The sequence below is a fragment of the Amborella trichopoda genome, chromosome 2 (assembly GCF_054954075.1).
Source record: "Amborella trichopoda isolate Santa Cruz 75 chromosome 2, AtrichopodaSantaCruz75HAP2 v2.0, whole genome shotgun sequence".
Classification (NCBI taxonomy): Eukaryota; Viridiplantae; Streptophyta; class Magnoliopsida; order Amborellales; family Amborellaceae; genus Amborella; species Amborella trichopoda.
Window position 1 is genome coordinate 14412328 of NC_142337.1, and position 72089 is coordinate 14484416.

A 72089-nucleotide genomic window follows, 5' to 3' on the forward strand; every position below is an offset into this window, starting at 1 on the left:
AAACATGGTGAGGGCTACCGCAACATGGTCTTGTACTAGGGGGCTGATCTCTGTCTGTTGAGGTGACAATATCCTACGTTTACCAAAAAAAACATAAAAGGAATGTGTGCCTGTTTAGAACCATTCGTCAAAATGTTTGTAGGAGATTTCGGATCCAACAACTTTGTCACCTGCAATTGTATGGCCCCCAAATAGGAAAATTCTAGCATAAATAAATCTCAAAGGCCTTTATAATATTTTCGAAATTACTAGTGTTTTAAATGCTTCTGAGTTTATGAATTTGTTTATCTTCTACAATATTCATGCTATCAATTCACATATTATTCTCCATCCATGGGCATTCACATGATATAATATGCTCTTCACTGTCAATTTAGTTTGCTCACTGAAATAAATGCAATTTCTACATACGTGTTTCATTTACATGAAATTTTAGAATATGTACAACTTAATGAAAAGCAAAAAATAATTTATTTATTATTTGAGATATTGATTGTTAGGGATTTACCCAGGGATAGCAAGCCGTCTCATCCCTAAAGAACATAGCTGGAAAAATAGGAAAGGATATCACATCACTATTTTAAAAGCATCCACAATGTTGTGTATACAAAAATAAAATATATAATTTTCAGTTGTCTTTTTTTGTCATTGTATATTTTTATACGGATAATGTGGTATGCACTAAATTTGTATTTGTATGTTCCATTTCTTGTTAATGAGAATTGATTGGGATTGTTTCTCTCTGGACTCTTCCTGAGCTCTTCATATTCTCTAAATCTAACATGGTATCACTGCATGTTGTGAGCCAATTTGTTTCAGATCCTCGACGACCACATCTATCAGCAGTTCATTGAATTTTACACTATATTCGAGGTACTTCCATTCGTGCTCTCTCAATAAGTTTGGGTTCGTGCTCTTCTCAATGAGTTTAGTATCTCTATTTCAAATCCCATATTGTGCAATTAAGATTGCGTCTAATCCAGTTTTTCATGAGCGAACAATGCATATTAACATAGATTGTCATTATATTCGTGATCGTTATCTTGATGGTATATTATATTTTCTTTATGTTTCTTCTATTGAGCAAACAATTGAAATTTTCACTAAATCTGTTACTCGGAGCCACCATGATTTTCTAGTGAACGAGCTAATGCTTTACTCATGTTCGCATCAACTTGAAGAAGGGTAATAATATGTATGCAAAAATAAAATGTATAATTTTTAGTTATCTTTTATTGTCATTGTATATTTGTGTAAGGATAATATGTATACGAAAATAAAATGTATAATTTTTAGTTATCTTTTATTGTCATTGTATATTTGTGTAAGGATAATGTAATTTACATTAAATTTGTATTTGTATATAAAACATTTTAAGGTTTCATAATTTGTTAGTAGAATTGATCGACTTCTTCTTTACTAAATCTAACAATCCAAACATAGAAAATATCTAAAAGAATTACTGCCTTTCATAGTTGGCAATCCAAACATAGAAAATATCTAAATCTAACAATCGAAACATAGAAAATATTTAAAAGCATTACTGCCTTTCATAGTCGACAATCCAAACATAGAAAATATTTAAAAGCATTACTGCCTTTTATAGTTGGCATTTCTAAAACTCTCAGTAGTAAGGAGCGACCTAGGCAATCTATATTAAGAACAACCTTGGGGATGAAAATTGCAGTTTGCCATTCTCTTCTACCTTATGAAAAGTAACACAGTTTACTGGTTTAGGTGATCATGGATTTGGAGTCTACTCGATGGGTCTTTGTTCTCATGCTACTCGTCACTGTCACGTCCAATTCATTATTCAGAATGTCATCATCTGCTACAAAAATTACTGGACTCAGGCAAAACCTCATCCACCGCGACTCCTTACAATCTCCTTTTTATACCCCTAATGTCACAGATCATGATCGAATGCGGCAAGCAGCCCGCCGCTCCATCGCTCGCCACCAATACTTCCGGTCAGCCCTCGACGGATATTATCCGGCAGGGGGAACAAGATCACCGGCAACATTGGAATTGGAGTACATCATGAAGGTCGGGATAGGGACCCCGCAAAAAGATTTCTTCTTCATAATTGATTCTGGGAGTGACATGATGTGGACAGTGTGTAAACATGGTGAATCGGTCTCCAGCGCTAGGTTCCCCATTTATGACCCCGCCGCATCTTCGAGCTATCAAACCATTGGCTGCAATGAGACTCTGTGTAAGGATACGAATTCATCGTGCACTACTGATTGCTTTTATGGGGTTAGGTATCGTGATGGTACATTTTCAAATGGCATACTGGCATATGAAACCTTCACCTTTGAATGGGATCAAAGCATTAAAAATAATTTTACCTTTGATGATAGTACTCATAATAACTCTTTACCAAGCATTGATAGAAATATTGATACCAGAATTACTAATGGCCAAGTTGTACTCCCAATTGACAAAATAGGATTTGGATGTAGCATTCTTGACACTAATCCTGGATTTACAAGCTCTGGGGTGGTGGGTTTTGGGGGAGGGCCTCTCTCCCTTATTTCTCAACTGAGTTCCAGATTACCGAAGAAATTCGCATATTGCCTTCCGAATAATGGCACCGGCGTCATTCTTATGGGTGATTATGCTGACATCAAAATACCCGGTATCAAGTTGACGCCAATTTATCAACTACCATTCTTGGATACATTATACTTCTTGAACCTCGAGGACATTAGTGTCGGCTCCCAGCGTATAGGCTTACCACCAGGCATCTTCGATCCAAGTCAAGAGAAAAAGAAGTTGTTCATCGACTCTGGTTCGGCTCTCACTTTCTTGGACCGGATTGCATATGATCCACTGGTCAAAATTTTGGTGGACTCTACAAAAAAGTTATGGACTCCAGACCCCCTGAAGCAATTTAATCTTTGCTATTGGAGTGAAGATAGATCAGGAGATGTTACAGGATTCCCAGATATTACATTCCACTTCAAGGGTGAGGCTGATTGGAGAGTAGATCCCAAAAATTTGTTTGCAAAGACGGATCCACTGACCACATGCTTCATGCTGATCCCAACTGATTCTCTCTCCATCTTTGGTAACTTAATGCAGCGAAATATGGGGGTGGAGTATGACCTTGTGAACGAGAGGCTTGTCTTTGCTCCAGCAGATTGCACAAAGATTTAGAGTTGACAAATATGTTTTTGAAAATAAGAAAACATGGAGATTATTGGTATACACCAATGCCCTGCTGACCATCTTTTATATCCCAGTACAATTCTTTTTGGTTATTGTATTTGTGTATGCCCAAGTTGGTAGAAAGCAATGAAAAAAAACTATGACTTGACCACGGGGCTTGGCCCCAGTTACTCTAGTCGGGCCTAGTCTGGCTAAGCCAAAAAGTGTTCAAAAATAAAAAATCCCAAATATGTTTAAAGTAAAATTAAACAGAACGCATCTAAATGAAGTTAAAAATGTAGTGAAAAAATGGATTTCAAAAAAATCATTTTATTTTTGGAGGGTTGGAGTCTAGTTTAAATGAAAAGAAAATATAAAAATAAGTATCGATGACCAAAACACTTTCCAATCTTTACCAAAATGATATAAAACATAAAAAATATATTACCAATAAATCTTTTATATCTTATTTTATAATATTTTGGATCTTTTTAGGATCCCCGAGTCAGTCCACCCAATTCAAGGATACTTAGACTCACCAGGGAGACGAGTTAGAGTTACTCGGGCAAGTCTAAGTTGGCTGGCCTGAGTTTTTCTTCACTAATAAAGAGACTTGAACGTCATTGAGATGAGAAAATCAAAAGTCATTAGAGATGGAAAGAGAAATCAATATCAATAAGAGCATTGACAAATTATGAGGGGAAGTGATCAATCGTTGGCTAAGGATTTATTGTAGCCCCCATACAGTCTACTTCTGTTATTGGCATAAGCCATAATTTGTCAACAGTATGTCCGGTTGAAGTGAGTGTTGGACTGTTGGAAATATCTTTCCATTCTTTACAATATCTAATGTAAACATATAGCTTAGTTTTCTTATGTTTAATTCTAGGGTAAGTCTAGTGAGTCAAATATGGTTCAATTTATTGGAGATGTTGAATGAACAGTATGATATGAGATGAAGAGACAGACCAAATTCAATTAGGAATACTAGGCCAGATTTCAGGTTTCTGCAATTGCTTCTCATTGATGTTCATTTGGCACACAGGTTTAAGATTGAATATCAAAGAAGTGGGTACCTGTCGGTTGAAGAATCAATGCAGTATTTATATTTTAGAGATCCTCATAGTATGAAACACGACACCAATCAAATGCAAAAAGGATCACAGATGAGGGAGTCAGTATGCACGGCATCCTCACCACAGGACATTGGAAAGGATCTTGACTGAGGGAATTTGCAATCGTCGTCATCGAGAAACCCCTATCCCCTCATTGCTGAACTAGGTGGCCAAACATACAGTGATTCCTAAAATGCAAGAGATAATGTATGCTGTGGAGAGAAACAAATCGATATTTGAAATTGATACAGGAAGTGACTCATCAGAGAGGACAAACAAAAAGCCATTGCATATAGGTAGTCTTGGGTCCATTACCTTTATGTAGACTTATGACTAATGGTCGGTCTACTTATGCTCCGAAATCAGGTTTGACTGATAGTTTAAACCAATGAGATTATCATCACTTTCAAAAGTTTCACCCATTTTTTTAATAAAACATTTTTGAATATATGGAAAAAGGAGAGTTTTGGAAATTGGGGATGTTTAGTATATATTTTTAAAAGACAATTAACGCTTTTGGAATCAGAGGAGAAAATACTTACGCGGAGAAAGCATGCCACTATAAGGTAAGACTAATTGCTTAACCCCTTCTTCCTGAGCAGGGTCCATTGTCAGACCTATGGATTGACACTTATTGAGAACAACTTGTGAAGGGATGTAACAAGTTCACTACTGGCTCCCAAAGTGTTCCTCATGCATTAAAAGTCAAGTTGCAAGTGGTCAGGACTTGTTCTCATGTGATTCGTAGTGGGCCCCATGGAATAGGTCCAAGGCAATCGCTGTCTGAAGATGATCTATTACCAAACTCGGTGTTGTCGCTTATTTAAGCACCTTGTGGTTGTTCATAAAAGATTGCTTCAAGTGTCTAACATGTTCCTTGTGCATTTAGGATCAATTTGCAAGTAATCAGGACCAAGCCACATTTTGGAGTAGGCAAATTTTGAGTAGGCCACAAGGGGTCGAGTTAAAGACACTCTCTAAATGGAATGGATCAGCTGCCAAACCTGAGCATAGTGGTTATGACATATTGGAAACACCATGCAGGGGTTCTTAAAAGGGTTGTTACAAGTAACCATTAAGCTACATATCCCTTATAACTCAAGTTGCAAGTAGTCTGGACTAAATCAAATGCAATTTGGATTTGGTTGCAATGGGTTAGATATCTTCTTGGATAGGGATTGCTCTTTAGTCCTATGGACAGATTTTTTTTTTTAGAATGTTGACTGTTATATATATATATATATATATATATATATATATATATATATGTGTGTGTGTGTGGGGAAAAGTCTTCTCAATGTCTATAGGAGAATATGAACAGTGATTTTGCCTACCCTCATCATAGTCCAAAGTTCATCGTAAGGTCACGTTTGTCCGGTAGTGTTTCATTTTTTATTTTTTTCTACAAATCAGAATGACCTGAAATTTAGAGAGTGTGTACATATTAGTGAGGTGAACCTAATAAAAATATAAAAAAATAATTCTTAAAAAATAAATTCTCCAAAATACCCCTGAAATTTTTCCAAGGTATTTTGGTCAATTGTTTTAGTCTAAAATATTTTTTTGATATTTTTCATAGATTCACCTATTTTTTATGAACACACGCTCCAAATTTCAAGCAATTCTGATTTGTAGAAAAAAATAAAACATTACCGGACAATCGTGACCGTACGATGAAGTTTGGATGGTGATGAGAGTAGGCGAAATCACTGTTCATTTTCGCCTATAAGCGTTTTGCAGTATCTTCTATATATATATATATATATATATATATATATATATATAATCCACTAGGACAGCTAAAAGTAGCTAGAGAGAGCGAAAACAGTGTAGTTACAATAGATGCCGTTAGAGAAAAGCCTATAAAATGGCTTCAGCAGAACTAGAAACCCACTCGACGAGGTCTCATATTTCTTCACCACAGGCCGCTGCTTTTGCCATGGCATCTGTGACGTGGTTTGCCTCCCTCCACATGTGTCTCCATGCGATGGCCAACCCCTACCTAGGTGTAAAATTTCATTAAAGATAAGGTTTAAAATCCAACGGATTGACGAGGGATGTTTGACCCAAACAATGACATTTTTGGAATCACCTTCAATGATAAAAGGTAAGTTTGAGAAAGGTTGGATCATTCTAATGCCCTCTAACAGCGCAGTAGCTTCTGCCTCCATTGAGTCCAAGTGGCCTACAAACTTGGTGGTCAAAGCTATCGTGATACCTGTGTGATTTCTCATAATAGCTCCTATTCCTGATGGGCCAGGGTTGCCTAAAGAACAACTGTCGAAGTTGACAGGGGTTGTGGCTTAACAGAAACACATTGTCGTTGGTTATAAAAAGCTTGGTATAAACATCCCATGTGTCCCTTATATATCAGAAATGCCTTGCACACGGCTGGGGTTTGACAACATACATCTAGAGGGAGGCCACAAGGGGGTAACTCTAGGCCAAAAACGGCAAGGATTAGGTATAATACAATCAAATGTATGCAACATGCAACCAAGAGTAGGCTGCATGAGGCCAAGAATACACATGCGACCTACACCAAGATTGCTGAGATCATCTTTTGACCTCAGGCATGTACTTTTATCTTACATTCATACAGATTCTGAAACTCAGTATGGATTTTGTATAAATTCCTACTGAGTTCGGGAGTTTTGACATTTTTTCTTTGTAAAGCCTCATGCAAACTATTTCTCAGCACAACAAACCCAATTAGGTTTAGAACATTTTTATATGGAGCCATGACTTTACGAGTTTATCACAAGATGATTGCAAAAGAACAGAATTTGGAATAATCAGTAGAGATTCTAGATACCCCTTCTGTTGGGTTTGGTGATAGCCAAATCACTATACCCATATTTTTTTCTAAAAATTAAAGGTATTATAAGAATAAAAAATGGACTTTCTTGAGAAGCTAGAAAGTGATATCTTTATAAGAGAGTGAAGGAGGACATAATACCCACCCTTTGAGGGTCAACCCTTTAGGGGTTATGGGAATGGATATCCAATATAGAGATGGTTCTCTAAGAGAGAAACATGGCCTTTGAGAGAGATGTGATATTCTCATGAACTTTGGGCCGATTAACTTTCACTTCTAAAGAGAGAAAATCTCTTGAATACTCTTGAGGTTATCTTTACAGTAGCATTATTACGGTGAGAAAGAAGATGTTGATCGACGGTATTGCTCGGTCAAGAGAGCAGGTTTAGAAGAGAATATCGGTAATGGTCTTTTACCGATGTTTAGAGATAGATATTATCTCTTGCAACCCAAAATTGTAATTTTCATTGTGATGTGGATTTCTAGTTGCCGGGGTCGTGGATGTAACCCTACGGGGTGAACCATGTGTTGTTGCAGTGTGCTTTTTATGTTTGCTTTATTTTTTACACTCGATTTATAGTTGTATTCATCTACTTCGTATTTGGCCAATTGAGTACACGATCTTGGGTGGGATCCCAGCATTTGAGATTTCCGGTTCCGCAAGCTAATGGGTTCTTGAGAACCCTATACCTCCTCCTCTACAGATCAACATTTGATTTCTCTTCTTCCTCAAGCTTAAGTTGCCACTATTATTCCTCAGTTCCCGAGGAATATTTTCCAGTTAATCAAGGAGTCCTTCCCAAGTGATCAATCAAGAAGCCTTTGATAGATGAGGATGAGAGGTTCTTGAAACAAAGTGATTTAGTGGAACCTATCTTTCATCAAAACCCTGAGGCTTTCTAGTAGTTTAAGAAGGAATTTTCCATCCCTGTGGAGGATATGATGCTAAAGCTACAACAATTAGATGAGATGTACTGTAATTTGTTTTCTTGATGTCTTGACTTGAGAGTGCTTTAATACAAGGTACCCAACTATTTCAGGATGATCTCAAACTTAATTGACCTTCCTTTCTCTTGTCCTTTCATAATTTTCATCATTATTATAAGGCTTTAAGGCAATGATTTTTCCTCTTTTCATAGAATAAGGACCATTTTTTTTTGCTAAAAATTATTCCTTTTTTGAGATTTTTTTTAGGATTTGTGCTATCTTAGATTCTTATGCTTTTGGAAATCTCTATTATAAACTCATGCAAGTCTAATAAAAAAGCTTGCAGATCAGTCAAAAGGCTTGAGAGACCAAAATAACATGTCTAAAGGTCTCAAGATTGAATCTACAGGGCCTAGGTTGTGGCTGCATGCTGGTTCAATGTGGCCTCATGCAGCCATGACTAGGCTGCATGAGGCCTATTTTTGGCCACAGGAGATCTACGTTAGGCCCAATGTGACTTAATATTGGCCTCATGCAACCAACTTTAGGCCTCTTAGCCTTTTGTGATATGATTTCAAAAACAAAATGGACTTTGAATTCTATCGGGAGTTTGAGCACATATTTCTATAAATTGGGCTTGTCTTGTCAATTCCAGTTCAGATCAAAGCTATCTAAGCTTTAATTCTTGCTAAAATCTATTATGTTCTTCTAGTTTTCTCTTGCTTCATTATTCTTCTAGTTTTCTCTTGTTTCATTAGGGACTATCTCATTCATGTCCTTTTTTCTTTCTCTTCTTCCTATTGCTCCCCTTTTTCCCTCAATGGGAACAAATTTAGAAGACTTTTTGCTCCCTTTATGCTATTCCATCATGCTATATGTGCTCTTCTTTTTGCTAAACCCATGGCCTGAATCAAATTTGAATGTGAGTCACATATTATCTCGACTCCGAAGCATGGGCCACACATGATGTTCAACCATATGATATGAGGCGTAGGATATTAATCATCAATACTATTCTTATTTGAAATTGGCTAGACACCAGTTTTAGCAAGCTATTAAACAAAATTGTCTTTCCAAATATTTACAAAATAAGAGCCCAAAAAATTTAAATTTATTTATTTTCTTTTCTTCCCTACTTAAAATATATTTTAAAATAAGCTAGTGCTTTGTGTAGAGAATAAGAAAGACCCATGTGAAGAGGACAAGTGGTCATTGAAAAACAACACTTGTCAATATCTCTCTATTTTTCCCTTTTGTAGCTATATTTATGGAGATGGGTTTTGGGATGCTAGAGCACCAAGCACGAGCTCTCTCTCTCTCCCCAAAACTTCTTTCTCTCTCTTATGTCTCATTGTGAGCTGGGTGCAAGGGACGTGCCACTCATCTCTGTGAGAGCCCTCTAGTGTCACAGAATTAATTCCAGCACCATGTTGCATCTCAAAAAAGCTTTCTATCTCTAGATTGTTTTCTAACAATTGTTTTGCTGGAAACTTGTGTTCTATTTTGTGTTATATATTGATGAAAAACTCATTTTCAGCCACATTCTCTCTCTAGAAAGGCTACCAAATTGTGTCTACAATTTCATACGAATTTAGCGAGTTTGTTTCAACTTTCTTATTTATCGTTTGCATCTAGCAATACTACAAGAAGGTTAGAAAATATTCTATGAGCAAGGAAAAAGGTATTGGGCATTATCTTATATTATTGGAATGGTTTATGATGGGTGTTTATGAGTGCATGCTTGCTGAAAATTCGATTGAGATGCTTAAAAGAGTTTATCAATAGTTGCAATTGATTTTTGATTAAGATCCCCTTTAGTGGATTACAAAGTTAGTGATATTTGTATATCCTCTTGAGTTGCAAAGAATTTACAGCAACTTTTTGTGGGTATTTTGATAAGAATTGCATGCGATATATTTGTGGATATTTCTGATTGAGTTCAAAACCCAACTTGCATGTTGATATAACTCTATTTCTTTATGAAATTTCCTAATATCCATTGTATTTGGGCCAACAATTGGTGTCAAAGTGTTGGGGTTTTCAATTTGTATCGAAAATAGCTAATCCTAGAGCTTTATTGACTGATTTAGTGAAGATTGATAAGCTAGATGGTTATAATTTCTCACTTTGGAAAAGTAAAGTATCTTAATTGTTGCATATTATGGGTTTGTTGAATGTAATTGAAGAAGAAATCATAACTGAACCTGATGATGACTCTACACTTACAAAGAGACAAAGATACTTGAAATGGAAAAATGATAATTTTACATGTAAGGGTGCCATTTTGAATTACCTTAATGATAGATTGCATAAGGCCTTTGAACCCTACACTAATGCTAAAAGACTTATGGGAGGCTATTGAGAAAAGGCATATTGAGGACAATTATATGACAAAACATGAATTTTATGAAAGATATAACCAATATAAAATGAGATCGAACCAATCAGTGCTAGAATTTTTTGATGATATGATTGTAATGGCTAACCAACTTGCCGGTTATAGAGAACCCATATCCGAACATCATCAAATCATGAAGATAATAGAAAATCTCCATAATTCATGGAAATACCTTAAGAAAAACTTTTGCCAGAATGGTACCATCCACACCCTTGATGATTTAAGAGGACATCTTAGGATGGAAGTGAATGATAGGGCTAAAGAAAAAAATGAAACAGCCCATTAGCAGGCTTATTTGGCTATTCAAAAGGGTATCCAAGACCCAATCATATTAAGAGAAAGGAGATTAATGAAAACAATGAGGAAATAAAAAAGAAGACAAGAAAAAGGGAAAATTCTTTAAAAGGTTAAGAAGATGTTTTAATTGTAACAAACTTAGTCATATTGCCAAACTTTGTAGGGACCCACCAAAGAAGATGGAAATAGGAGAACCCAATTACCCAAAGGAAATATGCATAGAAAATCATTCCCAAAGGGATTAAGGGCTGAAAGTATTCTACATTTACATACTGATATTTGTGAAAATTAAATGCTAAAGCCTTTAAAGGACATGAGTATTTTATCACTTTCATGATTATTCACGATATGCATATATATATTGATTTCTCATAAAAGTGAATCTTTAGGAAAATTTAAAGAGTATAAGGTGGAAGTAGAAAATCTACTAGATAAAAAGATCAAAATTTTGAGAAGTGATAGAGGAAGAGAATATACTTCACTTGAGTTTGAAAATTTTTGTAAGGAACATAGGATCATTAGATAATGCACACTCTCTTATACACCGCAACAAAATGGTATGGATGAAAGAAAAAATAAAACCTTATTAGAGATGGTTAATTGTAGGATACATGAAGCTAATATATCTTACCAATTTTGGGGAGAGGCTTTTTTAACCTCAACTTATATATTAAACAGAGTTCTTAACAAATCTACGAGTAGAACCCCTTTTGAATTATGGTTTAATAGAAAGCCTAATTTAGATCACATTAGAGTTCGGAGTTGTGTAGCTCATGTCCTTAATCCAAACAGAAAAAAACTAGGACCTACAACAATTAAATGCACTTTTGTTGGGTACTCTAGTCACTCCAAAAATTATAGTTTCTATGATCATGAAACAAAGACTATCATAAAAGTAGAAATGCTCATTTCTTTAAAGATGAAAAAATGCCAAAGGGAAAACAACCTAAAATTATAGAATTTGAAGAAGAAGAAATGGGGAAACCTAGTGATTCCTGTGAGAACCCTAGTAGTGTTAACCGTATTCCTATTATGATAGAGCCTAGGAAACGTACTGGAGAAACTAAAAGACCTAGTTACTTGGATTACTACTATGGGTATAATGTAGAACTTGATAATGAATCCATAAGCTTTAAAGATATCATAAGTTCATCCGAGGCATCCAATTGGATGGAGGCAATGTAATATGAATATAACTCATTAGTGAAGAATGAGACATGGACCTTAGTAGAACTACAAGAAAGCCGTAGAGCCATTAGTTGTAAATGAACATATACTAAGAAACTGAATTCAAATGAAACAATTGATAGGTATAAAGTTAGACTGGTTTCTAGGAGTTTTACCCAACTAGTAGGGGTAGATTATAAAGAAACTTTCTCCCATGTGGCTAGAAAGTCATCCATTGGGATTGTTCTAACAATAACAAACTATTATAACTTTGACATACATCAAATGGATGTAAAGACAAAGGTAACCTGAGGGATTCGAGTCTAAAGAACAAAAAGGCAAAGTGTGCAAATTAAAGAAATCTCTTTATGGATTGAAACAGTCCTCAAGACAATGGTATTTAAAGTTCGACGATGCACTAAAGAACTATGGCTTTGTTAATACTAATGTTGAATATTGTGTATACATCCGAAGTAGTGGGGGTAGTCATCTCATTTTAGTGTTATATGTAGATGAGATTATCATTACAGGTAGTGATCATAAGCTTATTAAAGATACCAAAGAGTGATTATCTTCACAATTTGATATGAAAGGCTTAGGATAATTAGAGCAGGTTCTTGGCATGCAAATCACAAGAGATAAGAAGATAAGATTACTCTACTTAAGCCAATAACTATATATTGTAAGGACACAAAAAACTTTTAGAATGGATGAATCTAAACCAATGGAACCCCATATGAGAAAGGGTATAGACTGTCCAAAGACATGTGTCCTAAAACTTATAAGAAAAAAGAGATTATGGAAAAGATCCCTAATACACAAGTAGTAGAATCATTAAACTATTTGATGAACTGCACACGCCCTGACAAAGGATATGTATTGGGGGTTGCTAGCCATTATATGAGTAACCCAGGTTTGGAACATTGGAAACTTGTAAAGATAATATTTAGATATCTCAAAAGGACCACCAGTTATAGCCTATGCTATGAAAATGATAAATTAGAATTGCAAGGCTATAATGCTGCAAACTGGGCTGGCAAAGATGATAAATCCAGATCTACATCTGGATGGATTTTTCACTTATAGAGGAGCATGTATATCATAGGATAGCAATACACAAAAGAGTATGTCACAATCAACAATGGAGGCAGAGTATGTAGCCTTATATGAGGCGGCCAATGAAACAATATATTTAAGAAAATTGCTCAGTGAGATACCTTTGGCTACATTTGACAGCACTTGAACAGTTATTCATTGTGACAACCAAGCTGTCATAGTCATTTCTGAATATCCTATGTACGACAATATAATAAAATACATTGATAGAAACTATCATTCCGTAAGCGAGTTTATGGGACGAAAGGATATAAAAGTAATGAATCTCCACACATATTTCATGATAGCTGACCCGTTGGCTAAAGGTATCAACATAAACACACATGAAAGGTGTGTAAGGGGTATGGGATTGAGATCCACGGGTTTCTTATGGTACACATGTGATGAGCCTTAGTAGCGCAGCTATTGAGCATGTGGAATGTTATGTTATTACCATTTTCCTATGTGGCATATCCGCCTTTGTAGCAATGACGTTTGTGTGGCATATCTGCCTTTGTGGCGATGACTCATGTGTGGCATGTATAAGAGCCCTCCAAGGGTGGTTAAGTTATGCCTTCGGACATTTAATTGTTCGTATGTGGTGAAATCCCTCGGAGGCGTAATTATCACAAACTACCACCAGTTAGTAGTCTTTTGACTCCGTGTTTCCGCGCTGTGATGGCTAGCTTAGATATTTGGACAATTGAACATGACCTCCGACTAGCAGTCTTTTGACTCTGTTATCCGCATTGTGATGGCCAAAGTGGACCATTGTATTTAGCATGACTCATTGGGCATAACCTCAAGTTGGCATGTCTTTATAGACAACATTTTCCACTTTGCGATGACTAGTTTGGACAGTTTGAGGATCCTTATGGGATCATGGCAAGATGCGCTATATTGATGGTTATTCACATTTTTAGGTGACATAGATTACTTTTGGTGATGTAAGTATCATGTTGTGAGTGTCCGATGCTTTTCGAAAGACACTAGCGAGAGAGAGAAAGTCTACTAATCTAAAAGCATGAAGGCTAATTTCATGATATAATTGATGATCACGCAATACGTCACGACAATTGATGAGCATGGGGATGTCTGTGGTTGATGCCATCAAGTGGATGGATCATATGTGTGGATGGATTTGTTGTTTGAGGAGGTACAACCCCAGCAACTTCTGTATAGCTACTAAAAGTTTGTATTATGGTTTTATAAATATTTTAAAACAAGTGAGGGAATGTTAAAGAAAATTGTGCTTCCAAATATTTACAAAATAACAGCCCAAAAAATTTCAATTTATTTGTTTTCTTTTCTACGTTACTTAAAATATATTTCAAAATAAGCTAGTGTTTTATGTAGAGAATAAGAGAAACCCATGTAAAGAGAGGGACAGAAGGTCATTGAAAGGCAAGACTTGTCATTTCTCTCTCTACATGTGTCTCTCTATTTTTCCTTTTTGTAGCTATATTTATGGAAATGGGTTTTGAAAGGCTAGAGCATTAAGCACGAGCTCTCTTTCTCTCCCTAAAACTTCTTTATCTCTCTTATGCTTACTTGTGAGATGGGTGCAAGGCACGTGCCTCTCATCTTTGTGAGACCCCTCTACATAATCAATTCTAGCACCGTGTTGTATCTCGAAGAAGCTTTCTCTCTCTAGATTATTTGCTAACAACTGTTTTGCAGGAAACTTGTGTTCTATTTTATGTTATATATTGTTGAAAAACTCATTTTCAGTCACATTTTCTCTAGAAAAACTATCAAATTGTGTCTATAATTTCATACGAATTTGATGAGTTTGTTCCAAATTTTTTCATCATCTTTTGCATCTAGAAATACTAAGGCTTTTCTCTCTAAGATACTTCTCTCTCTCAATCAATCTCTCCATCTCTTATTGGGAAAAGATGGAGAATAGATAAAAGGGCAGGGAGAAGTTCATTCACCAAATTACATAGTGCCTTATCACCTTCAAGTTGTCCACAATCACCTTAAAATTTTGAAAGGATCTATACAAAAATAGATGGTCACAACCTTATTTTTTAAAAGAGTCATACATCAACTATGTTAGTAGCAAACCATACTTCTGAGGATTTTTTTCAATAAAATATGAAATTTTGGGAATCATATAAGAATCACTAGATAATTCTTTCAAAAGAAAGATTCGAATTTTGATTTTTCTAACACTTAGGCTCGCTCTCTAAAAATTGAATGATCTCAATTCAATTAAATTTGTTTCTTTAGTACATAGAGCGTGCAAATTTTTTTTATTGAGGTTAATCTGAGAATTCAAGATGTTACATCTATAAAACCTTCGGATGCTAAAATTAATCCTTTATAGATTTTACTCGAGGTAGTGAATAGAGAAGATACTTTCGTACGAATATAATATCATCTATGTTGGGCGAATAATGCTTATACGTGGTTTGCTCTAAAAACTAGAAGGCCCGAATTCCAACGGAGTATAAAGTTGAGCTTCTTCTTTTGGCGAGAGAGAACTGTAGTCATTTGCCTCATAATACTCTATGACACGAAATGAAGAGGACGTGTATTATGCTCTACCAAGAGCATATTATATTTCTACTCATGCCGCAAAAGAGTTATTTTGGTATTTTTAATCTAAATTTTTAGATCCATCTAAATATAATTAGATTATTTTATTTTTAAATAAAATAAAATATTGAGTCATTGAATATCTATGTCTTTCCTTCACAAAATTAGGAGGTTCATGTGCAATCTTGGTAAAGCCTTTCTTAGTCTCACATAGAGTAAGAGTTAGTTTTTTTATTTCTTTTTTCCCTTTTAAAGTTGGTTGCTCGGTTTAGAAATATCCTTAGAATCTAGAAAATATCCCCACAAAATTCAAATCTAGAAAATATACCTAGACATAAATTTGCGCTGAGGAAGTAGGAAATCTTTGGACGAACCTGCTCGATAAATATTGGGCATTGATGTTATATCCCCCTCTCTATTCTCCCCAGTGTTCCAAAAACCGGTCGGTCAGAACCAGAACCGTCCGGTTAACTCACTACCGGTGGAGTGGCGATTCCGATTAGGTCCGGTTTTAGTGTACTAGTAAAAAAACACATCGTCCTGAAAAAAATCGGTCAAAAAACAGGCTGATTTGGCCTTGACTAGGTGAATTTTTGACAAAACCGGTCCGGTTTGGTGTTATATCGAATGATATAACAAAATAACGGCGCCACAGAAAATAACGGCCGTTATTTCTAACAGTGTCTGTTATTTGGGCAGAACCCGTGATCCGCCATTTTTTGTAGCTTTTTTATGCTTTTTTCTACCTTTTTTTGTTTTTTTTTTGCTCAATTATTATAATATACCTTCAAATCTTCTATAAATCCATCATTATTGAATCAAAAACTCCGAGATTAAATCGTTTTTTCCGAATTTTTGGTGCATTTTTTGCTGTTTTTTAGTTTTTTAATGAAAAATCCGCTATTCCATTGATTTTGGCCTGGTTTTTCAGTTTTTTCGATAAAAAGTTGGGGATTTTAATGATCAAAGAGATATATATATTTCAAGACTCCTGATTTTATTAAAATGGAGAGATTTGGGGCTTGATTTTGAGATTGAAGCAGACAAGGTAAGCCCGAGCCCAAATTTTTTTAATTTTTGTCTTAGTTTTACAGCTTTTTTAGGATTTTTCAGACAAGATTTGACTAGTATTATTTATTGCAATAAATAAAAGAACGATTTTTTAACAAAAAAAAAAAAATTGGAGCTCGCTTTTCAAGAATTTAGGGTTTTTTGGAGCTCGATTTTAGGAATTTAGGGTTTTTTGGAGCTCGATTTTAGAAATTTAGGGATTTTTTGTTTTTAATGTTATATAATATATATATTTATAAAAATATATTTTTTGTGATGAATGTGAGAATATATATACACAATATTTGCGTGAGATTTTTTATTGCATAAAATAAATGAACGAATTTTAGAACAAAAACGAAAATTTGGAGGTCAATTTTGGGGATTTTAGGGTTTATTGAATGATTTATTGAATGAAAAATAAAATTGATATTTTTTTGTGAGGATTGTTTTTAATGTTATATATATATATATATAATGTTTTTTGTGATGAATATGAGAATATATATATAAACAATATTTGTGTGAGATTAATGATTGCATAAAATAAATAAACGAATTTTAGAACAAAAACAAAAATTTGGAGGTCAATTTTGGGGATTTTTCGGATTTTAGGATTTATTGAATGAAAAATAAAATTGATATTTTTTGTGAGGATTGTTTTGAATGTTATATAATATATATATTTATATAAAAAAAATTTCCGTGATGAATATGAGAATATATATAAAGAATATTTGTGTGAGATTATTGATTGCATAAAATAAATGAACAAATTTTAGAACAAAAACAAAAATTTGGAGGTCAATTTTGGGGATTTTAGGGTTTATTGAATGAAAAATAAAATTGATATTTTTTTGTGAGGATTGTTTTTAATGTTATATAATATATATATTTATAAAAACATGTTTTCTGTGATGAATATGAGAATATATATAAACAATATTTGTGTGAGATTATTGATTGCATAAAATAAATGAATGAATTTTAGAACAAAAACAAAAATTTGGAGGTCGATTTTGGGGATTTTAGAGTTTATTGAATGAAAAATAAAATTGATATTTTTTTGTGAGGATTGTTTTTAATGTTATATAATATATATATTTATAAAAATATGTTTTTTGTGATGAATATGAGAATATATATATATATATATATATATTCAAAAAAAAAAATTTGTATTCCCAGTATTCTTTAAATTTTAGGGAGATATTTTTTATGAATGATTTGATTTTGTAGAGTAATTTTGACTCAAGAAACACTTAGTATCCCAAGTATTAAGTATCGGACTACCTGTTGGCTATACTTTATATCTTTATGTATGCAGCAATGTTATGAAAAAGGGATATATTTAGTTGTTCAACATAATTGTGTTTAAAGCCCATTTTTATAGAGGTTTCAGTTTTGGCAACATATCTTCAGTTTTGATCACCATACATAATTGATCTATTGTACTAGCTTGTAGAACTCCTTGAAGCAATGCATGCTTTATAGTTTAAACGTATAGCAAGGAGTGTATTAAATTCCACTTTTGGAAAGTAGATGTATTTTTCTCTTATGATGCATCCATTTAGAACCTTTTGAGAAATACTTTTTACCTTGAATAAATATTCATGGCAAGGGTAACTATCACATGAAATGCAAACTGCTCATCAAGAATTGTGGTATCTTTATATGGAGTACTTCTTGTTTAATAGGTTGCTGCTCTTATTCAATTTTATGGTGTACCATGTACTTTGGGAAAGGTTTGGGCACTTATTTTTGTTCATATTCCCCATGGAAGGATTTACTTGACCTTAGCCCTCTAGAAAACATATTTCACCACATTTCTTAATGCATTCCCCTCGTGCATGGCTTTTTCAGCTTTCATGGTCTAGAAGCACACGTGCATGTTTTTTATTGAGAAATATTAATTGAATGGCATGGTGATTCATGGTCATCTTAAGTATGATTTCTTTTTCTATTGGATGTTATTGTAACTTGTTCATTTTCATGAGAAAGTAGGGCTTAAATATCCATGCTTACAAGGTCCCCTTAGTAGAGTGATTTTTCCAAAAAAATATTTTTTTAATGAACTTTTATGTTTAGGAAAATTTATAAGAAAATAATAAGATGAGAAGGGGAGATGTGACATGGCAGTATGATACAAAAGTGAATGACAAAAGAAGAATTCGATGTAATTTTTGTAACAAGGAAATGGGTGGTGGTATTTATCGCCTAAAAGAACATCTTGCTTGGGTAAAGGGTAATGTCTCCGGTTGTAAAGAAGTGCAACCAGAAGTAAAACAACAAATAATAAAAATAATTACAGAAAGAAAAGAAAAAAAAGTGCAGAGAGAAAGGATGCTGAGGAGATAAGGAGGGGGTACGAAAGTCCAATAGATGAGGAAGATGACCAAGATGTAGAATTTGAGGCGCAAATAGAATGAGCAAGGATTGTCAGTATTCAAGAGCTTAATTATACACAAATGGAAATTCAAGAGATGTATGGGAGAAGGGATGGTGCATCCAGTAGCTGTCAACCTCAAGAACATGTAATACTGGGTAGAGGAGGATGTGGGCCTTCATTACTTAGATCCACATCTAGTAGATTGAGACATAGTTTTTCTAGTCGTCCATCCTCTTATAGTCGGTCATCTACTACTCAACGACATGAACCCATAGATGTGTCATTAATGACCAGCGAACCCTCTGGACTTGATCCCCACAAGTCACAATATCATAAAAAAAAATTAAAATTTCCGTCAATAGGTGTATTAATAGAAAAAGCGAGAAAGATGATTATCATGTTTTGATATGTTAATGCACTGTCATTTAATTTTGCAAGCTTAGATTTCTACCCACAAATGGTAGATTCTATAGTTGGCGCAGGGCCAGGTGTTAGACGTTCAACTGCGAAGGAGCTTGCAGGGCCATGTTTAGAAGTTGTTGTTCATGATGTTGATAAGCATATTGCACAGTTTAAGGTCTACTGGCCCGGTACAGGAGTGACCATCATGACTGACAATTGTAAGGACAAGTCTCATAGATATCTTGTCAATTTTTAATAGGTTGTCTTAGGGGCATTGTTTACCACTCGAGCACTGATTTTTCTATCTTTTTTCAAATTTTTTGGATGTTTTTTATCTTTTTTAAAAAAAAAAAAACTATTTGACCGGTTAAAACGGTTAACTACCCCGGTTCCGGTTCCGATCCAAACTGCTCCCAGCCTCAAAACCGATTAACCGTTCCGATTCGATTTTGCGAACATTGATTCCCCTCATTAATGCAAATATATCATTTAGAAGTTTATGACTAATAGATGATGTACAAACGATGCTGAAATATCTTTTAGAAGAATTACAAACCCATATACCGTTCTTCGAATGGTATGACGATTAGTTTCCACATCGCTATTCTGAGTCACAAAAGATATTAATGCGGCCATTAATTCCATTCAAACTAATTCTAACCTTAGGACCACAATAAAAAATGAAGAAATATCTTCAATATATCCTCTTAATAAAAGTATAATTATCTCTAATAATATGTTAGCAGTACCTCTAAGAGGCTTCTAGAATACTAAGAACAAAAGGCATAGTAGAGCAACAAAACTATACAAATCTTTATTCACAGACCATAGGATCTGAAACAGAAAGAATAAAAACTATTCTAGAAGATATTAGAGATAAGATTCAACCAATAAAACAAATTATTTTTACATAAAAATGAAAATAATTATTCCAAAAAACTTCTCCAAAAGTAATAATTCCTAAGCCAATAAGCCAACTTTTACCTTTTGGGATAAAGCGCTTAGTCACCTCAATGCTTAATATTTATAGGGTGCAGTTGGCATACTTTTGCATCCGTACCTGTAGAGGTAACGTGCACCTTCAAATTTTATCATGGTATATAATTTTGATGTAAAATGTTTTTAGGATTATGTCAAAATCTATTTTTATATCTAATTATAAAATTTTTAATTTTAAAAATGGTTAAAATTAAATAGATCTATAAACATATGAAAATTTTGAAAATAGACGGTGTAGATAATATGTTGTAAAATGCACTATTTTTTAGACTTAAAATCTTTTATTTTTCATGGTCATACATCTCGTCATACATCTCGATGATCAATCGAATTTTCAACATTAAAACTACCTTTTTCGATAGATTTTTGAGGTGCATCCGTAGTTCTACATTATAAAGTTGCATCCTTATGTAAACTTTTCCCATTTTTATAAAATAACAAGTTTAGTAAAAGAACTTTAAATATTCCGATAAATGAACTTGATTTTTTAACCAATGAACTATCAAAGTTACCTCTTAGAAAGCAAATAAATATCGTATTTGAACCAAATAATAGTGAAGAAGTCTCAGAGGATTCTCAACCTTATTATTCTACAAAATAAATTGATACTGATTCTAATGAAAAAAAACCAAAATATTTTAAAAATACCACTGAGACAGAAAGGATACTTAACACTATGAATGTTACACGAAATGTTATGACCAAAAATTATTATGAGCGTCCATCACCAATAGACATTCAATTTGAAGAAATCTAATATATTGTCACTTGGGATATTTTTCGGTGAGACTATCAATGAATGGATTGTTGATGAATTTTTAAATAATATCCAAAATATGACTATGTATGTTACATTTTGTTTATTAAATCAAGGTGGATGTCATTGATTAAGATATCAGAAGTGAAAGAAGCTTTGAAGATGATGAAGATAAGAAATGCTTTAGGACTAGATGGTTTCCAATAGAGGTTTGAAAGTACACAGGAAAGGTTGGCATTGACTAGCTGACCTAGCTATTCAACAAGGTGTTGAAAACAAGAAATGCAAGATGAATGGAGGAAAAGCATTGTAATACTTATTTACAATAACAATTGTGACAAACATAATTGCGCAAATTATCGAGAGATCATATGAGTCACACTATGAAGCTGTAAGAGAGAGTAATTGACCAATAATTAAGGCATAAAACGAAAGTGTCAGAAAACCAATTCGATTTTATACCAAGGAGGTTAACAACTAAGGCTATTTTTCTATTTAGGAAACTGATTGAGAAGTTTAGGGCAAAAAAAAAAGACCTCTATATCGTCTTTATTGATCTAGATAAAGCTTATGACAGAGTACCTTGATATTTGATTTAGTGGGTGTTAGACAAGAAATGAGTCTTCACTACATCGACTTGGTGAGAGATCTGATGAGGGAGTACTAACTAGTGTATGAACAACCAGTAGAGAGATGAATGACTTTTCAGTGGCAATAGGTTTACATCAGAGGTCAAGATCAAGCTCATACCTCTTTGTCTTAGTTATGAACGATCTAACTAGGCACCTACAAGATGGGGTACCATGGTGTTATTGTTTGCAGATGACATAAAAATAGCCTCAATAAAAAGTTAGAACTTTAGAATGATGCTCTATAATCTAACTGATTTAAAATTAGCCGGACCGAGACAAAGTATATGAAATACAAATTGAATAACAATAGGAGTAGAGACAAGGAAGTAGTTAAGATTGACGGACAATAAATACCAAAAAGAGCACACTATCGATATCTTGGATCGATAACCTAGGAAAAATGGAGAGTTTGAAGACGATGTCGCGTTGAGCGAGCAAAGTGGAGATGTGCACCAGAAATTTTATGTGATCGCCGCACACCAATGAAGCTGAAGGGGCAAGTTCTATAGGACAGTTGTGAGGCCTGCTTTGCTTTTTAAGGCAGATTGTTGAGCACTCAATAAACAACATACCAATAGAATGAATGTAGCTGAGATGATAATGTTGAGATGGATGAGTGGCAAGAGAAGAAGGGAAAGAATTGAAAATGAATACATTTAAAAGAATTTATGTGTGGCACCAAATAGACGATAAGATAAGAGAAAATAGACTTAGGTGGGTCAGCCATGTGTGGCACAGACCTAGTACAATAGAGCAGAGTGACGAACTGGGATTCATGTAACAGACCTCAATTAGTTGGGAATACGCTTTGATGACGATGATGATTATTTTTATAGTTATAAAAACCTATGCTTTCTTATTTTTGAAGGGAGTTTTTATTGATATTATAACGGTGGTATGTCAGTGTTCTAACATATAATTATTGTATCAAAACAATCAATATCAAAACTATTTTTATTATCATAAATACTAAAATGAAAAACTATATTTTATTGTATTTTATTACAATTAAAATAAATATAGTTAATTTATTATATAAAAAAATTAATTATAGATATTTTATGGTATTTTATTATAATTAAATTAAATATAATTAATTTATTATAAACATATTAATTATAGTTTCATTAATGATAATTGTGATAATTATATAGTGTCACAAATTTTGGGTCAGTATTATTAATTTAGTTTTATGTAATGAAAATTTTATAAATTTAAATATTGATAAATAATATTTTATCAATAAGAATTAAAACTATATGAATAATTTAGTATTGTATTGAATATTAGTTAATTACAAAAATTGGAGTCATAGTTAAATATTATGAAATGTTATATTCATGCAGGTAAATTATGTTACGATATATTTATACTAATAAAATTATGATTATTAGAATTTGATAATAATATAATATTATTATTATTATTTATTTTATATACATAATTATAATAATTAAAACACATAATATTAATTAGTTTATTAAACTGATATTAAATATAGCGATAATTTAGTTCAGTATAAATGCAATAAGAGCCTCTAAAGGTTGCTTGATTTGATATATCAATATTTTGTGTTATTACAAAATATCATATAAACAATTGACTCATTTTGTTAAGGGTGTGGTTTGTGCAAGGCTCATGCACTAAACAATCAAAGCTTACTTAGTGTCGAAAGATGTTAGTTCAATACTGAAAATTTTTGTGGTGGCCTGAAAATTTATTAAAGCTTGAAAAATAGTATAGATTGAGTATATCTATGAACACTTGAAAATATTGAAAATTAATGGTCTGAAATCGCATTACAAGATGCACTATTTTCTAGACTTGAAATTCAGTTTTTCTCATGTCCATACATCTTGAGTTTAAGAAGATCAATTTGAGGATTTTTTACATCGAAACCACATGTTCGAATGAAATTTTTGAGGTACGCCATAATTTGATTGTTTGGAGCCTCGCCCTTGTGTAAACTTTTTCCATAAACAAATATCTGCTATTCATTCACATCGTAGAAAGATAGTGAGCTATATTTCTCTATATTGTTTGTTAAGTATGTCCATCAATATGATGTGTCTTGTTAGTTCTTATTTAAGGAAAGGAAAATTGTTTCATGCAAACTGGATCACATTTCTACAATATGTGGTCCCAAGGTACAAAGCATCCATCTTAGAGATGGATGAACCCAAGGTACAAAGCATCCATCTTAGAGATGGATGAAAATATGTGATTCATCTAAAAACAATTGAAATAACAGTCCAAATATTTTTTTAATAGAATTATTATTTCTAATTCACAAAAAAAATTTATTTTTTCATATTCATGATCTCCATGTTAACGATTAGATGTCCATAAAAATTAAGTCCAAAAACCCATCTCTAAAATAGATTTTTAAGAGGTGGCTTATTTCTACATGGACTCATAGAGACCATGTCCATAAGAAAAAGCATACTTAACAATTTCAAAATATTTAAAAATTAAAAAATATTTCCTCACTAATTCTAGAAGATATTTGCTATTTGAATTCAAGCCCTTCTCCACCAATCTTTTCAAGATATTAGTTTTGGGCGTGGTTTCTATAAGGTTACAACCTTCAACAATCCAATTAAGGCGCACCTCCAAATATGATCATAACATGTAATTTTGATATAAAAAAATCTTAGGATTATCTAAAAATTTATTTCAATAGCTAATTATAAAATTTTAAACTCCAAAAATAGACGGTCTACATAATGTGTTGCAAGATGCACTATTTTTTTTCCTCAAATTTTATTTTTTATATATTCATACATCTCCATGTCGAGATAAACAATTATAGGGTTTTTCAACATTAAAACAACCTTTTTCAATGGATTTTTTAGATGCATCTTTAATTCTTCATTTTACGGTTGTAACCTTATATACTTTTTCCATTAGTTTTTGAAAGATAATATTGTAGTTTCCCCCACTATTATCTCCATATGCATCGAACAATTATTAATGAGCCCTGTGAATGGCATCCAAATATAGAAAATAATTAAAAGCATACTGCCATTTCATAGTTTGCATGTTTAAAACTTTCAATAAGGAGCCGCATAGGCAATCTATATTAAGAACAACTTGGGTATAAAATTCTTCTACCATTTGAAAAGTAACAAAGTTTATCATTTACTGGTTTAGGAAATCATGGATTTGCAGTCACCTCAAAGGGTTTTTGTTCTCATGCTACTCTTGATTGTCACCTCCACTTCATTTTTCAAGGTGTCCTCTGCTACAAAAATTACTGGACTCAGGCAAAACCTCATCCATCGCGACTCCTTATCATCTCCTTTTTATACCCCTAATCTCACAGACCATGATCGAATGAGGCAAGCCGCCCGCCGCTCCATCGCCTGCCACTCAGCCCTTGTCGGATATTTTGCGGCATGGGGAACAAGATCATCGACAATGACTACCTCATCAAGGTCGGGATAGGGAACACGAAAAGAGATTTCTTCTTGTTAATTGATACTGGGAGTGACTTGGTGTGGATAGAGTGTGAACAGGGTGAATCGGGCTCCAACAGTACCGACCCCATTTATGACCCCGCCACATCTTCGAGTTATCAAAGCATTGCCTGCAATGAGACTCTCTGTAAGAATATGAATTCATCGTGCACTACTGATTGCTTTTATGAGGTTTAAGTATCGAGATGGTACATTTTCAAATGGCATACTGGAATAAGAAACCTTCACCTTTGAATGGATTGAAAACATTAAAAATAATTTTACCTTTGATAATAATACTGATAATAACCTTTCACCAAGCATTGAGAGAAATATTGATACCAGAATTACTAATGGCCAAGTTGTACTGGCAATTGGCAAAATAGGATTTGGATGCAGCATTCATGACTCTAATCCTGGAGTTATAGGCTCTGCGCTGGTGGGTTTTGGGGGAGGGCCTCTCTCCCTTGTTTCTCAACTGAGTCCCTACTTACCCAAGAGATTCACATATTGCCTACGGACAAGTGGCGCCGGCGTCATGCTTATGGGCAATTGCGCTGACATCAAAACACCCGGTATGAAGTCTACACCGATTTATCACCTCTTGAACCTTGAGGACATTAGTGTCGGCTCCAAGCGTATTGGCATACCACCGGGCATCTTTCGATCCAAGTCAAGAGAAAACAAAGAAGTTGGTCATCAACTCCGGTTCGCCTCTCACTTTTTTGGACCGGATAGAATATAATCAACTGGTCCAAAATGTGATGGCCTCTAGCAATAAGTCATGGACTCCAGACCCCTTGAAGGAATTTGATCTTTGCTACAGTAGTAATGATAGTTCAAGAGATATTGCAGGAATCCCAGATGTTAGGCTGATTGGAGAGTGGATCCCAACAATTTGTTTATGAAGATGGACTCAGAGTTGGTATGCTTGATGATGAGGTCAACTGATTCTTTCTCCGTCTTTATTAACTTAATGCAGCGAAATATGGAGGTGGAGTATGACCTTGTGAACGAGAGGCTTTCCTTTGCTCCGGCAGATTGCACAAAGATTTAGGGTTGAGGGGCATATGCTTATGCCATTTTTTCTGTGAAATAAATTATTGCTGAAAATGAGAATGTTTAAAAACATGGAGATTATCTGGTATACAGCAATGCCCTCCCTGTTGACCATTTTTTACGTAGCAATACATTTTTTGTTTTTTTTTTTTTTTTGGTAATTGTTATTTTGCATGCCCTTGAAGTTGGTAAAAACCAATGAAAAAATTATGACTCGGCCATGGAGCTCTGAGCCAAGTAACTCGGACTCTGCCCCAGTGGCCCGAGTCCTGTCAAGCCAAAAAGTGTTAAAAAAAAAAATCAAAAGCAAAAACATCCCAAAAAATAGGAAACTATGCTTAAGGTATAATTGAACAAAACACATCTAAATGAGGTTAAAAAGTAATGAAAAAATGAATTTTGAAAAAGTCAATTTGTGACGGGGATATTTTAGAAATAAATCCAAAAAGAAGAGAAAATGTAAGAATAAGTATTCATGGCAAAGCACTTTTCAATGTTTGCAATGATGGAAAACATATACAATCATATTACAAATAAATTTCTTAATTTTTAGATTTTATAATATTTTTTTAAGATCCCCGAGCCAAACGACCCAACTAAGGTATTCTCACAAGGGTGGCGAGTCTAGTTGCTCGGTCGAGTTTGAGTTGGCTCACCCGAGTTTTTCTCCTCTCGTAAAAGCACCTGCGCTTCCTTGAGATGAGAAAATCAAAGGTCATTAAAGATGGAAAGAGAAGTCAAAACTCAGCAAGAGTATTGATAAATTGGGAGGGGATGTGGTCAATCTTTGGCCAGGGATTTACTGTAGCCAGCATCATGCAGTCTACTTCTGCTGAACTGTTTTAGCCATAACTTGCCGACGGTATATCCGATTGAAGTGAGCGTTAGACTGTTGGAAATATCTTCCCATTCTCCTCGACATGTTATGTAAATATAGCTCAGTTTTCCAATGGTCAATTCTAGGAAAGTCTAGGGTTTCTATATGGTACAATGCATCAGAGATGCTATATGGATGAGCAGTAAGATACGAGATGAAGAGACAACGAAAGTTAGATTAGGAATACTAGCTCGAATCTCAGGTTTCTGCAATTACTCCTCATTGATGTTCATTAGGCACACAGGGTCGATTGAATGTCAAAGAAGTGGACGCCTGCAGGTGGAAGGGATCAATGCAATATTTATACATCGTCCTAGTACAAACCACGATACCAATCAGATGCAAAAAGGATCATGGATGAGGGAGTTGGTATGCACGGCATCCTCACCACAAGACATTGGAAAGGATCATGACTTAGGGAATTTGCAATGCTTATCATTGAGAAAGACCGAGGCTCTCATTGCCGAACTAGGTAGCTAATTGGATAGTGATTCATGGTGGGCAGCATGGAATCAGTTCCAGGGTTAATCTCTGTCTAGACAAGATCTATTACCAGACTAGGGGTTGTGGCTTATTTAAAACACCTTGCGGTTGTTCATAAAAGATTGCTTCAAGTGTCGAACATGTTCCTTGGGCATTAACGATCAATTTGCAAGTGATCAGGACTAAGCCACATGCAATTTGGATTAGGTAAATTTAGAGTAGGCCACAAGAGGTCCAGTTAAAGACATTCTCTAAATGGAAAGGATCTGCTGCTAAACCTGAGGACAGAGGTTACGACAAATCGAAAACACCATGCAGGGTTCTCAAAAGGGTTAATACAAATAACCATTAAGCTCTACATCCCTTAGAAGTTAAGTTGCAAGTAGTCTGGACTAAATCACTTGCAATTGGGAAAGGGGATGGGGTCGTGGTGCTAGCACCCCACACTCTAGTCATCATATTGTGGTTTTCATTCCCACGACTAACACCACCCTACGAATACCTTCAAAAAGCTAATGCCTATGTACTTGAAAATCGGGTAGAGGCTTGCCTTTCCCACTGAATTAACCAAAAAAAAAAAATCACTTGCAATTTTGATTTGGTTCCAAGGGATTATGTATCTTCTTGGATAGGGACTCTTAGTTCTATGGACAGGCATCGTAACTTAACACAAACAGTTTGTAGTTGTTTACAAAAAGCTTGGTACAAACATCCCATGTGTCCCTTATACATCAGGACTGCTTCGCACGTGGCTGAGGTTTGACTGGAGGCCACAAGAGGGTAAATCTAGGCCACATAAGGCAAGGATAAGGCATAATGCAATCAAAAGTATGGCACATGCAGCTAAGAGTAGGCTGCATGAGGCCCAAAATAGGCCACACGCGACCCAAACCAGGCTGCCAAAGATCATCTTTGACCTCACGCAGATACTTTTATCTTGCATTCATATGGATTTTGAAATTCAGTATGGATTTCGTATAATTCCTACTGAGTTCAGGATATTTGACATTTTTTTCTTTGTAGAGCCTTGTGCAAACCATATCCCAGCGCATTAAACCCTGGTAGTTTAAAAAAAAAAATTATATAGAGCCACGGCTTTGCGAGTTTATACCTATTGCAATGCACATCATGAGATGATTGCAAAAGAAAAGAATCTGGAATAATCAGTAGAGATTCTAGATACCCCTCCTCCTCTACGAATCAACACTTGATGTTTCTTCTTCCCACAATAGTTTCTTAGGTCCTGAGGAACCTTTTCTATTTGATCAAGGAGTCCTTCGCAAGTGATCAATCAAGAAGCCTTTGATAGATTAGGATGAGAGGTTCTTCAAACAAAGTGATTTACTAGAACCCATCTTTCATCAAAACCCTGAGGCTTTCTAGTGGGTTAAGAAGGAATTTTCCATCCCTATGGAGGACACGATGCTAAAGCTACAACAAGTAGATGAGTGCTTTAATGCAGGTTACCCAACTATTCCAGGTTGCCCCAAATTTGACAGACCTTCCATTCTCTTTTCCTTTCGTGATTTTCATCATTGCAATTTGGCTTTAAGCCAACGATTCTTCCTCTTTCAATAGAATAAGGACTATTTTTCCTTTTACTGAAAATTATTCCTTTTCTGAGATTTTTCTAATGATATGTAGTGCATTAGATCCTTGTGCTTCTGAAACCTCTACTATAAACTCCAGTAGGTCTATTCAAAATTGAATCTATAGGGGGCTAGGTTCTGACTGTATGCGGGCTCAATGTGGCCTCATGCAGCCATGATTAGGCTGCATGAGGCCTATTCTTGGCCACATGAGATCCAAGTTAAGCTCGATGCAGCATAAAATTGGCCACATACAACCAACATTAGGCAACATACAACCAACATTAGGCCACATGCAACTACTCTTAGCCTTTTGCGATATGATTTCGAAAACAATATGGCCTTTGAATTCTATTGGGAGTTTAAGCACATATTTTTATAAATTGTTGTCTTGTCAAGTCCAGGTCAGATCTGAGCTATCTAAGCTTTATTTATTAAGAGCTTGTCTATAAAAAGACTATTTATCTTTTGTACATGAATGTCACAATCATTTCCACCTATTAGATGTCAAATTGGATGGCTTGGGGTAAGTCATGACGTCCGAGAATTTTTTTTTTTTTTTTGGAGCTTTGTGAATGTTCAATGACATTCTTTCAACCAACCATTTTGAAATTTGAGATATAAGATTGATTGTGACCTCCATGTACAAAAGATAAATGGTCTCTTTACATAATATTTTATGTTTCTTCTAGTTTTCTCTAACTTCATTAGATACTATCTCATTCATTTCCTCTTTTCTTTCCCTTCTTGCTATTGCTCCCTGTTTTCCCCCAATGGGATCAAATTTAGAAGACCTGTCTACTCCTTTTATGTCATTCCCTCGTGCTATATATGCTCTTCTTTTTGCTGAAACTAACTCAAATTTGAATGTGAGTTGCATATGATCTCAACTCCAAAGCATGGGCCGCACATGATATCGAATCAGGTGACATTGGATGGACATTAATCATCAAACAATAGTCTCATTTGGAATTGGTCAGGCATCAGTCGTAGCAGGCATTCGCCTCTGGGCATTTTCCACTTGACATTAGCTGTTAGGCAATTTCGATAGGACATTAACCATTTGGAATTGTTCATAAGACAATGGCTATGCGACATTAATCATGTGTGACTTAAGCTTCAATGAAGAGTCACCCCTATATGTGATTCCACATAATGGATCATATAGATTTAATCATGAAGAGTCACCCCTATATGTGATTCCAGAGAATGGATCATATAGACCTGTTTACGTGCGGGACCGAGAGGCAAGAGGACACGAGACCAGTCTGCCTCAGTTTGTGCTTTAACAATGTCGATGTGAGGGTAGATTGGGATTCTGTCAAATTGTAATCGGCAAAATAGGCCGAAAGCAGTCTCTTCTTCACAGACCATCGGCCGCAGCAGAGGTCGAAGTCTTGCTAAGATGTGTATCAAGCAAAAGTTTAAAGAGATGACTCCAAACACATGGACCAGATAACACACATAAATCATCCAATAAATTCTCTCCATATCAAATGAGAATCGGGAGATGTAGAGAACACATAAATCAGCTAATAAATTCACTCCAAATCAAATGCGAAGGGCGCTTTTTATTAAAGCAGGTTTGAGAAGAGTTCCAAGTGCTTCTAAGCAACTTGTTTTAATTACATCTAGCTTTTCTTGCAACAAATGGAACACCTTTGATATGATGTTACAAAAACACTAAGGGTCTGTTTGGTTTTTTGGATTCAAATTTCTAGGAGTCACTTTTTCTGCAAAAAGTCAAGCCAATTTTGTTTGGTTCGCTTAGAATTAACATTTCTATTGGAATTGAGATTTTTTGTAGGATTCCTGAATGCTCATTTTAAACTTATATATTAGAAATCTCAATTCCACTAAAATAGGTGGAATTAACATCTCATGAAAACGACTTATTTTCTCACGGACCTGTAACTACCCTGCCGTAAGTTTGATTGAATAAATTTTTTGAGGTCCATAGGATTCTCCAACCCTAGCGAGACTGAGGACCTTTCATTTGTGAATGAAAACGAAAATCTAGCATCATTGAAAACCTCTACCATATACCTTTTTTTTTTTTTTTTTTTTTTTGGGTAATTCAATGGAGAAGATAGACCCCTACCCATTTTTTCAAGTAGATTAAGAGTTAGCTGTTTGAAGGCATTAGTGCTGTGATGTTAGTGGTGGGAATGGAAACCGCAACATAATAAGTAGAGTATAGGGTGTACCACCATGGCTCAAGCCCCTTTCCCACCTCTGCCATGTGCGGCTGAAGAAAGAAAACATATTCAAATTTTAGATAAAGAAGCTATATCAAATTTTAGAGAGAGAAAATATATTAAATTTCAAAAAAGAGAAAATACATTAAATTTTTTAGAGAGAGAATATATGAAATATTTTAAAGAGAGAAATCATCTCAAATTTTTAGAGACAGAAACTAACTCAAATTTAAAGTTTTAAGGAGAGAACCTTCAAATTTTAAAAACAAAAACTATCTCAAATCTTAAGTTTTTGATAGGAAAAGAATCTTAAAATCTTGCTGAGAGAAACTATATTAAATTTTAGAGAGTGGAACTGCATGAGAACTTTTAGAGAGAAATATCTCAAAACTTTTAAAGAGAAACTATCTCAAATTTTAAGTTTTAGAGAGAAAATATATTAAAATTTTAAAGATAGAAACTATGTCAAATTTTAGATAGAGAAACTACCTAAAAAATTTGAGAGAGAGAGAGCTATGTCAAACTTTTAAGTTTTTGAGAGAGAAAATATCTTAAAACTTCGGAGAAAAAAACTATCTCAAATTTAGATTGAGAAAGTACCTGAAATTTATAGACTATTTCAAAAATTTTAGATCGAAAAACCATCTCAAATTTTAAGTTTTAGTGAGATAAAAAGATTTTCTCAAAAAAACTATCTCAAAATTTTTAGAAAGAAACTCTCTCAAATTTTAAGTATGGGTGCGGTTTGTATAGAGCCTAGGCTCTAAATAATCAAATTAGAGCCTACCTTCAAATAGTATCGAAAAACGTGGTTTCAATACTGAAATCTTTTGGATAGCCTTAAAATATATTTTCATCTTTATTTTTAAAGTTTAAAGCTTCAAAAATAGTATAGATCGAGAGATATATGAAAACTTGAAAATCTTAAAAATTGACAATCCAAAATTGCGTTACAAAATACAGTATTTTCAAAACTTGCAATCCATTTTTTTCTCATGTTCATGCATCTTAATGTGGAGATGATGAATTAGAGGATATTTGAGCATCAAAACAACCTCTTTTAGTAAAATTTTTGAGGTAGGCTCGAATTTGATTGTTTAGAGCCTCGGTTCTATAAAAAAATTTCCCTTTAAAGTACTTTAAAATTTAGAGAGAGAAACTCCAATAAATTTTTGAGAGAGAGGAACCGTTTCAAAAATTTTATAGAGAGAAACCATATCAAATTTATAGTTATAGAGAGAGAAAGTATCTCAAAATTTTAAAGAGATAAACTATATCAAATTTTAGATAGAGAGAGTACCTAAAATTTTCAGAGAGAGAAACTATTTCAAATTTTAAGTTTATGAAAGAGAAATTGTATTAAAATTTTAAAGAAAAAACCATATCAAATTTTAGATAGAGCAAATTTTAGATAGAGCAAGTATCTCAAAATTGAGAGAGAGAAAGAGATTATCCCAAATTTTGAGTTTTACAGAGAGAAAGTATATCAAATTTTGTTATCAAACAATATCAAATTTTGTTATCAATCAATGGACATAAAAATGATTATATAGAATCAATGAATGGTTACACTTCTGGTTCCGGCATTGTTTTTTCCCTCTAAAGCTTTTCTCTCGCTTTGCTAGAGGGAAACTCGTCTTACATCACTTGTTTTCCCTCTTTTTCTTGGAATGGATACTTGTTTCTCGCTTTTACTTGAGTGGAGATTTGTCTTAGAAGGATACCGTTCATTTGTAAATATTTAGAGATGTTATGCTGAAGAGAAAGAGAGATTCTCTAATTACCTTTGTTGGTGTTATTCTAGATAGAGTTGGCGTTTGAAAAGGGAGAAAGACTCATTTCTTAACATTGCAGGGAGAAAACAATAGAGATAGAGGATTTGCATTTTCAGGAAAAAGATATTCCAAACAATTCAAACAGTGAATTTACACTTTCCTGGTTTCTACGATGCAGTCCAAACACCATATACTATATTCCAAAAAATTCCAATTTCAATAAGTAATATACACTTTTCCACATGAATGAAAAATCAAGGAATCAAGGGAAAAAATGTTACTTTTTCAAGTCGATGCGGTGACGAAGCAGTATGCGTCATCGAGCCTTGTGAATTGTACAACTTCCTCGGTGTTGTCTGCAGATTTCTTACTCCGAATTTCGGTTTGAATGATCGATCTTCTTTAGATTTAACCCATTCTGGGTTGATTTTTATCCCATTTCAAGTCTGGGATGGGCTCAAATATCCCTAAATTCTAGGTCTTCCTATTCCTCTTGGATTTACATAATTTTTAGGGTTTTTGGGATCTTTATGGGACATCTCCTATATTTTTTCTAGAAGATTAGGAAACCATTGAAGTTTAAATGGACTATGGGAGATGGTAAACTAGGGTCTATTAGGTTATTCTGGTCTTAGAGGTTTATTTGGCCATTTCAAGGTATTTTCCTAAAGTTTTGGGGAATTAGGGTTTAGAAAATTGGAAAAATAACCAATTTTAAAAGGGGCGTCTACACCGGTTTTCTGAATTTTTTAAAAGAAGTTAATTTTTTAATCTTTTATAAATAGGAACTCCCTCGTCCATACATAAAAGTTATAGGAGTATTTAAAAACTACTAAAATGTAAAATAAAGTCGTATACGTCTTCGAAAGTGAACTAAAAGCATAGTTACAAACTCTTTTAACTCATAGATATTGGGGCTTTTTAACTTTTTAAATCATAGTTGCAAATTTTTTTTGGCTTTTTAACTCATTGATAGTTACAACCGGTGTTCTAAACAACGGATCTGGCCGATTAGTCGGTCCTAGCTTGATCCGATTAGTCCAACCAATTCCGACTAGATGGGACGATTAGTACTTCGATTTTTTTCTGCAAAATATAATTTTGATAAAACAAAATCCCAAAAAACTCACAAAAACCCAAAAATATCGCAAAAAAAAATAAAAAATGTTTAAATTGTACTTGTATTGCTTTTTTTATATTGTCACATAAAAAATAAAAAACAAATATCATAAGCATAATTGGGTTTCGGATAAAATGATTAAGGAAGCAATACTTTTTCAGTGATCAATATATAATAGATAATGTTAATATTATATAATATATATTATATATAATTTGTAATCAATATATACTATAGAATATAAATTACATTAATAAAACAAATATAAATATATAATATATAATATATTATATTATAAAAGAGTATAATATTTCAACTCAAGACAATGTTTTTTTTGGGTATTATGGATTTCAATTAAAAATATAGGTAAAATATAAAATTGATTCATCTCTTTGTGACAATTTTGATAAATTTCCATTTCTCTCTCTCTCTTATATGCGTCTATGTGCACCTGGGGGAATGGTTGTGTAGGTATTAGATTGAAGATCAAATCAGATGGACAACGAATAAATTTTATATCCTCGAGTTGAGGGACTTATAGATTTGGCACCCTATCGCCCCAGACCAACTCTAGTGCATCTGAGTCTACTCGCCCAAGGCGCCAAACCCTACAATTAGCACATAAAAAAATTTGAGAAAATTGTTTCATGCGGGCTGGACCACATTTCTACAATATGTAGTCCAGAGGTATACAACATCATCTTAAAGATTGATACAAATAGGTGGTCCATCTAAAATCAATTGTAACTAACAGTCCAAATGTTTTCTTAATATAATTATTATTTTTATTTTTTAATTCTATTTTATTTTTTCATATTCATGATCTACATGTTAAAGATTATATATTCTCTAATAATTTGGATCAAATTATATTTAAAAAATATATCTATTGCTAAGCCCGCATTTCTACAATATGCGGGCTGGCCGCATAGAAACCGTGTTCAAAAAGTTGTAATAATATATAAAGTTTTAAATAGAGAAATGAAAAAATAGGGAAAAGAAAAGAAAAAAGAAATATATAAAAAATGTTATAAGGAAAGCTTTGCAGACTCTGCACTATGACAATGCACTTATCAGACGATTTTTAGAACAAATCTCCTATTAGTCTGATTAGTACACTGAAAAAAATTCATGCATACATGACCGTTGGAATTGAGCTAAATCATGATCGGTCAGTGACCGATCCCAAGTTAGTCGGCCGAATTTTTAAAAATTGGCCTATCTTTTAAACATTGGTCACAACTAAGAAGTAAGTAATGATATTATGGCTTCTTATACCTAGGTTTCCTGGGAACAATTTATGGAAGTACAATTTGTAATAACTCGTGTTCATGATAAGGAATCTACATAATATGGATTTAATAATTTGTAACTACTCACTATATTTTTTAAACTTTTTAGAAAATATTAGAAGTCTACAGAGGTTAAATATATAAATTATCCACTATAGACATATGGTTGTTCTTAGTGTTGGGTTTATACGTCCTTTAAAGGCCTTATGAGTGTGTAATGAAAAACATTTATTATAGTGGAACATAAACTCAGTGGGAGTATGGTCCTTCGGGAACCATATTAAGTAAATAATGTTTGTTAATAGCGGACTGTACTTGACGATCTAGGCCAGTCGGTTGGAAAAGTACCTAGGCATAGAGAATAAACCGAGAAGGGTTTTGGGTTATCTTTTGATGAGTCGGAGCTTATGTCTGGATGAGTGAGGCGAGGAACTGTGTGACCTTTGTGTGTGATGGTAGGCATACAGAGACGGGGGCCAAAACCTCATCTATGATCCATCACACGGCATGCATATCGATATATCATTCGGAAAAACTAGATATCCACCTTTGGATGAAACATATGCATGTGCGAGAGATACCCATATGTACCATAGAGCTGTGGTCGCATCAGGTCGTGGTGACCTTGACTCGTCTCTAGGGGAGGACATATAATCTACAGACTGGGATTGCGACCCCTTGGCTCATTGGTCAGACTTTGATGACCCGCTAATGAGCCCCTTCTTGGACTGTTTATCATGGAAAACACTTGGTCGGTTTGATAAAGCGAGTGTGGTCTGTAGTCCACAGTAGAATGTGGAGTGCCTCATGATCACTGATGGAATTCCTGAACCACATGGATTCATTTCCCATCATATTAATTTAATTGTGTTCATTTTATTATTGAAATTATTTTAGATTTATTATTTGAATTTTTATGAATCTTTTAATATTTTATTTGTAATTTTTGGACTTATAAAAATAAAGTAATTGATTTTACAAAGTTATAAAATTTCAAATAAAAGTTTTAAAATTGTTTTTGTTATTTTAAAAATTTTATAAAATTACATAGGGCCCATAATGCACATGGGCCCACCATGGAGCATGTGGGTGGGGACCATATGTGCCACATGAGGGTGGCACGGCCCACCATTGTATTCTCTTTTGGTTTCTTTATGTTCAAGAAATTTGTATTATGGAAAGTATGTTTTAAGGGATATGGTCAATTTGAGTATATAGTAAACATTGACCTTATCTTATATAAATATGGTAGCATATATTAACTTGATAATATTTGACATATTCGTAAGGAATATATCAGATGGAACATGCTATTTTATGGAATGAATAATATTTTATTAGAATTAATTTATTTATAAAATATAAATGGAAAAGTGGTTTAAAGAAATGGGGATAATGGTCCATGCACCTTTCATAATGTTGATGGCCTATCTATAGAATGGATGGCTCAGATATCTCACCCCACAAATCACCTTGATTAACGGTCTATATTCAATCTCAAGAAAGAGACAAATATGAAAAACCCTAAGAAACCCTAAACCTAACTTTACACTTTAAATAAGGGTGTTTTGAAACCCTTATTCTCTACACCTTCTCTTCCTATAACTCTCTCTCTCATCTCTCTCCTCAAGGTTTCTCTCTCTAAAGTTCTCTCCCTCCTAAAGACCTATAGGGGGATATGCCCCAACCCTAGGCCTCCTACTATCTCTCCCTCTTGACCTATAAATACTAAGGGTTGAGAAATTAGGGTTAAGCCTAAATTATTTTTAGAGTTAGGGTTTTGTAGAGATTTAAGGGTGCTTACTCAGTTTGACCGAAATTGGCTTTCTAGTTCGAGATTGATGCTAGACAGTTGATCCCGCGCCATCAGATATTGGTGACTCGGTGTGGGGTGTAATAAGCCTGGTTGAAGTAATCTCTGACATCTTCTTTTATTTCATGTAAATTTATTTTTATTCTCAAACGTAGTGTTTAGTTGTATAAATGGCATCAAGTGGTTGAGTTTTATATTATTGTTAAGTTGCCTTTATTTTGAAATATTTTTTATTGTAATAAAACTATCTGTAAGTGATCTTTTTGCCAAAACAAAAAAGGGTGATTAAAAAAAAAAATTATATTCACCTGTAAAAGGTCACATACGTCTTACTTTCACTTAGTACTAGGTTTTTAAAAAAGAAAAAGTCTAGAATGAGACCATTTACCTTTAATACAAGGTGGTCATGTTAATCTTGACCATTGGATATGAAATTAGGTGACTGCAATTACTCTATTGACCAAGCTCAAACTTCAAAAGAAATTTTCTCGAATTTTGTGATACATCCAAGCTATCAAATTTCACATCAAATGGTTATAAGGAAGAGCAGTGATCCAATGCAATGGTTGTATCATAGTATAATGCAACGACACTTCTAAAAAACTATGTTTGTGGTATTTGTATGACCCCAAATTTTGCACACACACTCTCTCAATCTCAATAATCAATCCCCCAAAAAATAAAAATAAAAAAGTTATATTTGAACCCTGGATATGGTCAAAATGAATCCCCTCCAAAAACGAATCTAGACCAGTCATTTTGTGAATTTCAAGATCTTAGCCTTTATAAACTAAAAATCAAATTTTTTTTTTTTTAACATTTCTCATTTAATGATAATAAAGCCATCCAAAAAAATTGGAAATGAAAAAATCTTTCAAAGGCCTAGATCTAAGCATCTCACCAAAATGAACGGCCTATGTTAATTGGGATAAAAAAATATTTTCTAAGTTGTGTTGTCAATTTTTTATTTTTTATTTTCTTATTGATTGTTCATTAGAATGAAAAGAGTGTATATTTCAAAATTGGATCAAACAAATGGTCATAAGATGGTTTTTTAGGAATGTTGCATTATATTACTATACAACGGTTGCATGAAATCATTGCCCTAGAAGGAATTATAACCACCTTGTATCAAAGATAAATGGTCTCATTGTATATAATTCCTTTAAAAAATGTCAATTCAAATTGGAATTGTCCGATCCAAATCAAAAAGTAGTGGGACCCTGTCGATTTCCTATATTATTGGGAATTGGGAAGTTGCATAAAAAATCGACTGGTTCTTTGATAAAACTGATTAGTTCTATCAGGGATCCGAGTACGACTCCTATAATTTATATTTTTTATTGTATTTTATATGTTTTTCAATTTATATTTTAGTAGCCGTCACTCATTTAATGGGAGTGATCCCACTTTTGTTGCTCCTTACCTCCTTTTTTAATAGGGACTTTTTATTGGGATGGTGATGCAAAATTGCCTTCCATTCAAACAATGGCATTTCTCTCATCACAAGGTGCGCCCTAATTTGGTTGTTTAGATCTTCACATTTATATAAATTTTTCAAAAACCAAAAGTTTTTATATTTCAGTTTTTGAAAAAACGAATTTTAAAAACCAAAATTCTTAAATATTAATATTATGTATGCCCCAATATTTAAAAATGGGGTTGAATTGGTTTTTTGGTTATCATGCATGCCTCTACACTTTCATGTTAAGGGTTTGAGTTCCCCCATATACAATCTAATTTTACTAAAAATCTTAAAAAAAAATTAATAAAAAATAGATATTTTTTATTTAATTAATTGCCAAAAAAAAAAAAGGCTCATCATGGAATGGGTGTGGCTTTTCGATTATTATGAATGGTTCTACACTTTCACATCAAGGATTCAAATCTGTCCATTTGCAATCTAAATTTTTTCAATAGAAAATGGATGTTTTATATATATATATATATATATACCTTTTTCCTTTTTTTTTTTTCTTTTTTGTTTAGCCTACCGAATTACAAGCACAAAAATTCAGTTTTTCAAAAACTGAAAATGGGCAGTTTCTTTTTTTTTATATAAAAAAAAGTTTTATGAAGTTGAAAAAATATACATCTGGGTAATAACGAAAAATTTTAGGTCTTTTCATAATAACAGATATTTACCTGAGATTTTAGAAAACGTCTACCCTCAATTTTGAAATCTTGACCTTATATGGTTTTAAAACTTTGAAAGTTTGAGAAGTTGAATTTTGATTATTTTCTTTGGTTTCCTTTTTAAGGAAATATGTTTTTTCCTTTTGAAGGACAGGCTTTCAAAGAAAGGTTTTTGAAATATTGTTTGAAAAGAAAGATTTCTTGAAATATTTTTTTAAAGAGTAATTTTGAAATATTTATGAGAACACGTGTCTTACGATTTAACCAATTCTGACCCTTTTGTTGGAATTTAATTTATTTTATTTTATTTTTTAGTTTTTAATTTTTCGTTATTTATTTTTATTATTTCCATTTTTTTATTAGTGACCTTTTATCTGCTTAAAATCTAACCAGGTAACTGAATTTAAGTAAAAAAAACTTTTTGCACCTTGTGTCATAGCATTAAGACTTGAGATGGGTTAATTAATTTTATATGAGCTATGCAAACCTTGACTCGGACTTTCAGGACTTGGAATCATCAAGTATTGTCTTTATCTTCAGTTATTTGTCCTCATGCCATAATCCAAAGAGAAGTTACTTAAGGTCTTTAATTGAACCGATGTCCTGTAAAATGAGATACATCCCCTAGTGTTCAAGAACTCCTTGGATTTTTTTTTATTTTGTTCCTCTACTAGCGACCCTAAAATTCGGATGGTCGAGGTTTGTTAGGGTTACTTGGAGAGATCCTCAACCACGGTCATTAGGCAAATGCCCCTTGACTGCTTGAGACACCGATCTTATTTTGCTTTGGAACTTTTCAGTATATTTTGATTTGTTTTGGGATTTTCGTTAGGGAGTCACGGTCTCATTTGATTTGCTTATGAGAACTTCGTATGCCTCTTGGAGTTTCATTGGTGAGTTCATGCATCGTTAGATTTGCTTGAGATTTGTTGTCTTTTCTTTTCTTTTTTTTCATCACATGAGGTCCCTCTCGGGTGCTCAGCCCTATAGTTTTTTTGGTTTTTTTCTCTTCTTTTTTTTCTTTTTTTGACTAACCGAATTGACTTATGGGTGGTGGAGGCTGGTACCTAAAATTTTTAGCAACTTCTTCTCTGGACTTTGACTTCTGTGGATGCCACTTGTGAATTGGGTTCTTTGGTTTGCCCCTTCTTGAAGAACTGGAAGTGCTTCTTCTAGCATGTTTCTAGGATCAGTTAACGACTTCCTCATCTCATATTCCCTCTGGAATGCCAGTCACCTTTCCTATTCTTCGGGTACAAGGGGCCTCTAAATTTATTTACCCTTGGATTTCTCTTGGCCCTAGGTTGATATTAGACACCTCTTCGATGGTAGTTGCCCATTTCCAGTGAGATCTTTTGGGTCACTCCAACCGAACCTTGAATTTCTTGACTTGGGCCTACTCTCAGTTTCCTAGCCCTTCAACCCCTTTACTTAGGCTGCAAATCTTATATTACTTTTCCTCTTAAAAGGTTTTTATTGTTATCTAGCCCGATGTGTGTGTTAAGCTTGTACTGCCTTTGAAAAAGACTAATTTCGAGAAACGTGTGAATTTAATCCACTAGCTCATATGAACATATGTAGACGTGAATGCCTCACTTGGTTACTGAAAGAGGAGAATGATCACCCTACTCCCTTATGATGTTTCTTCTCAACAAGAACCTCGAGTTGTTCTTAAGGAATATTAATTCCTTGACGGGCTCATCCTCTATGCACGAGTTCTGTTGAGAATCATGGACGAGGAAGGCAATGTGATTAATACTCGGACGCCTTGTAACGACTTAGGGTTCATGGGATGAGGACTTGTCCTCACCTACTACCCCTATTGTATTGTTATTGTTCGATGAGGCTGCCCCAATCAATTCATAGGATGGGGCTGCCCTATTGGCTCTTCTTCAATAATGGGGACCCCTAGCGGATTTTCTTGGCCTTGGGGTGTCGCTATTAATACAGACACGCCCTCGCCCCTATCGACTTCTAGAGGTTCTTGTTTTGGTTTCCTATCCCACTAAGTGGATTGTCAATTGAGTCATCTCGAGAAGGCAGCTCGAGTGGTCCTTCTATCTTTGGTTCTCCATCCCACATAGGTGGGTTGAAGAGAGATTAAAGATAGGGACGCTCTCTCAAAGAAATAGTCACAAGAACTTTGAGAAAGAGCGAGAGAGCCTCCGAGTCAAAAACTACAAGCATCCAGAAGAATTCTGACATGCTTTGCACAGTGGGGCAATAAAAAACTGGAGTTCTGTTTTTGCTTTCAAGGGAACACTGCAAAATTTTACGAAACATAGAAATGTGGCTCTCTCCTGCCATTAAGTCTATCGTCAAGTTAGCACGCCCAACAAATTAAGCAATAAGTGCTTAAATAGAAATTATTCAGGTCTTATAATTACGGAAAATGAGACTGTCCCAACTGGAGTACATCTCAATGTCAATCATAAAAACCGCATCATCTTATTATGTAAAGCACTTTTATTTCCTGCATTACAACGGATTACTGCAAGTAGCCGGAGCAAAAAACAGTGTTTGGGCCACAAGGTCATATTCGAATTCCATAGGTCTCTACATTAGTTTGCCAAAGGTGGAAATGGAGTCGCTAAGCTTTATGATTAAGCACATCAATCCACCACCCATACGCCCAAAAAGACCATCTGGACTGACCTCCCACGTTGCACCGCCATGAAAGATGAATGAGACTGATGGAATTTCTCCTGAACTTCCATTCTTGTAGCAAAGATCATATTCAAGGAGGGGGTCGGGAACCCACTGCTTTTTGCCATTATCCCTCAAAAGCTTGATTAATGGATCGTACACTTCTCGGTTCAAACAAGTGATAATAGAGCCAAAGTCAATGACAAAAGTCTTTGATCCATTTATGGTTGAATCAAAGAAGCTTATGGGGCCATGTACTGGATCAGGACCCACATAAATCTCTACTGGGAACAAGAAATGGAATGTATCAGCAAACGGCCTCCTATAGATTGGCGTCGACTGGACCTTAGGGCTGTTGATCTCAGCATATTCCCCCAATAACATTACACCTTGGCCTTCAGGCTGTGGCGGAAAGCAGTAGCTAAATTTCTTTGGCATGAACGGAGCCAATTGGGAAATAAAAGAGAGAGTTCCACCCCCAAACACCCCAGATTTAGTGTAGGGGTCCTTATTCTCAGTGCCGCAACCGAACAAAATTCCACCAATTCCCAATTCCACAATAGAATAAGTAGTAACACTAATCTTAACCATGTCATCAAAAGCACTAATGGTGCTTGAGCTGTTCGTCTTTGAAGTCGTTAAAGGTTTTATGGAGGTTTCATTCCAGTGAAAGGTGAACATATCAGATGAAAGTATGCCATTGGTATATGAGCCATCCCTATAACTCTCCCTGTAGGTGCAATCATTTGTACAATTGGTAGTAATCATCTTGCACATACTGTCACTGCAACTGATCTTCTTGTAAGAAGAAGATGCTTTGGGATCAAAAATAGGGTTGCCAGACTCACATGATCCGCAGGGTTGGCACATGCTCCAAATGAGATTGCTTCCAGTGTCGATCAACAGAGGGAAAATCCTCAGTGGGCTCCCTATTGCGACCGGCATGAGGTACTCATTGTAGTACCCTGAGGCTGGTGCCTTCGCTCCCCTCTTTTCATCAAGGACAGACGTAAGGTACTGGAGGTAGGAGACAAATCGACGCCCAGCTTGCCTCATTCTATAACCCTCAGTGACATTTGGATTGTGGAGAGTCACGGTGGATGATGTCTACCTTGAATCCCTTAATTTTTCCGGCAAAGGCCGGCCAGAGAAGTGAAGCAGTGGAGATAGTCATGAGTAACAGAGAAATGCCCCTTGCAGTGGCTCTGGTTTCCATTTTTACATCAACTTTGATAAATTTGCAAACATAAATAGCTAGGTCAATGGGCTATCTCTAAGGTTGCCTTGTCACCCTTATTATAGATGGCTTGTAAGACTGTAAGCAAGATGGAGAATGAATCTAATTTATTATGGTTAAGGGTTTCAATAATTTAAAGTAATGTCATTTTAAAAAAGGTCTAATATATTTATCTCAATATTTATAAATAGAGAAAATTAAAGATACACCATAAATTAGACTTTCTAAGCTCCCTTCAGCCCCCCGTCCAAAAATACCTCAAAAAAAAAAAAAAAAAAACTTTGATATCACACTATTAACCCCAATACTATTTTTTTACACTCATCCCCCAAGCAAAAAAGGTAAAACTTTTTGGACTAAAATACCTTCATTTTAACCCACATTTCCACTATCTCTCTCAGCCAGTCTGGCACAACTTCAATATACAAGCCAGTTTGACATATTTTGTGTCAGACTGGCACAATTTCAATGTACGCTGGTCCAACCCCAACTAGTAGGGGTTTTCGTTTTCTTCAAACTGCAAAAGAAATCTGAGACTCAGTACACCAAGCATACTCCCAAAGCAAGAATGTGTCTCTGGTCTACCAATTGAAATAGGAGATGTCCCTTCGTCGACATGGGGAGTGGTCTCTAGATTACTATAATAAGGGTGACAAGGCAACCTTAGAGATAAATATAACAGTTTGTGGAATCTAACTGTAATCCATGGTCGTATTTTTTATTTTTTGACCTGATTGAACCCGAGTTTTGAGTTAGTTAGGGTTCAAAGTCTTAGACGGGATACTCTTCCATCTCTCAATCAAGTATACTCCTTTATCCAGAGTGAAGAAAGTAGAAAGAGTTTCATGTTGCCCACACAACCACTAGATCGTTTAGCTCTTGTCCCTGCCTCACTGCCTCCTAAAAACAATGAGAGTGAATCATGAAAATTTGGAAAAAGGGGTCCCAATTAAGGGGACAAAAGTAAGTTAATGTGTGATCATTTTGGTCGTATTGGTCACATTAAGAAGAATTGTTGGAATTTAGTTGGTCGACCTGCAAAATTCAATGCAGGTAATGCCTCATCCACTGGTGGTTCAGCAATTATTAATACAGATCAGGTACAACCCAATGCATTCACAACCTCACTCTGTCCAAAGCGAGATGATATCAGTCCCAAAGGAGGAAATTGAGAGTATTCTTCGGTTGTTTGTACAATTAGATTGCCCATCCACTACCTCTACCTCTACCTCTACATCATTATTTGCCCACTCAGGTATTCATGCTTCTACTAACCATGTCTTTCTCTTTATCCTTCTGGACAGTCCTGAATTATTGATTCTGGCGTTTCAGATCATATGATTGGTATGTCTCGTTTGTTTTTCTCTTATTCTCTTTGTTCTGGTAGAGACAAAGTTAAAACTGCCGATGTTTCTTTCTTGCCCATTGTTCATATTTCACCTCAATTGTCTCTAGCATTAGTTGTTCATGTTCCTAGCTTTAATACAAACCTAATGTTTGTTACTTCGATTACCAAGAGTCTAAATTGTAGTGTAACCTTCTTTCGTTCCCATTATTTTTTAGGACTTGGATATGAGGAAGATGATTGACGATGGTCATGAAGCTGGTGGTCTATACATTCTTGACCAACCTATTACTACTCCACAAGCTCTTCAATCCTGTAGTACTGTTAATAAAGATCGGATTTGGCAGTGGCATCTCCGACTTGGTCATTTGTCTTTTCAGTCACTGCTTTTTTTTTTCCCAAGTTGTTTACTTGCTCAGAGCTTCAATGTAAAGTTTGTGAACTTTCAAAACATGGTAGAAACTCTTTTTTACCCAATAATAATAAAAAAATTGTTCCTTTTGCTATTGTTCATTCTGATGTGTGGGGTCCATCTCCTGTGGTTTCTATTTTTTGTTATCGATTTTTTGTTTCTTTTGTGGATGATATTGTTGCAACTGGTAATTGCCCTAAGGTTTTTTTAGTGAGAGAATTTGGAATCAAAGACCTAAGCCCACTGAAATTTTTCCTTTGAATAAAAGTAGCCAGGTCAAAAAGAGGAATTTTCATCTCTCAAAGGAAGTATATCTTGGATCTAGTTAGGGAAACTGGAAAGCTTGGGGTGAAACCAGCAAACACACCCATAGAACAAAATCACAAGCTTGATGACAAAAGGGGAGAAGCTCTCAAGGATATGGCTATGTTTCAAAGATTAGTGGGTCGATTAATATACTTTCGCTTACATGTCCAGACATTGCATACATTGTTAGTGTGATTAGTCAGTTTATGCATTCCCCACAAACTATCCACCTTGAGGCTGCTACTCAAGGACTCAAGTACCTAAAATCATCACTCGAAAGAGGTTTGATGTTTGCTAATCAGGGGAATTTACGAGTTGAAGCCTATACAAATGCAGACCAGGCTGGTTCTATCATAGATCAAAGATCAACATCATGGTATTGTACTTTTGTTGGAGGGAACCATGTGACTTGTAGTAGCAAGATCAAGTGCAAAAGCTAAGTATAGATCTATTGGGTTTCTATGGCCATTAAGGTAATCAATATCTGAAATAATAGAACATAAACACACTGGGAGCGTAGTCCTTTGTGGACCATACTAGACAAATGCTATTTGTTGATACTTAGACTTGGCTTGATGTGCTAGGTCAGTCAAGCTGGAAAACCCATGGTACCTAGGCATAGAACTAAACCAATGAGGGTTTTGTGGGTTATCCCTTTATAAGGTCGGAGTTGCCCGGATGAGTGAGCCGAGGGACTGTGTGACCCTTGCGTCCGATGGTTGGCCTTTAGAGACGAGGGACAAAGCCTCATCGTACAGCATACGTACATATGATAGCCGTATCGAAAAAGCGAACCACCTTTTAGGGTGAAGCGTGTACATGTGCAAGAGATTACCCCTATGCATCATAGAGTTGTAGTTGCATCAGGTCTAGGTAACCTTGGTTCGTCTTTAGGGGAGTACCTGTAGTCAATAGACTGGGATTGTGTCCCCTTGCCTATTTACTGACTTTGGTGGCCCACACTTTGACGGATTTGATTCCCATCAAAATTATTCAGTTTTAATTATTTTTATATTATATGATTTTTAGATTGATTATTTGAATTTTTATGATCCTCTGGATATTTTATTTTTATTATTTGGATTTATAAAATAAGAGAATCATTTTTCAGTATTTTAAATAATGAAAGTGAAATAAAGCGTATTTCTAATATTCTAAAATCATTTTAATATTCACTAAACACATGGGGGCCCACCAGGAGGTGTGGGGCCCATCTTAAAATTAAAACACATTGAAAAAATTGGGTGGGGCCCCCATGCGGCCACCTAGGCTGGCACGTCCTACACACAGGATGGTTTGCTTGCTCATTTTTGTTCAAGCCAACGTTGGCTTGTAAATCAAGTTATGTGTTTTTAGTATATTTTGTGATTCAAGAATTTTGACTATTCAAAGATGGAATGATTAAGAGAAAATTATCCATAAAATAAAGTATGAAATTATTTTCTATATTTAATTTTTGATGGGATTAGGTTTAGAAAACTGGAGGATAAAGTTCTAGAACCTTCTTGAATCATGATGGCATATCTAAAGAATGGAATATCTCTCACCCCATAAATCTCTTATGATCAATGGTCAACATTTAATCTTACTAAGGATGGCTAACCCTAAAGAAACCCTAGCTCATGAAAAGTCAATAAATAGGGGACCCTTCTCCCATATTCTCTACACACACAATCTCTCCTTGCTCTCTACACTCTCTCTAGGGGGCATGCCCCACTCTAGGACATCTCTCTCTCTAAGATCTTCTCTCTCTCTCTCATAACATCATAAGGGGGGGCCACACCCCACCTAGGTTTGCAAAGAGGGGCACGCCGCATAGTTACTGAGATAAGGCTTAAGCATTGGGCCATAATAGTTCCACATGCTCCTATATTGTGTAAGGTTTGGCCTTAAGATTTCCTATACTTAAGAGGATTTGAGATTGACCATTATCCCGTGTGTCATTGAAGGAGGAGACTCAGTGTGGGATGTGCACGATTGAGATAATCTCTAACATCTTTACTTTGTGCTTTGCATTATTTCTTTCTTGTGCCTTTCTTATTCCCAAAGCATTGTGTTAATTTCTGTTATTGATAAATAAGTTATATTTAGTGGTAGCAAATGAGAACCACTTTTATTTTGTTTATTTTAATCTTCAAGAGAGTTTTATTGTACTTTGACCATTGTGAGTGATCTAGTCGGTGAAAAATAAAAGAAAAAGAAAAATTAAAATTTATATACACCGTGTTAGATCACATTGTCCAACTTTCAAGATGCATGGCTCATGGTGCATGTGGATGATTTTGGCTAAACATTCTCTTACAAAAACTTGGTTTTCTTGTTAAAGGGTCAATGTCATTGTACTGTGACAACAAGGCAGCCATCAGTATAGCCCATAATCCGATCCAGCCAAATTTTCAAAAAATCTCCAACTCTCCAAGTCTTCAACAAACTGACTTCCAAAACTATAAAAAACTAGTAAACTACACAACGAAATAGTCCAAAAAGGCAAAAAAATTACAAACCACATAACTAAATAAAAATCGTCCAAATGTCTAAAGCTCAAACCAAGATGGTGCAATAAAGTTACTACAAAAGAAGCGAGAGGGCAATCAAGACATCAATAAGAATCAAAATCATCATCTTCATTGTTTTCATCTGCATTAGAATTGAGGTCGTCATCATCCGAATCATCATCCTCTTCTTCCAGAGATTCTTCTAAATCTGCCTCCTCTTCCTCTATCTCCCTCCGTGAAGTACCAGCAAAAGAAGTTGCTCGAGTGGTCCTCCTAGGATCAGAAGCTTGCCCCGAAGCCTACTCGACCATTTCCCAATCAAACCGTCCCCAAGGAAGACCTCCTCAGTACTAGGGTCACTAACTAGCCAATCCGAAGCATTCTCCATGTCTTTCGAAGAGATAGCGTCCTTCTTTGGCTGGTTTTTCTTCTCCTTGAGCCTTTGATTCTCTCTAACAAAAACCAAGTCATTGAGCTTCTTTTGCTCAAGCCTATTTCTTCTCTTTGTATACACCTATAAGGAAAAATAATGCATAAGTAACTACTATAAGTCTATGATCTTCTTACCTTTTATGAATCTATATTACAAAATGAACTTATAAAGAAAAAAAACATATAAAATAGTAAAATACCATCTCAAATAAACTCCAATTGCGCTCACAACCAGAAGAGGTAGTTATCAAACTCAAGATCCGTATAGCCATCTTCTGGAGGTTTGGAGCGCTACTCCTATGATGTCTCCACCATTGGGCTGCAATATGTGGGCAACCGTTACAATTAATTTAGATATTTAACATTATCAAAACTTGAAAGAAAATTATTAATTTATATTTTATAAAACAAAAGTCAAAAGAATACTACCTGGTCCGTCTTTGTTTCTCTGTCTTAATGCCATATCTTTCCCAAATGACATCAAAGAACACTTGTACAAAATTAGCTCTTCAATTGATATCTTATCTTGAATATGTGGATCAGAAACTAAGTTCTCCAGGCACTCATTAAAACCATCCATAATTACCCCTTTTGACTCAATATCTGCATCTGCATAAAAGAACTTGAGGTTCAAGTAGTACCCCGCTGCATGAAATGGTCTATGGAGCTGCCTATCCCATTTGTCATCTATAATCTCCCAAATTAAGGCATACTTCGCTTGCCCAAATTCTCTGCAATCACATTATTAGCCCTTTCCATTGCATCATATATAAAGCCCATGGAGGGCTTATAAGCATCAACCAAGCGCAAGACCTTCACCAAAGGAAGAAATACTAATATCGCATGCTTCATCCCACGCCAAAAATATTTCGAAAGAACAATATCTCGTGCCTTCTTTCCCTTGGAATCTCTAGACCACTTATACCTACTCCACTCCTCTGAAGCAAACATAGACCTTAATGCCATCCTCCTCTTATACATGCGTTGTAGACTAAGGTAGGCAGTTGCAAATCTAGTGACCCCAGGCCTCACTAGCTCTCTCTTTTTTGTAAACTTGCGCATCATGCTAAGGGTAAGTATATGACTGTATATGAAGATTGTAACCTCCTTAGCCTTACAAATAATTCTTTTAATAGTAGGAAATTCACCAATGGCCTCAAGCATAAGATCTACGCAATGTGCAGCGTAGGAGTCCAAAATATGCAAGGCCTCTTCTGTCGAAGCAAATGACCTGCAGCTAGATTGGGAGCAACATTATCTGTGACCACTTGTATTACAAGTTCCTCCCCAACCTCCTCAATGCCCTTATCAATAAAAGAAAATATATAATGCGCATCATGAACATCATTGGAATCATCGATTGAGCACAAAAAAATTGTACCCGTAGGACAATTTACTAACAAATTCATGTTACTCTTCCTCCTATCTCCACATATCTGTCATTAAAGAAACCCCAAATTTAGCCCATCACCACATATCTGTCATTAAAGAAACCCCAAATTTAGCCCATCCCTCCTTATGAGTCTTGAGATATTTGTTAGTGTACTCAACTTCTTTCTTCAGTAGTGGCTCTCCAATCTCATAAGGAGTTGGACTTTCAAACCTGGCTCAAATTGCCCAATTGCTTCCAACATTGTATGGAAGCTATTCAAGCAAGCAGTGTTAAAACAAATGCATGCATGGTAAAACCACCGAGCAATAGACTGAATCACCCCGGCTCTATCTTCCTTCTTAAACTTATTTTCAATTATCACATTGTTTTTTCCCCTTGCCTCCCATGCTTTTTTCAATTACTGTCTCAGGGCTAGGTGTGAAAAAACTATCTATAGGCCCTCTCGTACAAGCCTTCTTATACCCAAAAGCCCTCTTGGTCTTAGAGACCTGAGTACCAACCATGGCTACCTCTTCCCCATCTTCAGTCTCTTCTTTAGTGTCAATATTATCATCAAAAATATGGACCACTGACTTTAATTCTGTTATATCCTTTGTTTTGCAATTTTTTTACTCTTTTCAACGTCAATGTATTTCAAAATTTCTTTCTTTAGAAGATCTGAGACTTTCTTACATGGAGCAACATCACCTCTAATACCGGTAAGATGTTTCTTAAATCTATTTATGCCGGCATTAGAAACATATCCACAAAAATTGCACATAACTTTATTTTTGTCATTCTTATCAGGGTTAACACGATATTTCCATCCAAGATCTTCACCCCCAATAGACCCTGTAGAAGACATCTCAATTTGGAAAAATAAAACTCAAATAAAGATTACATACTGACCTTTTCTACCCAATCTCTGATCTTCGATGTTGGTTACCTCAATCGAGCTACAAATCAACTCAAAAGTCTTCTAATACCACCAATAGCACCCTAAAAATAATTTCAATGAGAAAAAAAAAAAATTTCAATTCACAAAAAGTACTTTCGATTCTCAAAAATTACTTTAGATTCTCAGAAATAAGTGTAAGATTGAGGGTTTCTTGTTTTTTTTCACTTTGGGGTACAAAAATAAACTCCAAAACTTCTTTTGTAAAAACTTGGGGGTTAAAATGACCCCTTTAGCCCTTTTGGGTGAAGTTAAATACAAAAAAAACGCCAACTGCCTCGAGCGCCCGCCCAAGTACAGCCGCCCATGTAGGGGCGCCCAGGTCGAGGCGTTTGGAAAGTTTTTTCTGGCCGCCTAGGCGCCAGGCGGACCGTTTTCTGAAACATTGGATCCAGCATGATAAGATGAAGCATATAGAAGTGGATCGTCATTTCATTCAAGAAAGGGTTTCTATTAAGGAAATTTGTCTTCAACAGGTTAAAACTGAAGACGAACTAGCAGACATTTGTACCAAGGTTATGGGGAAACCTCGACTAAAAATGATTTTAAGCAAGTTGGGCATGACAGATATCTATGCACCAGCTTGTGGGGGAGTGTTGTGACTAGATAAGTTTTTTCTCTATGCTATTGTGTTTTAAGGCCTTGTGGACCGTATTCTCATTTCCCTTACTTAAGGGCTATTTTTGTAATTGCACTTTTTAACATTAATAAGGGTATATAAGTGAGGGGCATGGGTGTGAAGAGAACACAACACGTTACTCTCTTTTAATTCCTTTCTTCAACACATTATTTCTCCCGTCTCTCTATCTCTATCCATTGTTCTTCCTCCTAATTCTTGATCTCCCTTTACACTTTCTTGATTCTCAACCAACTAAAGTGTTATATTTTAACAAGACCTAATGAGTATGATGAGCTTCAAAGATATTGTTCGCAGTTGGCAAAGGGGTTCATAAGGTTTAGCATGAGTCCATGTGTTGTACCAACCTTGCTTGCCCCAAGAAAAATGGATCATAGTGAATGTGTGTAGACAGCCAAGTGATCAACATGATAACAGTCAAGTATTGGTTCCCTATTCCCAGGTTGGATGATATGCTTGATAGGTTGTCTAGAACAACAGCATTTTCGAAGATTGGCTTAAAAAGTGGCTATCATCAGATTTGCATACGCAAAGGAAACAAGTAGATTTCTAGATGAAGAGTGGGTTGTACGAGTGGTTGGCGATGCCTCTAGGTCCATTGAATGCACCTACCACATTCATGCACATGATAACAATGGTGTTACAACCTTTTTTATTGGTAAGTCCATGGTAGTTTCTTTCGATGATGTATTTGCTACAATGTAGATGCCAATGCCCATATGTACCAAATATTAACATTGTGATGGGGTGAATAGTGATTCATAAATATAATAAGTGCTAACTTTCTAATGTTTTTGGGTTATAATGTGTCTTCAAATGGGATGAAGATAGATCCTAAGATGAGTGATATAATGTAATGGCTGGCTCCAAAATCAATATCATCGGCGTGCAATTTCCATAGACATTACTTTCTATTGGTGGTTCATTACACACTTCAGCACTATCATGGCTCTAACCATGTAGTGCCTGAAAAGCAAAGCTTTCCAATCACCTCAAGACACTATGAATTCTCTAGTACTTGCAATGCTAGATATCAACAAGATTTTCAACAGGGTTTTCAAGATGGAATGTGGTGCTTCTTGCAATGCTTAGTCAAAAAATGACACATTTGACTTTCTCAACTCGCTCGTCCACTCAATTCAGATCGACATTCCATCGGCCACAAGCACCATGGCCAGTCATCATGTTCTCCGATCACCATCAAACCGTGCTTTGATACCGGATGGTATGAAAAGAAGGCTAGAAGTTAAATCTGCCTTCTTTTCGATCCTTGAATATGCAAATTTCAGCTACAATAAGGAAAAAAAGTATGGCCATAAATGAAGCCAAAAGGGAAAGAAGAAGCTCTCTTTTTCACACCAAATAAGATCTCGACTCTTTCATTAGAAAATACTCATGTCAAAACCGAAAATACAAAAACTAAAAATTGAAAAGGCATTTTCCAACTTCTGTAAAAGTCGTGTACCACCCACCAATTTAGGGCCGTCTATTACCCTCACGCACTTCTCCCTCCCTTCCTCTATTTTAGGACTTCATAGCCCTTTCTCTCTTAAACTCATGTACTTACCTTTTTAAATCCCCTAATTTAGGAATCCATGTAACTATTCTTCGACCCCTCTGTTAACCCGCCTAATTTCTCTCTCCAGATATATTAAGTCAGAGGTAGCTCTCTTAAACCTAGGAGTCCACACATTCTCTACCAAATTCCCTATTTAATAGGACCCCTCTTATTTCCAACGTGGAAAATAAATGTACATAGCTAACCAAAAAAAAAATCAATGCCACCTTTTAAGGGCCTCCTAAAACTCCCAACAAACAAGAACTCACGCCACCCCTAATTAAAAACACTTCACTACCCAGCCCATAACAGATAATCAACTCCCAACTTGACCCCCAACAATAATAAAATAAATAAGTAAATAAGTCCATCCGTTCCCCTTGAATTTTCAATAAAAAAATTAAAACATAAAATATTGAATCAGCCCAAGTTTTGATTTGCATCAATAGGAGCATTCATCCCACTTATGGGCTATTGGTGCTGAAATTGAGTCCAATCGGCTCTGATTTCTCTGGAGCTTGGTGGTTTCTTCTCCTTAGCCATAGGCCTTGCTCATTGTGACCTAATGGAGGCCATGTGAGAGAGTATTTGGCAATGTTCCATACAACAATATGGTCCTCCCTACAACTTTCACAATTGTTTAGCTGGTTTAACGGCAGTTAAGCCATTCTCGAGTTCTTTTGAATTCAAAGTCATACAAACCTACCCAAATAATGCTATACTCTTCAGGGTCCGCTTGAAGCACAAACATGTCTAGCTCAAACAGGATCTTGATAGAATCCTAAATGGGACAATAGTCATGATTAGAAATTTGGAAGTATGGTAGGACTTTAAAGACAAGGGAAACTAACTAGGTCACCTTACTTCCGTTGTATTCCACCAATCAAATCAGCCTACTAAAGAGTAATTCTTAACCCTTATTAATTCAAACATGTATGGCACACCGCGCGCATACACAACATGCTTTAAAGAATGGCATACAAAAATAAGTCAAAAGTTTTGATGAAGTTCTACTTTTTATTATGAAGCGAAAAATACACTGTAGACAATTAAATTTATTTTTTTTATTGTGTAAAAAGAAGTATAACTTCATGAAAATTTTGAACTAGTTTTAATACATGGTTCAACAACCAAAAAAATTACAATGCACATAATTAATTATAATTAATTATAGTTATATTATTTATTACAACTAGTACAGTTTACATGCCTCCCATTAGCCAATGGTTATCTGTCAGTAAATCCTATCTAGTTAAATAAATAGCAAACTTCAGTCTAACATCAATATCAGACTGCAAAAACATAAACAATTTTAAAGGATTCAGCTCCCACAAGGCTGTAGAGCCAAAGGCCCCATCATCATGCAAAAGTAAGAACAGTAAACATTGAACATTATTCTTTTTAATTTTTTCCTTTTTTCTTAGATCAGTAATCTGGTATTAATCATGGCAAACTGATCATCAACATTTTCTCTGAGATTTGTTTTCACCTTTAACAGATTGTATTATCTCCTTAAGTAGTAAAAACATTGAACTATCTAAAAACATTCCAAACTATATAAAAAACACAAAACAAATTTCTATATAGTGTATGTTTTCTTGTGCCCTTTTATTTTGGTTTCACTTGAAGGGGACAAGAACATGCTAGCTGAAGAGCATATAAAACTAACCTCCTCCGCCTCCTCCTCCTCCTCCTCCTCCTCCTTCTTCTTCATCTTCTTCTTCATCTTCTTCTTCTTCTTCTTCTTCTTTTTGATAAAGCAACTTTAAATTTCACTCATATATATGCAACTTTGTTTGAAGTGGGAGGTACACCTAAACATGCCCCTTGATGAATGCCTCCCAACAATGTCTATTACATAAAGAGGATTCTCAATGCCCACAGAAAATATGCTTGAAACAAAATGTATTCCCAAACACAGCCAACTTGCACTGCAGAATTTTGAGATACCACATCATATAGCAAATCTCAAACTCATATGTCAATAAGAAACGACTACCCTGCATACAAAGAGAAGACAATGACCACATCACCCACATTTGGCAAAGAAATAACAAGAGAAACACGACACCTATTAGGAACATTAGATTGATATCAAGTTTGAAACATTGCCCACATTTTCCATCACAAAGTATAGCACGAAACTCCATTTCTTTGCGCTAAAAAATTGAATGCATGAACATAAGACCTTTTTTATTTGTTATTAGGGCTTCCTTGGTGACTAGAAAAATATAAAGGCCTCCTTCCTGAGCTTCACAAAGCTGAATACGAAGCCTAAGTATAAGCTATGTAAGAAGGACATATTGACATTAACACCATGACCAACATGCATGTTGACATAGCATGTCCTGATTTATTTATCTCTTCTTTTTCTGCACAGAACACATAGCTCTGGATTTCAGTCATCAACATATATGCTCAGAATTCACCTGTCTGGATTCCAGATTCTACGACCATATAGAAGTACATATCCATAATTTTTGAAAAGTACGTGTAGGAGATGGATAAAAATATCTCTTTTTTTTTCCTTGTTCAATTAGTATCACTTTAGACACGATACATACATACATAACAGATGTAAAAAGGCCCACAAACTAGAATTGGATGGACTTGCCATGTCCCACATGCCACTTTTTTAGGAGCTTTGTCAAGCACAGCATGTTCATGTCACAGAAAGGCATGGATGTTCACGTCCTTGTACAGTCTATAAGTGATTTATATGATTTCCGTTTCTTTTCTTTTTATTTTTTTGTGGAGAATGAGCAGTCTATATGATTATGCCACATTCAAAAAGATATTATCAGTGAGAAAATAATAATTACATGCAAAACAAGAATGACACAATCCTGAATGGATAGGAAGATTAATTTTATAGTAATAATCAACAGTGCTTCAGCAATGATCCTTAAAAAAAAAAAAAAAATCCTTGCTTCTGTATTTTCATAGGTCACTTGTTTAGCCTTCCAACATCCAAAAGCCAAAGCAAAAAGCTAGGGGAGATATATCGTATTGTATTAGGGTAAAACTCACTTGCCCACATTCCAACATCTTGTACGTCTTTACTTGAAAGATAGGCTTGAGCCCTTGACGAATTTATGCCATGAAAAAACACACAAGCGACATTTATCTGGATTAAAGAGCACTATAATTTGAATGCTCAAAGTTTTCCTTAGTGGGATATAATACTCAAGCCTTAATTGTATAAAAAAATGATACTTACACTTCACCGCTGCAATTGCCTCCTTGCTAAAGCTGAGGGTCGTTTTGGTATGTATACCTTGTAGCTCACCTGCCCAATGTTTCAGTATATCAAGGCCTTCTGAAACCCAATTCAGGGTTGAACTCTACATATCTCTTTATGGGGGGAATTTTCTATATCTAATTAAGCCTACATTTTTTGCCTACATTTCCTTTTCTTTTTACGGAAGAGATATCAAATTTAAAACACTCAAAACAGCACCATACATGCATATTTAACTAGTTAATTAGTAAACAGAAATTATGCAAACCCAGATAACTTACCTGCACCATTTCTCCACCCCGCATTACCGACATCGTTTTCTGCTCAAATTGCGAGCTATCTATAGTCCTACCTTTCGAATTATCCAATTCTGTCTTATTCATTGCTGGGTCATGCCTGCAAGAAGCATCTGAAGAAGATGCATCAGCTCTAATAGTCCCTAATTCCATCTCACCATTTTCAGTAGGAGAGGGCCTCACTTCTGTAACTATTTTTTCTTTTGGGGCAGGCTTCACTTCATTAGCTCCTTTTTCACTTGGGCCAGGCACCACTTCAGTAACTCTTTGACATGGAGTACTCATGATTTTCTGAGATAATTCCTGCTCAGAGGGTTCATATGCACTGGGCATATGAGTGGCGATTTTCTGGGTTTCATTAGTAGCATTAAGTGCTCCCTCGGCAATTCCAGTAAGCGCACTACTAGAACTACCATTTATTGAAGTGGCAGTAGCAAAATGTCCAGGATTAGTAATAGAAACATCTTGATTGGGATGTTCAGTGGTTATTCGAGAAAAAGCAGAAAAACTGGCTTCCTTGGCACTTTCACTGCTAATGTTTTCATTCTCAACTTCTTGTGCTGCTAATTTCTTATCAGGGGTCTCAGATGGTTTTCCATAAGTATTCTCATCATTCCTGGTTGCCATTGCCCCAAAAGCTCTACCCTCAGGCCCTTTTCCATTAATATTTAGTGCTTTCCCACCAGGTCTATCACGAAACCTTTGCAAATTTTCCAAAGCTTTATGTCTTAAAAGGGCCTCCAAAGCCTCGGTATCAGGTTTATCAAAATCAACAGTGGTCTCAACATTTTCCTCTTTGCGGGAGATCCTTGACTGAACTCTATGGGAAGGAGAACCACCCCCATTAGACCCATTAGACGAGCTGATCTTACTGCTTTCTCTAATGATGTCCAGGTCCTTAGCAGAATATCTTTCAACCCCACTGTCATGAATTGATGACTCATCAACCTTCTTGGAGCTAGAAGATTGGACAATATTAAGGGAACCTGCACTTTCCTTTTCAACTGGCTCGCATCTCTCAATAATAGAGGACAGTACACTCCTTCCTCTTCTATCTGTCTCATCATCTGTGTAAGATGGGCAACGATCATCCAACTGTATTGCCATCTTATCCTCATTTTCTCTCTCCCCTATTTTCTCCTTTTTTGATAAAGTTGCACTCCAAACTGGTTTTTTATGATGGGCTACTCTCTCCTCATCTTCAGTGCCACCACTACACGATGAGCACCTATGAGGCCTATACCTATCATAATATTTATCATTCTCATCGCTAGCCCTCTTCAGAATTTCCCCATTCTTCTTCATTTGGTATTTTGAATGAGATTTAATTCTTGACGAGTTCCGACCACTTCTCTTATATCTTTCTCTATCACTTTCTGAGCTGCTACTACTACAACTCCTACAAGTTGAGCAACTCCTTCTGGAGTACCTGCTCAAGGAACTACTTCTTGAGCTTCTTTTCCTCACCTTTCTTTTGTGTTTGATAGGGCTTCCCCGCTTTCTTTTAATTGAATCACTCCTCTTCCTCATGCTACGCCTGCTTCTTCCTCTTCTCGTCTTCTTGTGATGAAGGTCCTCATCTTCACTACTGGAATAATGGATTATTTTCCTCTTGTGACTACTTTTTCTCGTCCTAGGCCTTCCCCGATTTGAATCATAGGACTCAGAGGACGACCCACTTGTACTAACCAAGCGTCGCCCATGTTTCTTGAGCTTCTTTCGCATCTTTTGAACCTAGGGGTGGAAAACAAATATCCGAATACAGAAAGAACCTCAATTATCATACAATCAGAAAGACCAAGTACCAACATGGATCATTCACTTCGCACGCTAGCTTCAATAACACCATACAAAACAGAAATTTATCCAGCTACCAGGAAAAGCATATGGAAAATAGAAAACCCTATTTCCCATAAAATCAAGCAAGCAATTCAATTTCACAAATCTATCAAGCTTGGCGCACCCACATCAAAGTGCCTTCACAAATTATGCCAAATCACAAAGAGCGAATTCATATGAAGAAAAAGAAACCTATCAATTCCTATCAAACCCCACTAATTTTACAAGCCCAAGAATCAGCTAGAATTGCAGATGGGTGGGAAATGCAATATGGTATCATCTAAATGATTGTGCTTTCATGGTGTACCTCAATACGCTTTCCATGTTTATGAGATTTGGACGTCATTGCTCTGGTGCAAAACCTGCATCAACACCAAAAACAACAAAGAGGAAAAACAAAACAAAATAGAACAAAACAAGACAGAAAAAAATGTATCAAAAACAAAGAAGATCGGAGCAGTGCTCCATAAAAGGGCTCTAAGGAATCGTGTACGTTTGGATTCTATTTTCCCAGAATTCAGGGCTTCTTAGAGCATAGAAGGCCTCTGCACATTTCAAGAACTATAAAGTTAAAGCGAAATTAGAAGCATATGTAGAAATGGGGCATGGGCATAACGGAAGACTGATCCACACTTTCGGAGCGATGGGAAAGAGTAAAGTAGAGTCCCACGGCTCATTATGGCCCGGTTTGGATGACAATCAATTTTGCATAGGGTGCACTTTGTATAGAGCCTATGCTCTAAACAATCACATTAGAGCCTACCTTCAAATAGTATCGAGAAATATGATTTTAATTCTGAAAATCTCTGTGATAGCCTTAAAATATATTTTTATCTTTATTTATAGAGTTTAAAGCTTTAAAAATAGTGTAGATTGGCATTTCTATGAAAACTTAAAAATCTTGAAAATTGAAGGGTATAAAAATATATTACAAAATATATTATTTCCAAAACTTGAAATCAATTTTTTTTTCTAATGTCCATGCATCTTGATGTCGAGATGATCACTTTGAGGGTATTTAGGCATCAAAACAATCTCTTCTAGTGAAAGTTTGGAGGTAGGATCTAATTTGGTTGTTTAGAGCCTCGGCTTCATATAAACTTCTCCCTTTTGCATAAAATTATAGCCCACCTCAAAAATTTCACTAGAAGAGGTTGCTTTGATGCCTAAATATCCTCAAATTGATCATATTGACATCAAGATGTATCGACATGAGAAAAATGGATTTTAAGTTTTTGAAATAGTGCATCTTGTAACGTATTTTTTTACCGTAAATTTTCAAGTTTTCATAGATCTACTCTATCTACACTTTTTGTGAAGCTTTAAATATTATAATTCAAGATGAAAATATTTTTTAAGGCTATCACAAAATTTTTTAATATTGAAACTACATATCTCGACATTATTTGAAGGCGCACTTTACTTTGATTGTTTAGAGCCTCGGCTCTATACAAACCGCACCCTTATATCAAAGATACATGCCAACCTTAAAATATATATGGAGTTCAGGTGCACCTCAAAACTCTATATTAAAAAGCTGTTTTGAAGTTGGAAACACCTCCAATTGATCATATAGACATCGAAACGTGTGAATACAAAAAAAAATAATGCATCTTGCAGTGCATTATTTGGACCGTTTATTTTCAAGATTTTTATGTATTTATATATCTATTTGATTTGAACTATTTTTGGAGTTTAAAATTTTATCATTAGATATGAAAATGAAGTCTTGGGGTATTCTAAGAATTTTTTACACCAAAATTACATCTTATGATAAAATTTGGAGGTGCACCTTACTTTGATTGTTTAAGGTTGAAACCTTATGCAAACTACACCCTTTTCTTTAGGGATTAGGCTTTATAAAAACAAAGTAAAGCTTCACCTTGAATTGTTCTTTGGAAAGTACTTTGGGTATCAGAAATCTCGAGGATGCTCTAAAATCAATCTCCATCACCGACTATAAAATTTGAAGCTGCACAGATGTTTGAACACTTATTTTTAGGCATAGTCTAGATAATATGTTACAAGATATGCTATTTTTTGAGCTTGAAATCCTAATTTTTTTCACAATCGTAATGCTCAAGGCCAAGATGATCGATTTGAAGGTTTTTAGTACAAGAATTATAATTTTCAATGATTTTTGAGGTGAGACTTTTACTTATTTTGATAAGGATGCAGCCTTTTCAAAACATTTTCCTTTTATCAAATAAGGAAGAGGTTTTTATGAGTAGGCCGAACCATATGAATCCTCCATCCAAAATCGTAAAGATTGGGTTGGGATCTAAACATTTTAGAATTTGACAAACACAAATATAAAAAGGAAAATTAATTTTAAAAATAAAAATTAATTTTTTTATGTCTTTTTTCACACTGTTGATTTTTGGGTTTTGGATAGATGTAAGATGCGCCAGGGACGCACATGTAGAAATGCGCCCCTCGATGCATGCTACACTATTCCATCAAATAATATTCAGTCATGGTCAATGTGAAATTGGGTAGTTGTATAATTGATTAGGCTCAAAGTCTAAAGAAAATTTTTTCAAACTTAATGAGACAAACTAAGCTATTAAATTTTACATCTAATAGCTAGGAGCGATTGTGATCTTCTTATACCAAAACTAATGTTTAAAACCTGGATCAGTCAGGTGAATCAGCCATTCAAGAAACCTGTCCAGATTAAATCGCTCAAAAAAAAAAAAACAAAAAAAAGTAAAAATAAATAACAATAACAATGAAAACGGTAAAAAAAACAAAAATGTGTGAACTAACAAGATCGCTTGGTTCCCCGACAGTCCTTCAGTGAACCAGACGATTTTACGCGGAACCTGTTAATTCCCAATTCTAAATGTGATGCACAATCTTTCGACTAGTCAATGCAATTCTCATTGGCATTTTGACCCAATCAATCAATCCTTTGATGAACCCTTTATGATGATCCACATCCCAAGGTCGCAAGAAGATCTAAGAGGGGAAGGCTAACTTTTGAATGAGTTTATTTTTAGTTTGTTGCAGTTTTTTAGTCTTTTAGTGATTTCCAATGTTCTAATTAAAGTTAGGCCAGTTTAGGGACCATTTTTATGTTAATCTCAGTGAAGGACTTATGGGATATTTCTATAATTTTTTAACTTAAATATGGTTAGTTTGGGTCTTTTTTTTTCTTATAATGCAATAAAAGGCTATGGGTTGCTAAGGCTTCTGACCCTTTTGGGGCGTGAACAATACAAATAGGGTGTGAACAACAACAACATGTCTTATTTAAGGTTTTGGACTCTCTTTTTTGGACAAAGAAAGACAGGTCAAGGTAAGTCCACTCAAATCTGACATATTTTGATAGCCTACTAATTATTTTTTCTCTCTTTTTTTTTTTTTTTGACATCAATTGGCATTACATCTAGGTTTTCTTCAATGACAAAGCTGAGAATCTATATCTAAGTCAGTGGTTTGCTGATTTTAAGTTATGTTTTATCAAATTAGCCAAGAGGTTGCTAGTTTCAACTAGGTTTTATTGGTTTTCTGTCGAGGGTATGTGATTTTAGTAAACCTATGATTGCAAGAAGAGATTGAAGCAGGGGTATTCATGTGAATCCACCTCGTAATGAGTGGGATCAGGGGATAAATGATATGAGTCAAATAGGATATAAGGCCTAGGCTTTATCAAAACAAAGTAAAGCCTCGCCTCACGAAAAATTTTGAGCCCAAAAATCTCTTACCTTTTACAATTTTCAATATCCAAATATTTATGTAGCTTGAAATTTTCATATTTTTTGCAATTTTAGGATTTTGAATATCTAGAATTTTATTTAGCCCAAAAATTTTATTTTTGTCAAGTTTTGGATTATTAATATGCAACTCTTTTTGCCTGAATAATTTCATTTCTTTCTTTTTTTTCTTTTACTAAGTTTGGACTTTTCAAATCTGAAAATTGTAAAACACAAAAAGAAATCAACAAATTCAAGAACTTACAAGGCGGACTACAGGCATAAATCATGGGCAAGATAAAGTTTTGTTTATCCAAGATGATGTTGAATACAACCCTTTTCATAATTATGCTCCGAGATGAGTCGATAAAAGAGGAATATGATCAAGAAGGATAAGTAGTACTCAAAATCTATAGATCTAAAAGTACACATTCCTGATTTTGAAGGGAAGTTGCAGCCCACCAACTTCATAGACTGGTTAAACACAATAAATAGGGTCTTTGATTATAAGGATATACTATAGAATAAAAATGTTAAAATTATTACCAATAAATTGAAGAAAAAGTATTTCAGTATGCTGAAAACAATTTAAAACAAAGCGAGAGAGAATGAGACAACCTAAAATTGTGTCGTGGGAGAAGATGAGGAAAAAGATGAAAGAGATAGGTTGGTGGATATATTTCACCAAGGAGATAGGTTGGTGGATGAATACAGAGATGGCGTTCACCTTTTGACTGTGATGTGATTGAGCGGGAGGAGCAGTTCATTGCCAAGCATGTGAATGGAATGTGGCAATTAATTCAAGATGTAGTAGTTTTGTAGCAATGTATAACCTTGCAAAGAGGGTTGAAATTAAGCAGGGATGACCCTTGAATAGGCGGGGTGTGGGTGTGTGTGCAGGTGCAGGTGTTGGTGCAACGTGTTCGGGCAATGGGCATGTCTCATCACAGTGCCCAAATAGAAAATTCGTTAACCTTTCTGAGGAGTTTTATGATAAGGACAACAAAGACTCTTTCTTTAAGGTGATCCTATGTACAATGAGCCAGTTGATGAAGAAGACCCGTAAGTGACATATAGTGATCATGAGGAGACATTGGTGACCTGATGCAACATGATTATGCCTCAAGTCAAGAAGGAAAATGACTGGTTGCACACAAACATATTTCATGCACTTGTAACGCAAATGCGAAAATGTGTAATCTAATCATCGATGGAGAAGTTCAATGATATTGTTTCTTAGAAGATGGTTGACAAGCTTAAGCTCAAGGTGAAAAACCATCCAAAGCCTTATAAAATTATGTGGTTCAAGAACGACAATGAGGTAACTATTTCTAAAAGATATCTTATTTCTTTTTCTATTGAAAAGACATACAAAGATGAATATGAGGAGATGCAGTGCTTATGACACTTGCCATTTGTTGTTGGGGAGACGATGATAGTATATTATGCGTACGACTCATAATGGTTTCAAAAACACTTACTTCTTTGCAAACGATGGAGTTAAAGTGATTATGAGGCCCTCCAAGGTGGACAGTGCTTCAAAATCAGAAGAGGACAACACTAATATCGTATCTTCGACAGAGTTCATGAGGGATTTGGGTGAGTAAGGTATATTGTATGTTGTGGTGCCAATTGAAAAAAAACTCATTAGTTTTATTCATCCTAACCTAGACCCATGGATGAGGGAATTCAATAATATTAATACTAGATGATCGTTCCGAGGGATTATCTCTCATGTGAGACATCCAACATGAGATCGACCTCATCTCTGGTTCTAGCCAACCAAATAAAGCAACCTATAAAATGAGATTTAAGGAGCAAGATGAGTTATAGGGACACGTTTCAGAGTTTCTATAAACAGTGTTCAGCAAGGAAGTGTGAGCCTAGGTTGACGCCTAAAAAATTAATTCCCGACACATATCTGTGGATAGCAAGGCGATTGATGAAATTACCATAAATTATCACTTTTTGGTACCACTTGTAGATGATATATTGGACACGTTGAAGGGGGCTACAATATTCTCGAAAATAGACTTGAGAAGTGGTTATCATCAATAAGAATCAGGTTGGTTGATGAATGGAAGAAGACATTTAAGACATGAGAGGGATTGTATGGGTGGCTGGTTAAGCCATTTCGGTGATCAAATCTACCTAGCACCTTCATGAGGCTCATAAACTGTTTGAAATCCTATAGAAAAGTTCATGGTGGTATACTTTGATGATATCCTTATATACAACACTAGTTAAGGTAGGATATGGACCATCTAAGGCTCGTGTTGAACTCGTTACTAATGGAGTAGTTGTATGTAAATTTAAAGAAATTTGAATTCATGACCAACAATTTTATTTTGTTGGGTTTCGTGGTTTCCACTAAGTGAATCAAGGTGAATGAGAGTGGTGGCAGTAATAAGAGAATGGCTTTCCCCTACATTAATCCATTATGTGTATAGATGGTTCATTAGAGGATTTTGCACCATCATAGCATCAATTATTGACTGTTTTAAGAAGGATTCTTTCAAATGGAACATTGAAATAGAAAATAGCTTTGAGATGATTAAGTAGGCTATAACTGAGGCACCCGTATCAACATTGCTAAACTTTGATAAGATGTTTGAACGAGAGTGTGATGTCTTGAATGTTGGTATTGGGGCTGTATGAAGCCAAGAGCATGGACCAACAACATATTTCAACAAGTTGAATGATACATGCCGGCAATACTCCACATACAGCGTAAAATTTTATGTGATCATTTAGGCTTTAAGATAATAGAGTCATAATTTTATTTAGCTTCTTTTGTTTTCATATCATGAGGCACTGATGTCTATTAATTGACAGTATAAGCTAAATAGCCAACATGCTAGGTCGATGGCATATTTACATGGGAATACCTTCATGATTATTCACAAGGCTAGGAGATAGAATAAAGTTGCAAATTCCTTGAGACACAGAGCATCACTTTTGACCATGATTGAAATTATTATGACATCGTTTGCGTGTCTGCATGACTCATGTGCTGCTCGATAATTTTGGATAAACTTGGGCATAGGTCAAGGCAGAGTTGCAGGAGATTATATGGTATAGGATGGGTTTCTCTAAAAGAAATTAATTATGCATTTCTAGTGATCTGAGAGGTCCTAATTTGAGAGCTACATTTGGGTGGGTGGGTGGGTGGGGGCAGGGGTGTGGATTTTGGGTGAGACAAAACCATTATAGTAGTAGATTCTAAGTATTGTTAACCCAAAGTTAAGCGAGAAGTGGCTAGGAATGTAGAAAGATGTAGAGTGTATCAAGTTGCAAAGAGACAGTTGTTAGAAATGTAGCCTATCAAACCCTTTTATTAGAGAATTTTATTTTTTCAATAATGGTACAAAAGCCGTATTAAAGTATATATGAAATCCATGCGGTTAACATGAAGCAATGTCATATACTACGATTCATTTTTAAGTTTTAATAGGATGTTACACTAGAGGGCAAACCCAATGGTGTGTTTGGATTCCTTTTAAGAATTTTTTTTTTATATTATAAAAATACAAAATTTATTTAATTTCTAAATACCTTTTATCAAATTATGGGAATGCTCGGATGACATCTTATTGTGTGAGTCATTAGTAAACTAATGACAAGTTTAGCTCATTACATATGATTAACAGTTTCGTGACAATTGGCTAATCCTAATTAGTTGTACTTAAGGGAATTAAGGCAAGAGTTACGTTTGGATCTCAACTCCTATAGACTATGAATGTGAGAGTTACAAAATAAATATGTTCTCTATAAAAGGAGATTAACCCCTCTAGAAAAAATAAAGAAACAATGATAGAAAAAGTGAGATGGAAGGTGAATGAGATTCACCAAAGATGACTCTCAAGGTTGCATGTCACCGGATGACTTGGTCTATAGGATTTGGTATGGAACCTCAAGTCCCTCGTGTGATTTAAGGACATATCCGAGTAAGTTATTTATCAATTTTATTTATTTATTTATTTTATTAGGACTAACAGCAGTATCATAACATATGTTTATATTCTCCACTTCTCATTCCCAGGGATGGGAAGATGTTATCCTAGACTTTGTGTTGGGTCTTCCACATACTCAATGAAGTCTGGACTTCATTTTTGTTATGGTTTAAAGTTTTCAAAAAATGGCCTACTTAATTGCTGATAAAAAGATTCTAGATGCAGCTCATATGGCCAACTTATATTTCTGTGAGGTACTAAGACTTCATGGGATTCCCAAAATAATTACATCGGATAGGGATGCCAAGTTTCTCAACCACTTCAGGGAATTTTGTGACACAAGCTGGATATCAAGATACAATGCAACAATGCTTACCATCCAGAGTTTGATGGTCAAACTAAGGTGGTTAACCGAACCCTTGGCAACCTACTTCAAAGCATAGTGGATGATAAGAAAAAATAGTGCAACCTTACTTTGCTACAAGCCAAATTTCCTTACATTAGTTTCTACAATAGGTCAACTAGTAAGAACCGTTTAAGGTCGTGTATGGGGAGAATCTTACCTATACACTGGACTTGACTATTCTACCAACTAATTGATAAAAATACTTAGATGCTGATAGTATGATCGAACACATGAAGGATGTCCATAACCAAGTTTGAGCTAATTTGGAGATTGCCATTACCAATTACAGGGAAGTTGTTGATAAACATAGGTGATTCAAAGGGTTTCAAGTGGGTGATTTGGTGATGTTTCATCTACACAAAGATAGGCATCCTATGGGCAAATACAAGAAGCTGAATAACAAGAGATCGGACCATTTCGGGTGCTGAAGAAGATGGGGCATAATGCCTATATGGTCGACTTTCCAGTGGAGATTGACACATTGAATGTGTTCAATGTTGCTCATCATTTCGAGAAGACCTGAAGTAGCAATAGAAGAAGAGCCAACTTGAGCTCGAGTTCTTCCCAATCGGAAGAGAATGATGTACCAGATAGTCCTTCAACAGCCAAGATAGTTCTCGGTGCCCTTTGACCTAATCAATCCATCCTTTGACACATCCCTTAATGATGATCTGCATCCCAATGTCGCAATGAATCTAACAGGGGAATGCTGACTTTTTGGTAGCCTTTATTTATAGTTTGTTGATGTTTTTATAATCTCTTAGTGATTTTTAATGATTTAATTAAATTTAAAGGCATTTTATGGATTTATAGGGTATTTTTATAATATTTTAACTTAAACGAGGTAATTTTGATCCAGGTGTGTTAATGTTTCTAACTTCGCTATGATATCAAGTATGGAGAAAAATAGAAAAAAGAGCCAAAAATAGTTTAATAGACCATCAAAACAAGCTAAATTCGAGTGGAACTAGCTTTTCTTGGATATAAAGACCCTAAAACCATATGTAAGGCCTGGTTTGTTGTTTAGGGTATTTTTTATAGTTTACACCCCAAAAGTGTTAGAAACCCTAGCTCCCCATGCCCTTTTATTACATTATAACAAGAAAAAACAAAACTACCCCCACTCAAGTCAAAATACTATAAAAGTACCCTATAAGTCCCTTCACTAAAATGAAAAACATTAAAAAGAATCCCTAATTTACCCTCTACTTCAAGTAAAACACTAGAAATCACTAAGAGACTGCAAGAATAACAACAAACTAAAAATAAACTCTTTCACAAAGTCGGTGTTATCCTCTTGGATTTCCTTGCGACATTAGGATGTGAATCATTATAGAGGAGGGTTGGCAAAAGATGGATGACCCATGAGAACTATTTTGACTAGTCAAATGACTGTTCGGTGCATAATAAAAGAGTTACTTTTTTGTGGTTGTTTTTAAAGCATCTTAGTGATTTTCTATTTTTAATAAGAGTTAAGAGGAGTTTAGAAACCTTTTATGTTTACATCTGAGTGAACGGACCTATGCGGTATTTTTATATGTTTTAACTTAAGATAGCGTAGTTTTGGTCTTTTTTGTTATAATGTATTAAAAAGGCCTAGGTATTAGGGTTTGTAATACTTTTGAGGTATTAACACTAAGAAAAGCATCCGAATAGTAAAACCATGCCCTATTGAGGGTTTTGGGGCCTCCTTTTGTACAAAAAAAAAAGCTAGGTCCACTCAAATCTAGCCTTGTTTTGATGGTTTATTGAGTTATTTTTGACATTTTTCTCTATTTGCTTGCATCATAAATGGAGCTGGATCGGTTCCCACTAATTCCTTATTAGGATCAGCTGATTTCAATCTGAAGTGACTTTTTTCAAATACTAACTACAAGTAACTGGTCTCATTGTATACATTCCCTGATATTATTATGGTAGTTGTTTGATTAGTATCATGTATTGTGTATTCTATTATTTAATTATTTGACTTTTTTTGTGATTTTTTTATTTTTGTTACTTTTGCCTGAAATATGTTATTCTCACACATTACTACTTCATATAATTTCAAAAGACAAACTTATATGTAAAACAACCTATAAATTATAGACATTGCCAAGCAACACATAATTTATTATCATGATTAATATTATTGAAACAGTGATTTATCAATGATAATGAGTACATCCACATAAACATGATGGATATGTTCATAATCTTACAAGATCTTACATTTATCTATTTGAGTTTGGTTCCAATCTCTGTTTGATGGCAAACATTTGAATCATGCAGAATTTTGTGAGATCACAAACTTAGAAATCCACAATTATTACTTCAATTTTTTTGTGAATATGGATAGAAATTAGGAATCGATATATAAGTGCATATACTATGTTCCCACATGACTATATTATACACTTACTCCCTCAAGCAGAAGAGTTGGGAGGATTTTTTAGGAGAATTTCTTTAATCTAAAATGTTAGGATCTACCTAAATCCCTAGATGACTATTATAAAAAAATAATTTTATTTGAGTTCTTAAATACTTAGATCTAGTCCACAATATTTTGGACTTAGGAATTGATATATAAGCGTGTATACTATGTTCCCACATGAGCATATTATACACTTACTCCCTCAAGCAGAAGAGTTGGGAGGATTTTTTAAGAGAATTTATTTAATCTAAAATGTTAGGATCTATTTAAATCCCTAGATGACTATTATAAAAAATAATTTTATTTTGAAAATAATTTTATTTTGAGTTCTTAAATACTTAGATCTAGCCCACAATAATTTGGACATTCTCCATTCAATATTTGTTGGTTATGTTTTTTAGTCAAGGACATAACATACTTGGGAGATTTACAATCAAAAGTAAGGATAAATACTAATGCATGAAGTGAATAAGACTGAGCACTCGCCAAGCACATATAAACTTGATAGCCAATAGAACTATAAATAAGGACAATCAATAAAATTTCAGAAGATATCTTCAAATGCATTTCAAACATCATAAATGAGGTGCAATAAAGCTAAGACTTGCCATCTAGGACCCTAATATGCCTTAAAGGCGTTGATTGTCATTCACTATACGTATCTTAATGACCAGTCCTTTTCAAAGGCTATCAAAAAATTCCAATTCAAGACCAAACTTTAGGACTTATATTACCATGACCCCCCTATATGTTTCTCTGCATGAGATTGGAAGAGTTAGGATATAATTTGATATGCCTTGAAGACTACCATTTGTCAAGAGGGGTGTGATTGTCATTCGATCTGAAACCTCAACAAATCATATAAGAATAAGGTGGAAATTTGTAGATATTCATAATGAGGCCGCATATGCCTCTTGTCCAAAATTCATACAAATTACAAACCATTCAATAATCTCTTAATTCATCAATCGTCAGGATGTGCCCTGACCAATAGTCCTCTAATGATCGTTGCAGATTAATCTAAAGCGTTTTGGAAAGTCATATTTGAGGTGTGATAACCCTCTTCCCAAGTTTTAGTTCAACTAGAGATTATCTGACCCCATAACAGTAGCCCAAATCTGTATACGTAAGCTACCATGTGGATATTCAGCCTCTAAGATGACCTTAATGACTAAAATAATATATCTCCCAATCTGTAAGGAGCTTTCTTATGGGACTTGAACCATTAGATTTTTTATCGAATTCTCTAGCCATTATGGGAGGGCGACACTCTATGGATCTCCCATGTGAAAGTAGTTGGAGTTACAATAGTAGTCATAAACTTGTGCAAAGCTTGATCATCGTATGTAATATCTCTTGAAATATATGGCTTTTTTGCACCAAAATTCGTGAAGTTATTCCTCATGAGCCCTTCTACTATGATCATAACTATTCCAAATCTTGGATTTTTTTATTCAAATTTGTTACAAAATGTTCTTTAGAGAATACTTTACAAAACTATAAAGCTAAAACAACAAAAAATATGTGGAAAACCAAGGAAATAAGGGGTGGAGATGATTAAGACATGGAAACTGAATCTTTCCAAAGGCAAATGATGATACTTCCTCGATTGTGGGGCCAAATTTTGATATTCTCCTATGTATCAGCCCAAATGAGACTATAAAATCCCCCTTTTTCCCTTCATTTCAAGCGGTTAGAAGGTTAAAAAATTATAGAGAAGTTGAAAACCTAGAGTAATAAACTTAGGAACCTCAAAACCAAATCCCAAAATCTTAAATTAACCCAAAAATTCAAAATTTTTCAAAATTACCCAGTAATCCAATTCCAAATCCCCAAATCCATAAAATCCCAAACAAACCACTTCAAAGGGGAAACTATAGATAAATAACTACGATTTAGACTTAGGAATAGTCTTTAGAGTGGATCAACCCTTGCCTCGGAAACTTTATAGATACAATGCATTGAGGCAAGCCACTCTTCTCTCAAAGGAGAGCAAGGTGGGGCTGAATTCCCTGTGGGAGTTTTTGGTAAGTAAATCCTCCTTCCAAGTTGTTGCTTTACCTTTCAACATGAGCACAAATATCCTTGGTAATCCATACAAACCGGTAGTCTAAGAGGCCCCATCTTAATTCTACAATCCGAACCCATCGGGAGATTAATAAACCCTATAAAATTGTAAGTATAATGCACTTATTATACTTTTAAATTGAAGGTAGTTCCTTCTGTTTTGTATTTTCAGATGTTTTATGCCTTAATTGGAGTCCAAAAATCATATCACAAACCACACACAAAAAGGCGATACACACAGCTAACCTACCCAAAGTACCGGTCCGCAAGGAGGAATAGCTAACCTACCCAAAGAAGCACAAGTTGTATGAGACTTGCAAGTTGTTTAAAAATAGTTCTAATGCTAAGGAGTTTCGTACACCCCATTCAACAGACACGCATGACGCTAAAAACCGGGTCTCTTCACTAACATTTTAATAATCACCAAATAAACAATTAGAAAACCTTACAAGGTTGTCACATTCTCTAATATTTGGACAAGGGCTTCCAAAATTTCTTAACTAAATTCAAAAATATTATATATTATTTTACTATGAATTGTAAGAATTGCTTATGCCTAGTAGAAACCAAGTAATTAAATCCAATGCTCTCTAATAGGTCGTTTACCCTCTCAAAGTTGCAATAAACTATTTCATTTTTTGCTAATCCAACGCAGCATTTGAAATAACACCAATTCGAATTGGAATCAACTCATTTGGACCAGAAAGAGGTGGGAACTGACATGTTCTTTGTCAGCACCAGGAATTGGTTGGTTCTCTACAGATTGGCTAGTACATAGCAGAACAAGTCGGTTAATAAATCAAATGATCTGGCTTGACTAGATTGTCTGGTTCCCACATTTTTATTTTCTATTGCTATTTTTAATTTTTATTTTTCTAATTTTTTTTATTTGTTTATTGGCCAATTCTCTTGACAAGATCGCTAATTTAGATTTTAGATTCACCTATTCGAACCGATTTCCTATGTGAAGAGTCTCAGGTTTCTCTACAGAGATTCAATGTCCATTAATCAATATGAATATACGAGCTTGTGTTAGACAAATACAGGTGACAATAATAGAAACAAATCACACACACTTATATTGTACCCAGACTTACGATAGAAATACTAGATAGTGTATCTACCCCTCTCATATACACTGATTACAATATACACCTTCCATATTAACTTGGTAGACAATATATACTTTCCTTTCATACTCCCCCTCAAACTCAAGATGCTATAAGAGAGAGCAACTG

At 35.0% G+C, this 72089-nt stretch overlaps 2 protein-coding genes and 1 long non-coding RNA gene across 9 annotated transcripts; 1 reads left to right on the top strand and 2 right to left on the bottom strand.

Annotated features, from left to right (window-relative positions):
- The first annotated feature begins 1702 nt into the window (after positions 1–1702).
- Positions 1703–3194, top strand: LOC18445048 (aspartic proteinase CDR1). Its single transcript, XM_006855195.2, has one exon. It carries the CDS (start codon positions 1744–1746, stop codon positions 3160–3162), a length of 1419 nt encoding a protein of 472 aa, XP_006855257.1. The 5' UTR covers positions 1703–1743; the 3' UTR covers positions 3163–3194.
- A 21551-nt stretch (positions 3195–24745) lies between these two features.
- On the bottom strand, positions 24746–34053 carry LOC110008188 (uncharacterized). 3 transcript variants are annotated; one of them, XR_016049286.1, is made up of 4 exons: positions 33464–33872; positions 31417–31457; positions 25487–26289; positions 24746–25332 (listed from the first exon to the last, which is right to left on the bottom strand). It is a non-coding gene; the product is annotated as an uncharacterized LOC110008188 (long non-coding RNA). The 3 variants fall into 3 exon arrangements; XR_016049288.1 differs by lacking the exon at positions 31417–31457 and having other exon boundaries at positions 33464–33887; XR_016049287.1 differs by lacking the exons at positions 25487–26289; positions 31417–31457 and having other exon boundaries at positions 33464–34053.
- A 7845-nt stretch (positions 34054–41898) lies between these two features.
- LOC18445044 (aspartic proteinase CDR1) lies at positions 41899–58879 on the bottom strand. Of its 5 annotated transcripts, XM_088858138.1 has the most exons (6): positions 58622–58879; positions 56159–56227; positions 55969–56021; positions 48846–54938; positions 48617–48735; positions 41899–48498 (listed from the first exon to the last, which is right to left on the bottom strand). In XM_088858138.1, exon 6 carries the CDS (start codon positions 43243–43245, stop codon positions 42100–42102), a length of 1146 nt encoding a protein of 381 aa, XP_088714264.1. In that variant the 5' UTR covers positions 43246–48498; positions 48617–48735; positions 48846–54938; positions 55969–56021; positions 56159–56227; positions 58622–58879; the 3' UTR covers positions 41899–42099. The 5 variants fall into 5 exon arrangements, 3 of the variants coding, with proteins under 3 accessions (XP_088714264.1, XP_088714265.1, XP_006855253.1); XM_088858139.1 differs by lacking the exon at positions 55969–56021; XR_002282796.2 differs by lacking the exons at positions 41899–48498; positions 48617–48735 and adding an exon at positions 56461–58209 and having other exon boundaries at positions 54417–54938.
- Between the last annotated feature and the right edge of the window lie 13210 nt (positions 58880–72089).

Excerpts from the sequence above, each read along its gene's own strand:
- LOC18445048 (XM_006855195.2), top strand. The coding sequence starts at position 1,744 with ATGGATTTGGAGTCTACTCGATGGGTCTTTGTTCTCATGCTACTCGTC.
- LOC18445044 (XM_006855191.4), bottom strand. The coding sequence starts at position 58,660 with ATGACGTCCAAATCTCATAAACATGGAAAGCGTATTGAG. Across the intron at positions 58,210-58,621 it reads AACATGGAAAGCGTATTGAG|GTTCAAAAGATGCGAAAGAA; the intron begins GTACACCATGAA and ends TTCCACCCCTAG. Across the intron at positions 56,228-56,460 it reads GGGGTGGAGAAATGGTGCAG|GTGAGCTACAAGGTATACAT; the intron begins GTAAGTTATCTG and ends AACATTGGGCAG.